At 34.7% G+C, this 72,089-nt stretch overlaps 1 protein-coding gene, 1 long non-coding RNA gene and 2 other non-coding genes across 4 annotated transcripts; 2 read left to right on the forward strand and 2 right to left on the reverse strand.

The window, feature by feature from the left end:
• Positions 1-7,801: 7,801 nt before the first annotated feature.
• LOC120266639 lies at positions 7,802-9,373 on the forward strand. The gene is made up of 2 exons (XR_005538216.1): positions 7,802-7,886; positions 9,027-9,373. It is a non-coding gene; the product is annotated as an uncharacterized LOC120266639 (long non-coding RNA).
• A 1,007-nt stretch (positions 9,374-10,380) lies between these two features.
• LOC120267467 (WD repeat-containing protein 75-like) lies at positions 10,381-21,325 on the forward strand. Its single transcript, XM_039275140.1, is given in 17 exon segments — positions 10,381-10,600; positions 10,743-10,928; positions 12,482-12,658; positions 12,900-13,308; positions 13,605-13,723; positions 13,871-13,921; positions 13,923-13,949; positions 14,073-14,213; positions 14,345-14,389; positions 16,443-16,609; positions 17,253-17,331; positions 17,411-17,496; positions 19,164-19,293; positions 19,400-19,532; positions 20,025-20,170; positions 20,387-20,579; positions 20,730-21,325. Coding segments are annotated over 17 exon segments (2,415 nt in total). The 5' UTR covers positions 10,381-10,480; the 3' UTR covers positions 20,936-21,325.
• Positions 21,326-28,637: 7,312 nt separating this feature from the next.
• Positions 28,638-28,744, reverse strand: LOC120268161. Its single transcript, XR_005538831.1, has one exon. It is a non-coding gene; the product is annotated as a small nucleolar RNA Z103 (small nucleolar RNA).
• Positions 28,745-28,827: 83 nt separating this feature from the next.
• LOC120268160 lies at positions 28,828-28,934 on the reverse strand. Its single transcript, XR_005538830.1, has one exon. It is a non-coding gene; the product is annotated as a small nucleolar RNA Z103 (small nucleolar RNA).
• Between the last annotated feature and the right edge of the window lie 43,155 nt (positions 28,935-72,089).

Below are 72,089 nucleotides of genomic sequence, written 5' to 3' on the forward strand. Positions count from 1 at the left end.
TATCACAACACGAACGCAACAATTATAAAAAAATGCTGCCTATCACAACACATACACAACGTTGCCTATCATAACACATACACAACTGTTATAAGAAAATCATCGTGATATCATAACCCATAAGCGGTGGTTTTTAAAAACCGCTAGCATTATAATCCATATGCGACTGTTATGAATCATCGCTTTTTTTAACATTTGTAGCGGTGTAGAACCCATCGCATCATCTATCCTAATATGCAGCAGTTGTTACAACAGATTGAGCCAAATGTAATACTTACTTAGAAAATTTCTTGTAGCGGTATGAAAGCGCTACAAAACCGCTGTAATAAATAGCCTATTATAGTAGTTTTATAATCGTTGCAAGGTAGCCGCTGCATAAGTGCAGTTATGTAGTAATGTATCCGCATTGCACTAACAATGAAGTAGTGGATGTCTGTAGCTTAGCATGTTCAGCTCATGATTTTTCACAAGTGTCACCTAAGGGCTTCAGCAGAGAAGAGAAAGAGAGATGCTAGAGGAAGATAATAAGGTAAACTACCGATGAAGATGGTGGGAGGAATGTGGAAAGAATGATTAGAGATATGTGTAACCTAACTTCATCTCCATTCTTATATATATATATATATATATATATATATATATATATATATATATATACATATCAATAGTCAAGAATAGACCCGTTGCGTTAAAACCAACGATCAAAAAATTATTCACTAAAAAATAAAAGGAAGAAGGAATAAATAAATAAATAAAATAAAATAATAAAATGAGAGTGGGGAGATCGAAGACCATCACAAGCACGGTGGGAAGGGCAAGTAGTGTGCATGCATGGTTGTTTTAGCATACTAGTGTTTAGATACTAAATCAATGGAGGAAGCACAAGAAATATATATATAAATGCAAGTCACTACAATTCTCTACTCCGACGGAGGACTAAAGTCCCTAAGAAACACACATCTCATGCACACAGAACCCCTCATGTTTGTGTGTTTTACTAGATGTGGGCCTTGGCTCAACCCATATCCAACACTCAATCCCTAATGCCATGCATACTTTTTGGTAAAGTTGACACTAGAAACCATACTTTACATGAAGAAGCCATCTTTTAGTCAAAAATATGTTTGTTTCCACTTTTTCAAATAAACCAAAGAGAAAGCACAAACTAAGGGCACCACAAAACTCCATCCATCAACACTTTTTCCAATTATGACAATTTATGTAGTAAATTCTTCAAGTTTGAAGTGAAGAAAAACAATATCATTTAAGCTTAGAGTTATCCATCATTCCCAAACTTCTAACAAAAACCATCTCTAAACTAGTGGATGTATAGTCAACCCGTCATTAGACATGTAGTGTGGATAAGCTGCATTATTTGTTATGTCATACTTCACATGATTAAGATTTTTGTTCAATTTATTCCAAGATAGTAACCAAATAAAGCAATGTACTCGTTCGGTGCATGGGAATTTTCAAATCCATTTAAAATTGGTGTGACTCAAATCATATTTTTTTTTACTACAAGAATGATATGTAAAATGACTTGAGAATAACCTTGAACCAGTGGCGGAACCAGGACTCGATGGTAGGGAGGTTGAAACTTAAAGGCAAAGGGTAAAAAAAAATCCAACAAAATAATTATCTTCAATAAAAAAATAATGCGATTATCTAACAAAAAATTGAATACAAATATTGAAAAAATGAAGTATAGTTTAACTTATTGTTATTACTAATAGCAAACATATAAGATTTTCAACAATTCAACTAATAAATATATATCTCATAAGTTTGTATATTTTTTTTTAAATATAGTAAAATCGATCCCTTTCACTATAGACAACAAAACTATTGTTTATAAAAACCTTTGTTCCTTTACTTTAACATATATGATACATTGTAACATACATATATATGTTATAATATATTTGTTGGGCCTCATGATCAATTTAATTTTTTTTTAAATTACTAAAATTTTGTATATAAGGTTTTAAATTTTTTTTTTTATAAATTTTTATTAAAATTTTAAAATCCAGTAATTTTTTAAAATAAAAAAAATGAAATGCGAAAGCAACACATTTAACATGCAAGAAAAATCAAAGTTTATAATTAGACCCACTTACCACTCAAACACAACTATATCGCATTTTACATTCATGTATCGAAAATTTTACATTAATTTAAGTATAAAAAATCACAACCATTAAATCTTATATTTCCTGAAAGGTAGTCTCGCCGACATTGAAGGGGGGCTTTAGCCCTGCTAGCCCTCTCTCTCTCTCTCTCTCTCTCTCTTAGTTTCACCCCGCCTTTGAACTCTCTCCCACCCAAAGCTCGCCCACCTATCTTGAGCATAGTTAAAAAGGAATATAAATTCCTAAACCCAAAAATATAAATTAATAATTTATCAATTACATGGAAAAAATACTATATGAAATTCATAATATTTAAGGCTTTGTTTGGACTACTTCTATTTTTAAATTTAACAATTTTGTCACGCTGTGAACCTAGCCGAGCACATTGCAATCGTAGTTACTAAAGTATGAGACAATATCAACAATAAAGTTATAATAGGGTTCCCCTTACGATGAGGGACCCTAAATACAGGAAAAACATCAACAACAAGAGTACAAGCATGGGTTTCAAATACAACTAGAAAGTATAAATACAAGAACAATACATAAAAAAGGGCAAGTCTAGTGGATCTATAGAGTTTACATACACTCGCAAACTAACCTGACAAGAAGAATAGATATGTCACTCTATCGCTCGCCCAAAGACAACGAAATCCAACATCGCACTCGAGAGAAGAAGAAAGGAGAGTTGTGAGTAAGAGATATTACCCAAAGTGAGTGGTGACAACATAGATATAATATAGTAATAAAAGCATTTCAAATTGTAATTACCATAATATATAATAATAACATATGAAAGTAGTTCAGTATTCAACAGATTAACAGATAACACAATGATTTATCAATAGTACAAGCAAGTAACATTTTCCAATACATTGAACACAGCTTAAAATACAGGCTGGTCTCAAATAATTCCCAAGCTAATCGTGGGTCATGACTACCTACAAGACTACCAAGGTGTTTCAAAACCTTTTAAAATTTAAACTATAAAATGTTGCCTTCCTTGGTGTTGGTCATCGAGATCCCGCTGTAGTGACCCGATTTCTACATAAAAGAACCCTTGCCAATGGCTCACACGCACCTCTCGACTAGGATAAACTCGTGGGTTAACCACGCTTATCTCCCATCAGCCCGGACCTTGGGACCCCCACTGCTGTGTTAAACTAAAGTCCGTAGTTACCATCAAAATCAAATGCAACAATAAAATTATTTCCAATTTCCAACTCAAGGAATCCATCATACAATATTTAAATACGGAAATGTACATCAAAACCATATTCCATTTTGCATATAAATACATACACATGTAAACATGTTCCTTTCAAAAATAAATACATATAAGTATTCTAGGTTTAACCATTCCAAAAATCATCCCTCATATATATATATATATATATATCAAATGAAATTTGATTTATTATCAAATTTATATTATAAAACACATAAAGAAATACTGTAATACTCTTATTAAATCTATGCAATTACGAATTCAATCACTCACCGAACTAGTCGTCTCGCCTCGAGGAGCACTCCATCGTCAATGATTTTTTCCCTTGGAGGATACTTTCGCCACCTAGATACAAACTAGGGGAATCCAAGAACCAATGAACACAAGAATGAAAAACTAAAAATGCATGCAAATGCAAATGTTCATGTCGAACATGTAACTCTAGGCTTTTAGGGCAAAGCCACATCATTTTGAACCCAAATGATCTTAAACTGGAGTAAAACTAGTTCCAATGAATTCCAAGTAAGAAGGGCTTCGATTTGGACCAAAGAAACACACAAAAAGGTCAAAAATTTTCGATACTACGAGAATCTCATGATTGCTACATAGAAATCGCCCTTGCACAAAAGATTTTCTCCCAATTTACATCATCTAATCAAGAAATCACATGCATTCACACAAATGAATAACAATGATATTGGCTTCGATTTGAGCCTACAAACAACTCAATCATGATGTATTTCTAAGTTTTCAAAGATTTTCAAAAACAAGAAAAATATGAGAGAAATACGGAAGAGAAAACCTCGATCGAAGCTCTGATCTGTATTCACAAGTAAAAGAGGAAAAAGAATGGATGCTTGGTTCACGGAAAAGTCGACGAAAAAATTCTCTATGGTTTTAGGGTGCTCGGCGAAGCGAAGGAAGAGAGAGAAGAGAGAAGGAAAAAGCCATGTTTGCTTTAACTTTATCCTTTTTCTTTTTTTTTTTAATATACAGGAGAAAATGGCCAATTTGCTCTCCTATTGAGATAATAAAATGAAAATGGTCAAAAGATGAATTGCCCTTGGTTTTTGGCTAATTCTCACACATAGCTACATGCGATCATGCGAGGATGCCATTTGTCACGCCCGAGCCCTAGTACGGGGGCACGTGGCAATCACCACGACAACAAGGAGTGGGACCCTACAACGAGCCCACCTCCTGGTCGCGTGAAGGCTTAAAGCAAACATGCTAATACAACTTACCCAAAGAAGAAACCAATAACAACGAACGAGAACTATCGGGGTTCCAACTACGATCGAGAAAGTACAAATACAAAATCGTGAGCAAAAGAGTTTGAAAGCGGATGGATCTATAAGTTTACATGCATCTTGCCAACTAATTTAGACAAAGAGAAAGGTAGGTCAGTTTCTCACACTGCAGAGCATAATCGAGTCCAACGTCAGCGATCGAGAAAGAAAAGAGTGGTGAGTATGGGATGTTACCCAGGTGAGTAGTGATAAGCATATATATAACAGTAGTAATAAGGGATTTCAAATAGTAATTATCACAATAATAATAACATATAAAAGAAGTTTCCAAAGTATTCAACAGATAACGAGAGATCAAAACGATTTATAACATAGTACGGGTAAGTCACATTTTTCCAACATATTGAACAGCTCAAAATACAAGCCGGGCCTCGACATTTCCCAAAGCAAATCGTGGTGGCGACTAGCTTACCGGACCACCCAGGTAAGTTTTAAGACTTTTCTGAATTCAAAATCGTCGATTCCTTGGTGTCGGCCACTAAGATCCCCGTGTGATGACCGAGGGTTTCTCACATAAAAGATCCATCGATGGCTCGCCTGCACCTCTTGACCAGAGTAAACTCGGGGTTAACCACGCCCGCCTCCCATTAGGTCGGGACGGTGGAACCACACTACCATTGATGCCAGAACTAAAGTCCTGATCATCATCAAAAATCCAAATGCAACAAATGCAATTCTTTCCAATTCCAACTCGAGGAATCCACCACACAATAGTTAAATATGATGTACATTAAAACCATATTCCGTTTGCATGTAATACATATACATGTAAAACATGTTTCTTTTCAGATAACATAAGATACGTATATCTTTGGAATCATTTTGGCGAATAACTCCATGCTCAAAAATCTATATATATATATATATATCAAATTTTATGTATGAAACACATAAATAAATACTATAATACTTTATTAAATATACGCATTACTAATTAAACCACTCACTAAAACTATACGCCTCGGCTGAGATCGCTCCACGGATCGACGATTTACTTTCCCTGGGAGGATCCTTCGCCACCTATAATCAAGTAGGGAATCCCATAACCAATGAACACAAAGAATGAAAACAAAAGATGCATTGAATGCGTTGTTACATGTCGAACATGTAACTTTGGCGTTTTAAAGGAAAAAGCGACATTATTTTGAACCAAAAGCGATCCTCAAATCGAAAAGTAAAACTAGTTCCAATGGATTCCAAGTAAGAAAATGCTCGATTTGGACCAAAGAAATACAAGAAAAGGCCAAAGTTTTTGGTGCTCACAGTAGACTGGGGATTGCTTGAATCTGCTATCTGATAAACCCGACTCTTAAACAATGGTTTCTTGTCGATTTACAACATTAAATCATGAAATTTCTTTACAAACATACACACAAATGAACCATCCCACACGCTTCTTCGATTTGAGCCTGAAAATCAACTCAAACCAAGGTTTATTTCAGGATTTCAAAGATTTTTCAGCGATTAAATGCGAAGAAAATACAAAGAAAAAACCTTGGATCGAAGCCTTACCAAGAGAATGAGAGGAAGAGAGTAGAAGTGTTGATTTATCGAAAAGCTCGCCGAAGGAAGTATTTTTCAAAGAAGGGTGATCGGCTGAATGAAGAAGAAATGAAAACAAAGAAGAAAGAAAGAGATGAGAGAAAAGATAAGGTGCACTCTTATCCTCTCATTTTCATTTTTTCTTAAGATAAAAGGGAAATGACCAAAATGCCCTTAATAATAGAAAGTAGAAGAAAAATGGTCCAAATGATTATTTTGCCCCTGGTTTTCACAAAACCTACTGTGCAATCATGCAAGGATGCCACTAGTGCGAAATGACCATTTTACCCCTAATGCATTCAAAAGAATCTAAAAAAAGGCCCAAGGTCGAAAATCAGGACAGGATACCATACCATTAGTGATAAATGACTATTTTACCCCTTAATGCATTCACAAGAATCTAAAGAGGCCTGAGGTCTAAACCAAGACAAAGTACAATAATTTTCTAAAATGTGCATTTAAAGTCATTTATTTCTTCTTTGTTTATTAGCTAAATTTAATCTTATCAACATATTTTTTTTTTTGTGAAGGACATACTATATTTAGTATCAATTTCTTATATTGCCCAAAGTTTTTGTTTAAGATTTTTGTTGTTAGAAAAATCTCTTTGAAAGAAATAATTGGTAAAACACAACTATTATTGAATCTTGATCATTATCAACTTGCGTATTCATTATCTCTGGAATAATCTCTTCATTTGTAAGTTATTCCTTTTGGTCTCTGTGTTTTCATTTGTCTTATTTTTGTATAAAATATAAAATTTTTATCTAAATTAATAAATATTCTTTTTATGAAAAGTAATAAATTATTTATTTACCAATAAATAAATAATACTCTATAAAATAATTATTCCTAAGAGCATTATAGCTCTTTTTAGTATATATATATATATATATGTGTGTGTGCTCTGTGAGTCTGTATCATCCATGAGAGGTACTCGATTTAAAAATCTGGGCAAGTTAAGTTCTTAGTTGTTGGATCGTCAACCAACGATCTGAATTACTATGTATTACTGTGCTTATAAATAATAGCACAGTGAAATATAAGATGCATAATATTTTAATTTGAACTGTCTAATTAATTTTCAAAGACGCGATCTTTAAACAAATCATATCAATCCAAAATGTATAATCTATTATCATCTACAACTAAACTAAAAAAAACTAAAAACACCCCAAATCAATCCTTTCTGCTCTTTTTTCTCTCTCCATAGCTTCATCGTACTCAATCGCAGGTTAATAGTTGATCTTTTCTCTCTATATATATTTTTAATAAACCTAAAGGTCTAAAACGGGGTTTTATTATGCTCTAAAAATTTCAAATTAGATTTTTTTTTTCTAGATAAAGAAAATTAGTTTTTTTTTTAAAGTGGTTTGGATGTTAAAAACGTTTTTAAACTACAGCAGCAACAACCAATCACATCATTTAAAAGGGGTAGAAATGAAAATGGCAACTTTCTCAAGGGTTTTTTAGTGAATATGACCACAGTGGATCAAGATCAATGAATCAGACGGTCAGGATCTAAAAAATCTCAATCAAATCTCAACCGTCCATCTGAAGCTCATCATCAATATATATAAGCCCTAGTTCTTCGCCGTGCTTCTAAACCCTAGTTTATCTTTTCTCCGAGGGAGGCTGCTGATCGAGAGCGAGGGCTAGAGGATGAGGGCGAAGGTGAGATTCATTGTGTTTTCTCGTTGAAAGTGATGATTTTGGATCAGATATGAGCCTTTTTTTTTGGAGCTTTTTCTTTGTTTAATCTCGTTGTTGTTTGTGATTTATGACTCGAAGAACATAATATGCCATGAATTGATGCTGTATTGCTCCTTGTTTTGCTTATGTTTTTGAATTTGTTCTCGTTGTTTGCATAATCTTTCGGTCTGATTGTTGGTTGAAATAATAGGGATTTTCCATAGTTGTAAATCTTGAGGTTTTTTATTTTATCTTAAAAGTGACATCTTGGGAATCTATTGTTATGCTGTGCATTCTCATTAAAGTTTATTTCCTTGATTTTTTTTTGTGAGATTTAGTCTCTTGGCCTGTTTTCAGATTGATTTGTTTTCTTTTTCTCTCTCCATATTTGGTGGTTTATTTGTAAAAGATTTGTATTTTTTAAAATTTTTATGAATAACTTCAATGCATGGAAATTGTAGTGTTAAAACTTTAATTTCTCCAAATGGACCTCTAAAGCAATCTTGTTTATGCTAATTTTAAAGCCATGACATCCACTTGTGTTAGTTGTTGTGAATGTAGCTTGGAAATGCTGTCCAAGAGAATCAAAGAGGGTTTATCTTCTTGCAACTTGTGTCAGAATTATAAGTTCTCAGTATAAGCATAAGTTTGTAGGGGATTGTATTTTGGTCATTTGTTTGGAAAGGTTATACATATATATTTTAAGGAAAGGATGAATGAGTCTGATGAAAAATTTATCAGAGCGCAGGAAAGCTTGAAATTGGTAGGAGGTGTGACTTAAAACTATTTAATGAAAGTTTTTTTGTTGTCTTGTGTTTTTATTGTTTGTCTCATATAATTTTTCTTATTGCAATCAAGCATAGGGTGTATAGACTGGTTCATTTGGTCTTGTTTGTCTTTTGCCAATTGAAACATTGATCTAATTACATGTTGAAATAGAATATAACATTTATCGTATGCGATAGCCTATCCTCAAGCAAGTGATACAATTTCATTAGAAAATGGTGGTTTGATAATTAGAACAGAGTACTGTGGCCTTAACTAATGACTTAATGACTCTTAAGATTGAGTTTCACAATTTTATGTTTAGCATTGTTCAAAATTTATTTTGTCTTGGTTCAGTGGAAGAAGAAGCGTATGAGGAGGCTCAAGAGGAAGCGCCGAAAGATGAGGCAGAGATCCAAGTAACCAGTTGAAGGCGAGGTTGGACTTCACTTTGTCATATCGGTCATTCGTTTGCTTAAGACTATTGAGCAAGCCTTGGCAGTGTATGCTTGGAGTAGTGCATTCTCCCACACTGGATTGATTAGTTCTTTGTCTTTTTAAGTTAGAGAACTCATTGTTGGTTAAGTTTTTTGTTCTGCTCAACTTCTTCCCTAATTCTGTTCGACTGCGTTATGTTCAGACCTATTTTTTGTGCTACACTTATGAACATTAACTTTGCAATGATCCTGGTTTTTAAGCTGCTAGATCTCTTTCTGATTTACTGTTATTTTTGTTTATCAATGATCTTGGCATTCTTCAGCAATGTGCCAATGTGCTTCTTGATGATGGGAGCATGGGAGCATTACTATGGTTTGTTATTTAAGCAGGTAGTGATAATTACTTAATTATTACTATGGTTGGACGTGTGTCCAAACTTATCAATTACTTGGAAAAATAATTTATAAATTATTAAAAATTGGTGATGTAGATGTTTGTTTGTTTTGTTGTTTCTTCTTCTTATTATACTATGAGTTTAGAATTAAAATTAAGAATTGACATGGTTTATTACTATTCATTTGTTTTTCAAAATTAAAAATTTATTTTGAAAGGTTTTACTCTTTCCCTTTTAAAGTTATTCTTTACACAAATGATCTTTTAGACAGGTAAATTTGTTTTTAAATAATTTGTTTTTAAAATTAACGATATATTTTAATAAAAAGATTTTATAATTATAGTTATTTGGATAAAAAAGACCCCTCGGAAGTAAAAAAATATTTATTCTAAAAAGAGATACCCAAAGAATTAAAAATGCTAATTTAATAAATGTGCAGTGTGGTTTAGGAAAATATGAACTTGCGGCCAGTGGAACGAACATCCCTCCCTGATCTTTTAAAAAAAAAATAATTATATGATGTTGTTATTGTTATTTTTTATTTTTTATTTTTTATGATAAATGATATGATGCAATGGCAGCAATGCTTGATGGTGATAAAATGAGATTTTAATATTAAATATTAATTATTTAATATTGATATTTATTTATTTTTTTATGATAAAATGATGTGCTGCAATAATAACAGAAAAAAAAAATACTAAACAAGAAATTAAAAGAAATAGAACAATAAAAAAGGGATCAAAGGGTAATTAAATTCAATACAGGGATTAATTACTATGTTAAAAAATCACAGGGATTAGTAAATAATTTGCAGTACATCCTTCCGATATACTCCTCATTGGGATCATCTTAAGCTATCCTAGTCCAAAATCCAAACGGCCCAAAACCCTAATTGCCTGCTCTTCCGAAATTTCTCTTAAACCCTAGAACTCAATCGCTGCTATTCCTCTCTCTACCCTGGTGATTTCACGAAGCCATGATCACCGGCGGCCAGAGCTTCGTATCCTCGCCGCCGGCCTTCTCAAACGATGGCAAAAAGCTCCTCGTTTGCACTCGCGCCACCGTCTCCGTGTTTAGTACCTCCACAGGCCTCCAGGTTTAACATGCCAATTTTTTGGATGTTCTTTTGCTTTATGGATTTATTTTAATGAAAATTAATGTGCAAAAGTGAAGTTTTCAGCTGCCAAAATCTCATCTTGGTTGTGTTTTCGCTTGAAATCTTTGTCGTGGTGCAATAGGTTACGGAATTGGAGGGTCATACGGACCGGGTGACTTCTGTTGTCGTTGTTCCTGTTACCGGGCCTGCGAGTAAGTTCATGTCTTTCTGCTGGACTTCGTCGCTGGATGGAAATGTTTGTTATTGGGATTTTGCTGCTTCGGAATTAGTGAAGAAGGTCAATGTTCAGCTTCCCATCTGGTCCATGGTATGTCTTTGTGCACTCTCATTCTCTTTCTGATAATGTTGCTGCCTTAAAAATCAATTTTCTTGTATATATATATATATATATATATATATATGGATTTCATGCTTAAGATTGTTTATAAGTTGGTTTCTGTGAAATTGTTGCCAACTTTGTAGATTATCTGTGATTTGGAGATGTTTGAATTATACCTCTTACCTGTGCTCTCTGTTTTGCTCTTCTTACTATTGAATTTGTTTCATTTTCTGCTTGTTTGTAAACAATGCAAAGTAAAACTGAAAATATGTTAGTCCATAGAACATTGGTTCTAGTTTTTGGATCAAATATTTTGGTTGTATTTCTTGTTTGTCAAATCCGATTGATTTTCACTTAACAGGCATGCTACTTGATATGAAGCCCTTGATCCATTTTCTACCAATCGAATTAAATTGGAAATTAGGCTAAATGGTATTCAAGTTTTTAATTTTACTTAAATTTTATCATTACAGCCGTATATCTTTATTTTTAGTTCATTTAGTGCCTCCTTTATTTTTGTAAGTTTAGTAAACTTTTTTATGTGTTAAGCAAATGTTGGTAAATCATGATTATATGAATTATGAATTCAACCAGAGCATTATTTATAGTGATTGTAAGTAGAAGAAAGATCTAATATAGTTGTTTAGTGTGGCTTAATTAAATTAAGCCTTCTTTTATTTAGTATGGGCCTATTGCTTTTTTTTAGAGAATGCAGAATTTGTAAATTCTATTTGTGGAATAAAAAGAAGTAAATGACGGATGAGCATGTTTTGTTAAATGTGATATCTTCCAAATACCATGAAACAGCGAAAGAATTAAGTTCAAAGAAAGGATATTAATCAAGTGAGTTGTGGAATTTTAGTGATCACAAGTCTATGCATCCACTTGAGATGTATATCTTTTGTATCCTAGAACAATTTCAACCAATACTACTCAGTTCTGACCTTATTTGGTTAAATCTGTGGAATCGTCTGATCAAGTGTAAAAATATTCACCTATAAGTCAACTCTGATGCTACTTGATCAAATCATTTAGGCCACTAACCACTACAGAGAAAGTCTGTTTAGTATGGTAGCCTAGTAACATCTTATTCCTCGAGTTATGATCCTAGAGAAAGCTGTTTACATTTTGAAAGTCAATTCAAATATTGGTTTTTGAAATATTGACTTTTAAACTCTACTTTGTTCACATCCTGATATCACATTTGAAGAAAAGTAAATTCACCAACAATACCTTTTGGTGCTTCCTTTTTTTTTTTAATCAATTTGTATTAATCAATCAAATGAATTATTGTTTTTTCCTTTGTTGAGTACAAGTTTGGGTTGCAATTTATCTCATATAGTTCTCATAAGCAACCATCTAATACCCAATAACCCTTCTCACTTCTGGTGGGTTGAACCTTCACTGCTTAATGATCACAAAACTTGAATACCATGCTGATGTCTTCCAAAGCAACTGATTACATAGTTGGAAGTTTCTTCTTGCTTTATGGTTCTTTCCTGCTGTTTGACTTTCCATTTCTACACATCATATTGTTGCAGGTGATTCCAAATATGCCAAATGCCATAGTTCAGAGCAATGAGAAATCCTCCAGCCTTTATGCATTCCTTTCAGTTGAGGATACTAGTAAATCAGCTGACCAGCAAAAAGCATTGGTGGGGCAGATTCAAATTTTCAACTTACGCAATGCACGCCGTGTAGGAGGATTGCTTGCTGAGGTGTGATTAAATGACTGCTAAATAATTTTTCAACATTTAATTTCTGACCATAATTATCCCGTAAACCATTAGTGTATTATTAGTGAGGATATTTACTATTAATATTAGTAATAACATTGGTGGTTGTATGGCAATTGTACATGGCAACATTTAACCATGAAATCTGCTAGTCTGATTGCCCATATAGTATAAATGGAAGCTCTTTTATGTTGGTCTCCTGATCATTTCTTTTTATGTGTAGACTCGAAAACCTGAGTGCATCACTATGAGTAACTCTGGGGAATTTTTAGGTATTCGGAATAAGCGTAAACTTCATATATGGCGGGTACCTTTAAAAGATTATAAGTATGACGAGATTAGAAAAATTAAATTGCATCACACGAAGAACTTGAGTGCGCTTGCATTTCATCCTACTGAAAGAATTGTAGCTGGGGGTGATGTTACGGGAAGAATATTAATTTGGAGAGGCTTTGGAAGGAAGATGTTCTCAGAAAGCCTGCTTCCCCACGGTAGAGAAAAGATCAGGAATGATGAAGAAAGGCCTGGTGTGAGAGGCAATGATGATTCAGACTCTTGTTCGACATGGCATTGGCACCCAAGTGAAGTAAAATTTCTTTTCTTCTCCTCTGACGGAGCATATTTGTATTCAGGTATCCAACTGTTATAATACTAATAATTTTTGTTTTAGATTAAAGTTGCTATAGTTTGTTTTTAGTTTTTTATCCTGCCAATGTCATAAATCTCCGTTAATTGATCAAAATCTTAAGTTCTACTGATTCTTTAAAGGACATCACTTCTTGATTAAACTTTAAGGGGCTTAAATGAATTGTGTTTGACACCTCTTTTCAATACTAATTCACCTGGTTGTTTTATTGTTTCTCTCGTATGAATAAGATCTTTTGTAATTGTTGTCAATACATTGCCTTCATTTTTTTTTTCTTATCAGGTGGAAGAGAAGGTGTGCTTGTGGTGTGGCAGCTTGACACTGGAAAGAAAAAGTTCAAGCCACGACTAGGATCCCCGTTACTATATTTTTCTGCTTCTTCTGATCCATCTCTTTCTTGTGTAAGACAATTTCTTTCTCTGTTTATTTTAGTATTACCTCTCATATCTTTTCATGCTCTTGTGTTTCCTGGATTGCACAACAAGTTTAGCCCCTCAATTTTTAATAAAAGTTTGCATTTTTTAGACAACTGATAGTCCTATGTTCAGATATCTTGTGCAGATAATCAAATTCATCTGGTAAAAATGCCTTCAGTGGATACTAGTAAAGTCTATTTCTGGAATTAAGGTATGCCGTTTTTATGCCCTGCTATTTTTCTTTTAATATTTTATATGATCAGGGTTTGCTGTGGCATGGGCTATGCCTTCTTCTGACCGAATTGCTTGCTGATATCATTCATGGTGTTTTCAGCCCCCTTTTTCAGTTCCAGATGTTTGTGAAGGTGTAAATGGTGGGGTTGTGTTTGATCACTCTTCTGGGTCAGTTGGTCTCAGGACTGAAAACTATTGCATTCAGTTCTTTAGCTTGCTTGACAACCTAGAGGCTTCACAGGTCTGTTATCCAGGCTGCATCCTTAGCATTGTCTCCTCCAAAATCTTGCTAAGATATTGATGTCTAATATGATTTTTTGACTTCCTAAAACTTATGGATTTGAAAAGAGTAATCAATTCTTTTTGATGCAGGTTCAAGTGTGTGAAAGAAATCATCAACCTGTTGATGATGTCACGGTAAGCACACAAACTCTGTAATTTGACACTTGGATAGTATCTCCACGATGAAGAGGTTAATAATGTATTCAGATAAAATAAATTCTTCTAGTTTCAAGAATAAAATATATCAGTTCTGGCTGATTGTGGAAATCACAAATGTTATTCATGTGGGTTGATTATTCATCTCTGCAGTTTTTATGCTCTTTATGATGGATTTTGCCCAAGAAAATCTGAGAAGTGTGACTAGGAGTTAGCTAAGTTGTGTACAAAAGAGAATTAGAAAGCCAGATTAGGTGGTTTATGAATGAGCATAATTCCAATGGAATGTGAAGGATTAGGGATGAGGGATTATAGTCAACAGATTTTGAATGAGGAGCCACTAGTGCATTAAGGACAGAGATGTTATTGTTAGTCAACTTAGTTTAGTGCATGCATACTATCACATCATATCAAGGAAAAGGAACTTTTGCTTGTTGTTGTCTAATGGTCTTCTAATTGACATTCATACTCGTGGTGGATATTGCTTATTGCAAACCAAACATATTATTTGGGTTTGATTCAACCCAAAGTTTAAGCTGAAAGGATGAAAGACTTAGGTTTAAATTTATTTTCCAAATTAACTGACGTGGGACAATTAGTTACTCTAACACATCCCCTTGATATGTGTTAGTTTATTTTAAGTAGTCACTTTGCAAACAAACTAAATGAACCACGCTCTGATACCATGTTATTATGCAAATTGAACATATTATTGGCTAATTCAACCCAAAAGCCTAAGTTGATAGGATAAGAGACTTTGGCTTATATATCAAAATCCATATTTTTCAAATTAATCAGTGTGGACTATTAGTTACTCTAATAAATATTATTAATTCATATAGTTATTTCATTAATATTATTTATGAGTTGGAGGGGTTCTGGCCAGTAATAAATAGAAGAATAGAAGTATTCTTTTAGTTGTCTTGTAGAAGAAGGATATGCAATTTTTACCCTTGTGTGTGTATGTGTGTGTGTGTATGGGCACATTTTCTATGCGAAAAATTTTGTCAAACATCTGTCATTGGTGTTGCCTCAATTTTATTTTTAAGAATTACTTTGAAAATTTAATTTGAATTGCAAGATGCTAAGTAATCAGAAAAAAAAAGAAATTATTTGATTGACATTCAAATCAGATGGGGAAGGAACAAAGAATTTGATGATTGTTGGATTAGTTTATTTAACGTTTGCATAAATGATTTTATTTTAAAATGATCTTGATGCAAATTGTGTTAAGTAGACGAAACTATAATATAACCTGATTTTTCATTTCCTTGGATTTTACACATAAGCCAGTACTGCACAAATATATTTTATCAGCGTGGGTGTCGATCAATTACTTGTTTGACTTATTACCATAAAAATGAAATAAAATGTGAAATAGATCATGGACCAAACTATATGTTTTAAATTAGTAATCTTCAATTAGTACGAATACACTTAATTCTATTTTAGAGAAAGAGTTATCAAGTGTTCATAGGTATTAAAGAGAATAGTTACAAAATAAAAATAGGCCGTTCGATTGGTCAAGCGACTCTATGCTATGGTAAACTACATAATGTGGCTGATGAATATGTGGTCCTGGAACCAAGGGCTCAATTTGTGAGTTAAATTACAGTGGCATAGTATATGCTGATCTGGTATTATTAAGAAGGCGATGAATAAACAATGCTTGGTAATAAACTCTATTCCTTGCCATTGATCATAGAAATATTTCTGAGAAGTTCCTAACTGTCTAGGTTTTCCAAATGATAGCTGCCAAATTTTATTAAACATTGTTTCCAGTGGCCTGGCTTCCCTAGTTAAAAGAGAATGTAGCATTAGGCTCTGTTTCATTTAGTCCATTACTTGATGGGAAGGAAACAGGGGCTTGTGTATAATGTCCAGGAGCTCAGTGAAATAATTTGAACTAAGTGTGTAAACATTGCTCTCTCTTAAGCGTACTCTTAATTCTCCTCATTTAGCACTTATTTTCTTTTGAACTTTTTCTTTCCTGAAAGTTTTGTTAGCATTTCCTCACATTTAATTATTACAGGTGGTTGTTCAATTGATAGCTCTTTCCAGAGATGGTTCTATCATGGCTACTGTTGAAGTAAAACTTCCTGAAGAGGGAATTGGCGGACTTGTAAATCTAAAATTTTGGACACAGGGATCCAAGACTGGTGAATACAGTCTATCCACAGTTATTTATGAGCCTCACAGGTAGGCAAATATGGAGAAATTCTTTTATCAATATAAAAATCTTGCTTGTCATACCTTTTTGCAATTGCAATATTAGGTATTCATGCTGATTGATCATGCCAATTGTCAAGTGTTCTTATTAATATGATTTCAGCAATAACCATAGAGATGTTTGTGATGAATTCTTTTATAACTGTGATGAGCAGGTTATTTTATTGGTATTTATCGATTCTTTTTGCCAATGTCTTTATATCCTGTTCTTTGACAAAGTAATGGCATGGTTTTATTGGATGTGTTGGTTTGATATTGGTGAATAAGGATGGATTGTGAAATACATATCACATATGAGCATAAGGGCACTTCTTTAGTTGGTTTTGTATTAGCATGGTTTAGGTCTCTGGTTTATATATTCTTGCATCATTTATCCATTTTTTGTGAAATTGATAAAATTTTAGTTATGAGGTTACCTTCTTTTGCACCGATAAGTTCATGCTTGCTAATGTGTTTTTCTGTTCATTTTCCTTTGTTGTCTTTATTAAGAGTCTTAATTTCATTAGCCAAAATGTGCATGTATGTTGCTACTATTGTAACTCAATGGTAGTAAACTATGTTCAATAACATTTGCATAAAATTTATATATTATCTTTTTCCTTTCACATTTCAGCGAAGCTGGAATTTCTGCTCTTGCATTCCGTCCTGACAATTGTATGGCTGTCACCTCTTCTTTTGGTGGTGATTTTAAGGTAGGCTTCATGTGAAGGTCCTAGTACCACTTGCCTTTACCCGTATGTGCAGTTTTGCTTTACTTTTTATATGTTACAGATCTGGGTTAATAGTTCTGGTGTTCAACGTAAAGATCAAATTCTTCAGAAATCAGGCTGGCGCTGTAGATCTGTTGGTGCATACAAGTATGTGTTTGTTTCAAATTTGCGAGAATGAATTAGATTCAAAATTGCATTAATTTGTTTTTCTTTTATTAGTTGGCATTGCTAATCCTGTTTTGAGAAGCAAGATTGTAAGCAGTACTTTAGAACTTCAATGTTGCATAGCTTTTGTTTGTGTTTTTGTTGGTTTTTGTTCTTTTGTTTTTTCATTGATTGACGCAACTTAGCAATTAAGTGATGATTTTTTTTTTCTCAAAATTGTTTTGGAGGGAAATTGCTAACCATTTGCATAGAAATTTGGGGAAAATTACGCCTCAATTCTGGGATACAACCTTCTCTTCGAATATGTGGTGATACATGGGGGACATGTTTGGATCTCCTGCCCTATCTGTGATCATATATTTGCTTTTAACACATCTTAGTTTTTCTTTCAATCATTGATCTCACTCTTTTATTTTATGAATCTGCTTTATCCTCTCTCATGCTTATAAACTTCATAAATCTTTTTAACCCTTATTTAATTTTGTGACTTTTCATATTCTAGGCATTTTGTTTTTAATATAAATTTTAATATGATTTAAATCCCTTGTCTACACCTCTATTTCCCTAGAAAGCTGTTATACTATAATGTTCATACTTCCTGTTCTTCTGAAAACAATATGATTCAAGTGATCATGTATAGATATATTTACATGTATACATGTATATACATACGGGCATGCACGAAGAGGTTCTTTGAGATCTACAAGGGTGAAATGATTGTAGACTAATTTTCAACAAGGTTAATGAGAATGACTTTTTTTTGTGGAAAATTTTGATTATGCTTGTAACTTGTAAGTGTGAAGAAGGCGAGTTGGAGTGGACCTACTTCCAGTCATTAGCTACTGTTTGAAGATAAAATGTTTTGGAAGTTGTTAATCAACTGAATGAAGTTTTGCACAAAATATGCAAGATTTTGGAGTTTATGTGTGATGCTTTTCTTGGAAGCTGCAACAAGGCACATTGGCATAATGGCAGCCCATGTATGTCCTGAAGCATTTAGCTATGGTGAAGCAGTCTGCCAATGTTTTTGAACCTGCAATGGGTTCTACATTGATTGGACATATATATTATTTCATGATTTCTATAATAAATCAATCATTCAAGCATTAAGTTGGATTTATTGAAGAAGAGTAATCTGTTCTGATGTTTGTTACTTTGTGTCAGAGGCAATATTGTTGTGACAGATCATATGCATTATTTTGCATGACCAAAGTCTTCCCCCCTGCTAGCATTGGGATACCGATGTATAGCTTGCTTATAGTTTTTACAAAATTCTTTTACTGACAACCCATCGTTCATTAAAACCTGGAACATAGTCACTTATGTTTTATATCCGGATTGAAGTTTATCTTGTTTCCTCCCTTAATTTGTTATGGTCAACATACACAATTCATTTTGTTTGTGTCTACCTGCGTTTGATTTGTTAAAATTTGAATCATCAGTGGATGATATTGTTTGTTTTCAGAAGCTAGCCTCAGGGCAATATATTACTTGCATTGGTTTTTGAAGTTAACTTCAACTTATTAATCTCCTGCTTTGGCAAGAAATGGTTCTCATTTCGAGAAGGTTATTTTGTTTATGTTTCTTATCCTCAGTGTTGCATATGTTAGTCTGTATGTGGTGTATTAAATGGAAACTGGTTTGTCCAGGAAAAGGCCAATGACTGCTGCCGCATTTTCTTCTGATGGATCTGTCTTAGCTGTTGCAGCAGAAACTGTTGTTACTTTGTGGGACCCTGATACAAATGCTCTTGTTGCTGTAATAGGAGATTCGTTTACTGTGAGTTTTGCAATTGTAATCTTTAGTTGAGAATTTTCATTTTTAAAAAGCCATCAATTTTCTTATAGGTTATGAATAAATTGATACCATTTGTTTCATTTTGCAGCCAATTGTAGCGCTTTCTTTTGTTGGGGACTTGGAATATTTGATTTCAGTTTCCCGGGGCTCAAGGCCACAGTTAGCTGTATGGAATTTACCTAAGCTATCAATGCATTGGTCTTACATGCTTTCTGTAGAAGGTATCCTTATTCTTCTCCCTGAATTAACTTGTGATATTTAATCTTGCAACCTTTTTGTAGATTTTTCCTTAGCTTTAGGAATCATCTCTTTTGAATATCAACTTATTATATTAAGCATGTGCCTTTCCTCAAATTCTACTCTGATAAATTCGATGTATCTCCTTTAGTACGGAATAATTTATTCACCGGTTCCTTAGATTGACATTTGTTTTATGCCAATGAAGTAAAATATTGTTACCATAGACTTCTGACCTTGAACACTTAGGGTGAATATCTTCTCTAACAAGTATTACTCCGTATTATTGCGGCAATTTCCCATGACTTCAACACAGTGATTTCCACCTGATAAAGCCGAACCTTGGATTATCCTTATGATTTATCTTGCCATTAAAAAATTTCCTTGTCTTTTATTTTCGCCCTACATATATGATATCCAGATAAATAGCTCTTACTATATTTGAAGTGATACTCAAGACACTGTAACTCATGCAGCTGTAGCAGCCTCTGGTGGAGATGGATCTAAATTTGCTGTCCTAGCATGTCCGACACGGGAGGCCAATGCAAGAGAACAAGATGGAATAATCTTATTATTTGAAGTTGATGATCTAGTTCCGATGTCCACTTGGTCGGTCAAGAAGGTATATTTCTTCACATTTTGAGTTCACTGTCTCTGAGTACCACATGACTGAAAATTTATTTTAATGCTTTGCTTATAGTTCCAATTTCTCTATTATTTATGTTATATTTGTCGATTATTTAAATAGTAATTTAGAATACAAAAGATAATAGTAAAGCATAAAGCATTTGCAATCTTGTTTATAAATTGTGCTTATATTTCACTTCCATCGATTTAGGCAAGGGGAGGCAATCTTACTTTTCTATCGTCCAATCTGTTTCCTCAAGACCCAAATGTTACAGAGCGAAGAAATTCTCCATTGCTCGTCTATGTAAATGGTGATCATGAATTTGAAGTATTTGATCCTCATGGTAATCAAAGTCAGATAGGAAGACTGCATCGGAAAAACCCCACTGCCGCAGAAGAACCAAGTAAGGGTATATACAAGTATATATATATATATATATATATTCTTGTTAAGTATATTACTCGGTAAATCCTACCTTTTAGTTAGACCATGGATGAAGTTGTTTGATATACATATAAGTTTATCTCATATATTACTTTCGTGTTCTGTGCAGTGAGGTTTGGATATGAATCGATTTACGGTGAATTACCCGAATTTGATCTGAAGAAAGATCAGATACCGGAAATTCCTTTTGCTCCATCTGATAGACCATGGGAAACAATATTCAGTGGACCATCACATGTTCTTCCACCCCTCACCAAACTTTGTTCGACTTTTCTGGAATCCATACTCGAAAGAAACACAACACTAAAAGAGTGATATTGTTCCAAGGAACCGGTAACATGGCTCATCCAATTGTACTTCACCATTAGAAAGGAATCACAGAATGCTGTTGTGATGCCGATGAGATGAAATTAAAAGCCGAGCAAATGAAAGGTTATTTATCTTGTCGTTGTATTCTGAATATAATTCTCAAAATCTGAGGCTCCTTTGTGCTCGGAAATTTTTGTCTTTGCCCAATTAGGTTAAGGTTGGGATTTTGTGTTCTAGTATTTTTCTTGTTTTTTTTTAGTTAACATTTACAAGTGTGCTTACTCCCACATTAGTACTGTATTTTTGTGTTGAGGTATGCTTTTTGTTTTAGTGTGTCCAGCGCTGTATCAGTTTGGATGTCTTTATTTTTTTCATACATATCATATGTATCATCAATATTATCTGTTTTTTTAAAGGTTTTTATTCACAAGTTCATGATTTAACTTTTCTTTATCAGAGAAACTGAGGTGTCTAAATTTTTATTTTTTTATATAAATTGTCTATTTAAATTCCGTTGTAATTATCTTGTGGCAGAGGATTATTTTCATTTACGGGAACAGGAAATTGCAAGATAGATAAATAAATAAATAGGATTTTATGTATATGTTTGTGAAAATTCTTTAAAATACCAATATAATATGCCGTTTATATAGATTAGAAATCTATAAATGTCTATTAGATGAACAATAGTTACTACAGTAACATATACAATATTATTATTTAGAACAATATAATAAAGAGTAATATTATTTATCAATGTTGATCGTTGGATCGTAATCCAACGGCTAATAATTAGACATCTATAAATATTATGGTATCTATAGACGTCTATAGACGTCCATAGAGGATGTAAATTCATATATATATATATATTATATAATAAAGTAAATTTGTGCAGATATATGTATAGTTTTAGGATTTAAAAAAAAACAATAAAAAAATGCAGTAACCAAAAAGAAGTGACAAAAGAATTAGATCAAAATCTCAAATACATATGATCGCGATATCCATCATGAAAATAAAAAAGAATTTTCACTTGGCAGGGAAGAAAAGAAAGATTTATTCATAATTTCATGACAGAAGTAAAGACAGTTGAATTTACAGTTCATGCAAGAAAAACAAATTATGATCATTTTTCTCTTTTGATGTTTTTTCTTAGACTATTACAATACATGGATTCCCCAATGTTTATTACAACATGAATAAGTTATATGAACACCAACCAAAGAGAGAGATCTATTTGGCAATTAGACGTTCTGCTTCACTGTCTAAATTAGAGAATGCGGTCAATTTCCTTTGCCTGAAATTAATGAAGGAAACTCCGACAAATGCAATTGTAGCCACAAAGAAAAATATGGCAAAAGATATGAATTGTGCAAATATCGACAGTCCTGATACTTCCTGCAGAACAAAATGACACAAGTTGCAACAAAATGAATTAAGTATTATGATCCAAAGAAAAATCATAAACATGACAAACACCTATTAACAATTCAAGATCAATTAAGATGATACTTAATGTGAAAAAAATTGAAGTTTCATTTTGTTGAGATATACTCACAACAGCTGCCTGAAGTAATGTTTCAATAAGAAGTCCGGCAAAATTGTTAACGGAGAACAAGAGAATGAATTGCCCGTTTGACAACAGTCGGCCACATTGCACACTCAGAAGGCAAGAGAGAGTCTGGTAAATCCCGGAGATGAGCACATATAAAAAGTAGTCTGTCCAAATATTAGGAATGATTCCCATGCATGTGCATATTAATCCCATCACTGTTGATCCAATCACATATATGGACAAGCCAGATTTACTGGCAAAGTCTTCAATATAAATGGCGCAATAAGCTCCGAGACTCCCAGCCGCCTGAGATATGGCCAGAATTTGTCCGTTGTATTTTGACTTTGGGTCGACGGCATCGAAGAGATTTGTCCCATAATTTTGTACTAATGACATGCCAGCAAATGCAATTGCCCACCTGCATACTCAGAAGTGAAGCAAGAAACATAACAGTATTTAAATGAAGTAATGACACTTGGATTCCGGACTGGATTGTTTATGTGAGAATTAGACCCTAGATCTGATATGAAACAAGAAAATAGGTCACAGAATGCAAGTCTATTTTTCAGAATCTGAATCGACGAAATGAACTAAAACACAGCTGTAACTGTTCCACATTTAATTTCAATCAGAAAATACACCAAGCATTCATTAGAACTTCTCTTAAAAGGATACTGTCATGGAAAGCATAAAAAAAGGTACTAACCAAAGAGAAAGAATCCTTAAATTCTGGTCGCCCCACGTTTGCTTCAAGATAAGAATCCATCCCTGCTATAATTCAGAGACCGTTCAACATGTGTAAAAGTCAATATAAGAATAATAATTAAAAATAAGGTCTGCAGAGCTTCTTTGTAATTGCCAACAAACTACATGTCATATAGATGCTCGGATGGTAAAATCTCATAAAATATCAAATCACTGAGTCTATCATTAGCCAGTGCGTTTTAATAATGTATGAAGTTATTCATACTAAGTTTGCTACTAAGTTTTCATTATTTTAGAATTTTCAGCAATCATGGGTTTTGTTTGGAAAACACTCATTTTTAGAAAAATCAATCTTCTCTTACTAAATGCAACTGAAAAAAAAAATTTATAGAACATAAAAGACATGAAACGAAAACCAAAGAAAAAGTGTTTGCTAATACAGATTTTGAAGTGTATATTTTCTGGATCTAATGTGTTGTATGCACAGTTTAGTTCAACTGCTAACCCATTAGTTGATCTAATCTATAGCTTATTTACAATATAACTTTGGATGTCCTATCACTAGAAGAGATTCTCAAATTAATTGATCATATTATGAGTAGTCAACCTAACTGGCTGAAGGGCCAATACGTTGATCAGCCTTTGGTGAAGTTAAAATAGACTCATTAGAATGGGGTGCCACCCATTAATTACTCTAATTGACACTAATAAAGGCACAATCAAACTTAATTGGATTAATTTCGTACTTAATTAGTTTCCTTCAACTTATTGATTAGCTACTAAATTCCATAAATTTTAAGTGTTACAGAAATGTTAATATTCATATGATTCAATGTAATACGATATCAAAATTCATTGTAATGACCTCTGTCCAAAATATAACATACGCTAATTGGGCAAATCTCATGACTTAAATACTAACAGTATGTCTACTTTGGCTTTATTAGCTTGAACCCTAAAGCCACCAAAAGTAGGGTCCATTATTCATGTTTTGTTGAGTGGAGAGAGAATATATGGAAACTTTTTCTATTATTAATTATTCAAAATAATTCTTATATTTTACATATCACTCTCACACTCTCACATTTTCTCTCACTATGCACTACTTCTCTCTCTAGATGGTTGCACACTCTCTTAACTAGCTCACACTCAAATTGCTTAGTGGTTAACTTGGCTTAGCAACTATCTAAGCTTGCTTGCTTAGCATCCTGGCTTCAACTCTTCACATATTTATAGGAGCTAATGTCGGTTGGAGGAAACTTCAAGTATGGCGGTGCTGATTTTTCCAGAAGCTAAGTTGATGATGATCATTCAAGCTTTTTCTAGAAGCTTCAAATGGTGATATACTTTATCACTCCCCCTCAGCACCGACTTTCCCTGAATTGATGCTTTGCTGAGAATTCCTAGATGTGCACGTAAATCTTCAAACTTCTTTGTGCTGAGACCTTTAGTGAAGATATCAGCAACTTGCTCTTCTGTGGGTGTTAGTTTCATGTGGATCTCACCTTGCAGCACTTTTTCTTTTAGAAAGTGGTAGTGCACCTCAATATGCTTTGTCCTTGCATGAAATATTGGATTTTCTGCTAGACATACTGCTGACCTGTTATCACAATGAAGTATTACCTGTTCATTCGGTTGATGAAGATCTCTCAGTAATTGCATCAACCACGTGCTTTCTTGTGCTGCCACAGCTGCTGCTCTAGACTCAGCTTCAGTGGTGGAGAGAGATACGGTAGGCTGCCTCTTACTGCACCATGACACTGCTCCTGATCCCAAACTGAAGATGTAACCTGTAGTCGATCGCCTTGTTTCACAATCTCCGGCGTAATCAGCGTCGCAGTATCCAGTTACTTGGCATCCTTCACCTTTACGGTATAAAATACAGTAATCTGTAGTTCCTTTCAAGTATCGCAGTATCCGCCGAACTGCTTCCAAATTCTTTGGATTTTGCATGTAACGGCTTGCTACTCCAACTGCATATGCTAAGTCAGGACGAGTAAGAGTTAAATAAATAAGACTACCTACCAGTTGTCGATACATCCTTGGATCTTCCAAATCTTTTCCCTCTCCTGCATGAAGCTTAATGTTTGGCTCCATTGGTGTAGATAGTGGCTTGCACTCCAACATCCTGTATGTTTCTAGAAGATCCTTTGCATACTTTTGTTGACATAGGAATATACTTTCCTTTGTCTTCTCAACTTCGAGCCCCAGGAAATGCTTCAATTCTCCAAGCTCCTTCATCTGGAACCAGATTGAAAGATTTTCTTTTGTGCACTGGATTTCTTCAGTGAGATCTCCGGTTAAGATGAGGTCGTCAACGTACACCAGTACTATAGCCATCTTGCCTCCATTGTGCTTGACGAATAGGCTCGAGTCTGCTATCTCTTCCTCCATTGCTTTCTTCCATTTATCACTTTTAACTGCCTCTTGATAGGATGTTGGTTATTCAACTTCCATGATTAGTGTAGCATTTGCATACTTAGGATTGGGATGTCTTACCCTGGATGATCTTCTTAAGGGTGGAGGCATTTCTTCTGGCAAATATGCAGGGTCTTCTTCAGCTTCTCCATGAACTCCTGTCATCCATGGGCTCTTAGTCTTTGATGATCTTGGACTTATGTCTTCTTCAGTTGTTGTTGGTACCTCTTGAGTCTGGTCTTGTAACTGTTCTTCTACTATTGGCTCAGTCTCCTTCATATTTGGTTGAACTGAGTCTGTTGAAGGCCACCAAGCTGAAGCTTCATCAAAGACCACATTTCTGGATGTGTGGATGCGTCCAGACGTTGGGTCACAGCATCTCCATCCTTTTCTCTCATTATCATAGCCGACAAAGATGCATCGTACAGCCTTCTTGTCGAACTTGGTACGAAGATAGTCTGGTACAAAAACATAACACACATCCAAAGACTTTGAAGTGACTTACTGTGGGTTTGATCTTCCATAATCTTTGGAATGGAGAGAGAAAGCCCATCTTCTCCTGCGGAAGCCGGTTGATGATGTAAGCTGTCGTTCTCATGCATTCAGCCCAAAATATCCCTGGCACATTCTTGGCATGTAGCATGCTTTTGCATATCTCTGCTATATGCCGGTTCTTCCTTTCAGCAACACCATTTTGCTGTGGAGTGTTGGGGCAAGTCAGTTGTCTTCGAATCCTATGCTCCTTCAGATATGCATTAAACTCTTGAGAGAGATATTCTCTTCCGTTGTCAGTACGAAGACACCGTACCTTCTTGTTGAGCTCACTCTCTATGTTCTCCTTGAACTCTTTAAACTTAGAGAATGCTTTAGATTTTTCTTTCATGAAAAATACCCATACGTACCTTGAGAAGTCGTCAATAAAGATCACCATGTATTTGGCACCACTTACAGATGATTGTTTAACTGGGCCAAATACGTCAGAGTGCACCAACTCCAAAGGCTCCTTAGCTCTTAATTTAGATTGCTGAAAAGGAAGTTGATGAGCCTTACCGAATTGACACCCAGCGCATATTGTGCCAGTTCGTAGTTCTATGTCGGACAGGCCTTTGACCATTGACTTCTCCACCATTAACTTTAGCTTGTGGTAGCTCACATGCCCCAGTCTTGCGTGCCAGAGATCAGACGTCTCGTTCTTCCGGGTCTTGTCCACATAGGCTGATTCCGCAGACATCACATAGATAGAGTCCAGTTTGCGACCTTCCATTACTGGAGTGCCAAATGCTTGTAAATTGCGGTATACCTTGACTTCTTGTGGTCCGAATACCACATAGTTTCCTTGTGCTGTCAGTTGTGAGATTGACAACATGTTTTTCATCCCGGGAACATGATAGACGTCCTGCAGCTTAATTTGATTTGAATTGAAGCGTGGAGAGATGAGTGTCTTACTGATGTGGGTGATGGGCAGCTTGGAGTTATTAGCTGTCACAATCACATGCTTCCCCTTGTACCTCTCCAGTCCCTCTAATTTCTTGATGTCACCTGTCATGTGGTTGGAGCAGCCAGAGTCGATGATCCAATCACTTTCATAATTGATCTTCTTCTGCTTTGTTATTGCTATTAGAGCTAACTCTTCTTTCTCCTTTGATTTAGAATCACCAGCAACATCTGCCACTTCTTCAAAAGTGACATCTGGTGGAGTCGTTTCCGACCCACCTACGACCTCCCATAGGTCCTGTCCTTGTAGATAGGACTCTATGCAAGCCTTCCAATTTATGTAATTATTATTGTTTAATTTCTTTAAACCACCAGTCGTATCTGCAAACTCCATAGTTGTGTCTGAGTCACCTGACATCCAGCAAGCCTCCTTGGCAGAATACCGGTACTCCACTTACTCCGACTGGCGGACTTCTTGCAACACTGGTGAATTTCTTATGCTTAGGCACTAGTCGGCGATCTGACAGAATCGTCTTGGCAGCCTGACTATGATACCAGAAATGTTGAGTGGAGAGAGAATATATGGAACTTTTTCTATTATTAATTATTCAAAATAATTCTCATATTTTACCTCACACTCTCACATTTTCTCTCACTATGCACTACTTCTCTCTCTAGATGGCTACACACTCTCTTAACTAGCTCACACTCAATCAAATTGCTTAGTGGTTAACTTGGATTAGCAACTATCTAAGCTTGCTTGCTTAGCATCCTGACTTCAACTCTTCACATATTTATAGGAGCTAATGTCGGTTGGAGGAAACTTCAAGTATGGCGGTGCTGATTTTTCCAGAAGCTAAGTTGATGATGATCATTCAAGCTTTTTCTAGAAGCTTCAAATGGTGACATACTTTATCATGTTTGGTCCCTAAAGTGTAAAAATATTTGTTTTTGACTCATGAAATAGCAATTTTTATTTGTTTTGGCCCTTTTCGCCACCGATTCTTAAGCTCCCAAGAATGTGTGATGTGTATCTAATACTGCCAGACATGAGGCACACTAGAAGTTCCACATGGCAATTAAAACATTTTATAAAATATATTTTAATGGGTTGAATATCTTAGATATTTATTGATTCTCTCTAGGTGGTGATCGCTGCGGTCATGATGGAAAGTGGATGGGGCCTCAGACATCCACGGGTTTAACATCAGAGGCTCAGGCTCTCGAGCCTGGCGAGGTGAAAGCAGTCAGGTGACCGATAAATGTTTGGATAAAAAAGACCACTTTTATCATCACAGGCCCCGCGTCAATCTAAGCACACCATAAATCAAAATTCAAAAAAACAGTAAACTCTAAAAGAACTTCAAAGTTCAAGGAACCATTGATGAGTTAAATATCAGATATCCAAGGAAGAATTGAGCATTAATGGCTCTCAAGCTTGGCAAGGCGGTGTGCTCAGGTGGCAATTGCTATTTGTTCCTCAGGAATAACCTTAGATTTTCTGGGATAAAATCAAAGAAATTAACAACAAAACAAACCCAATTTGCATGAAAATATCAACAAACATAACAGATAACACATTACGAACACTGGAAGGATCAGAACTTCTGGTTTGATTTCTCTTCTGAAGAGGAGAAACATATATCTACAGGACATTATAATCACACTTCATCATTTAGGGAAAGGGTCATCCAATTCCTAGCAAAACTTACAATACCATCGAACAAAAATATCCCAAAAATTCTCTAATTCACATGTTAAAGGTAATCCAAGAATAAAAGAATGAGATCAGAACTTCTGGCTTGATTTCTCCTATAAAGAGGAGAAAACTAAATGTACCACAAATTATAATCCTAATTGATCATGTGGGAAAACGCTCATCAGATCCCATAATGTGAGTATTCACGTCAACACTCGTTTGAAAAGTTATTTTAATGTTTTCTAAACACCATGTAATATCTGATGTGGCCAAGTATGCCACATGTCTGACCACATCAGATGCTACATTGAACATTTCTGCCAGCTTAGCAGTCCACAGCAGGGGCCCATGTGGTTCACATGGTTGGTGGATAGAGGGGCCAAAATGAGTACAAATGGTTACTTCAGGGACCAAAATAAACATTTTTCACTTTAGGTACTGAAAAGAATAATGGCACCACTTTAAGAGCCATTTGTGACCTTAAACCTTAAAAAAGAAAACTTTAATCTATCATATGAACTTAAGTTGCAACTATTAAAAGTTATATCAAGTTGCTAGTTCAGCTTTCCGTATCCACTTCAATCTGGGTTATGCCAGTATAAATTAACAAGCTTAAAATTAAGCTGACAATATAATTTCAGACAGATAACATAAAATAAAATAGGGTACCAAAGGAACATTGCTTAGATATGTATGCAGCGCTCATTAAAGAGTGATTTGTTTGTTTAGCAAATAATTTCAGCCAAAAAGAAAGCAAAGTTCAGTTAACTGCTCACCTCATTCTCACCCAAAGATGTTAGAGAAGATAATGAATCAAGAGAAGGGCCCTTTGGCAGAAAAAATGTCATTGCACAACATACTCCCAGCTGGTATTGAACAAATTTAACAGGAATAAGAATAAAAATATGCAAAGGGAAAAGGGAAAACATTTGGGTTAGCATATACTTTTAGAACTAGGTAAGGCAGTTTATACATACAGCAGTAAGAGAGATGGCAAAAAACATGTCATATGAAACTCCCGCAAGTGCTAGAAACTGGCCTGTCGGAATCAAAATAGACAACTTAGAAGAAAAGAATATTAATCTGATCTTGAAATGGTCAACTTCATCTTGTTCTACAAAACATGGAAGTTTTCTTTAGATTTCAAATAGAAAAGATAAACCAGTACTTATGATGGTGATTAAACAACCCTGTAATTAACAAAAGTGATACACAAAATATTTAACTTTCATACTACAATTCCTAACCTCTCATGAATATTCAAAGCGTATTGACAACTGATGATGGAGCCCCTTCAGCATGCCTTTGGCCATTCTAAACTCTCATACTCCAATTTCTAATACTCTTATGTCTATTCCAAAGCATTCATAAAATGGATCTTGCATGAAATTCTGACTTGTAATTTCAGTTTTTACGGAAAACAGTTTTCATGAAGTTGCCAACTAGCAGGCTAGTCATATCCTGACAAAGATGGGATGACATATTTTCATAAATTGTTTGATATTGACCAATAATTGCATTTGAAGATCCACATAATTGTAGAAGAAAATCTAACTCACTACTTGCCAAATCACATTTTCCTTCTTGCATAAACAAAAAGGTCCAATCAAGATTTAAAAAAATTAATAAAATTTTGACAATCACTAATATTTGCAGATCCAACAGTTAGACATCTAAATGAAGTTGGAACCAATGCTCAGCTATATCTTTACTGGATAACATCATGAAAAGGAAGGATACCATGTACATGCAATCATAGCTAATCAATTAAAAAAATTAACCTCAAATTGATGTCTTGAAAACATACTTAATTCAGATGCCAACATAAATGATAACAGTGAAGTAGTTGTAGTCAAACTGGTCTGCATAAGAAGAACAGGTAGAGTTAATCAAACAAGTTTCAAGTTTCAACAGATTATATACATCCAAGGCATAAAAATTTGCAATTTACATAAAACAATAGGTACTTGCTTGTGGAGCAAACAGTTTGCAGTAAACATGCAAAAGCTAAAGGCTCATAAATACGAGCTAGACTGATCCAAATTAGTGAGCATACTCTGTCAACAATCTCACTCCAAGGTGTGCTTTCTCTCCTCCTTTGATCTTGTGTGGCTTTAAGCCCTGTTCTGTGATATGTTTGTAATTTTTAGGGGTTTGGTGTTATACTTGGTGTTTGATGATTTGATCTTTCATCACTAGTTTTAATCCTTTTTAAGACAAATTCTCTTTGCGGTGGTCAAATTCGATGTATCATTTTGCTTTGCCAAGAATAATTCAGACCAAGTGGGGCCATGTACCCATCTGAAAAATCAGGTTACTGGTTAGCCGGTTACTAGGTAGATTCTGGTCAGGTTTTGCAAAACCCAATAGGATTGGGTTGGGTAGGAATATTCATGTTCTGATCATGTACCCGACCCATGCTCACCTTTAAAGGTGACATAAAAAATAAATGTCTAGATCTCAGAGCCAGCTAGACTCAATCTTTATCTCACATCTGTGCAGGTGGGCTAATATGGTTTCCTGGCTCAAGCTTTCAGGTGGCTGTTTACCTTCCCCATCTCTCTTCCTCTTCTTCTTATCTCCTCCTAAATATTCCTTCTTCTAGAACTCCTAAGTTGCCCTTTCTAGAACTTTTGTTTTTTAAAAGAAAACTCTAAGTCTATTCAGTGTTCAAATTTTCTCATGACCACCTCACTCTCATTTTAATATTATCTTCTCCGCTCCACTTAACTTTCTTCTAACTCTCTTATTCCTTCTTCTAAAACTAATGAGCTTTTTTTCTTTAAAGGGGGGAAAAACATAAAGTCCATTGAGTAGTTATACTTCCTCATGGTCACCTCACCATCAATTTAACCTTATCTCTTCCTCTCTTTCTCTAACTCTCTTCTAGTTCTCTTATTCCTTCTTCTAGAACTCTACAGGAGAAAGTAAAGTTCAGTCCACAATTGTTACAATTCTTGCAACTTAATCCTTAAAATTTCCATAAGATCCTTGATACCTTACTTTTAATCTCTCAAAATCATTGAAAGTTCCTCTTAAGTCCTCAACTAATAAAGTTTCTAACAAAAAAAATTCTAATGTTTAACTTGACCACTTTTAAAGTCTTTATAAATCATAAAATAGTATCAACAATAATAACACCAAGTTTAAATAATTTCGAGATGTTACAGTAATAACTGTAAATATTTGCGTGTATATATGATATAATTGCTAGGCGGCTAGGCCAATATTGTTATTAGCAGTAGTTTATTTTTAGGGATGTAAATTAACATGATTTCTATAAAGAATCATTTGAGGGATTATTCAGCAAAATTGAATTGACAGTAAACATGTCTCTAGGGGGGAGAGAGAACCATAATTTGATATTCTTCTTCCAGTACAAGATGAAAAATATATGAAGAGAAGACCAAGCGTGCTGACATTCCGAATCCATATGTGAGCTGAAAATGTGACAACAACATGAGATGATCAAAATATTGTAAACATGTTCTTATGATGATCACCCAGCCCATATTATCATATAATGTCTACATCATGAAATTCAGATTTACTAACTGAATAATGAAATCATTGAGAATGTTTGATTTACCTGCATAATTTGCATTGATAGAAGAGATTGCCCAACCCATATTATTACATAAGTAGCAAGAAGTCCAAAAGCCCCTAAAACATAAGAACATTGTCAGCAACATAATCAGAGAATTCAGTGAAAAAGAGTTACTCAAATTGGTAGCTGAGAGAAAAGTATGGCACGAAATAAATGGGAAAGTTGAATGCTTGATTGAAAAAAAGGTCAGCCAAAAGAATGACTATTGCACCCTGAAGATTCTGAATTATTATCCCAGTCACACAACCCTCTTAGGCTATTTAGAAAGAAAGTAATGGTAGCTTGCAAGTCCTTTGAAGAATACCTCAACTTCTATGTGCCAGTTTATTTACTGACATCCATGCCAAGCGCCAAATTATTTACCTGAAGCATAGGGATCCCTCAAATATTGCAATGTCACCACATGAACATAAAATACAAAATAAACATTGAAACATATCTATATTCAAAAAAGAGAAATCTGGCAGTTATATTTGTTTATGAAGTCCTTAGCTGCAAGAGAAGCAGTTTTCTTATGCATGTCAGAACTCAGAAGTACAATTACATGCCAGAAGAGAAACATAATGGCACTTCATCCAAATTATGTCCACAGAGATAAAATCAATAAATGACAATGCATACAGACCACATAATGCAATCTGTTCAACTTTATATTGTTTTATATAGCGCCATCAACTCTACACGTAACTGCAAACCGAACACCAATTCTTGAAACATACACTAGCTTGTGCAGGTATACACACTCAAATATGCATGAACCATATGTATACATATCAATGTGTAATGTCCATATGAGGTGTGCAATCATATGCTATGCACATGCATTTATAAACATATCTGAAATTATATATATGTGTGTCTGCGTGAAAAACACATACGTATACAAAGACTCATGCATATACATTGCATGTGCATTAAGTGCCAGTCAGTAGATATTGTAATATCAGCAAAAACATCAGATGATCCAAGAACCGCTAGAACCTCAAAATAGGGTAAAACAGATTGCAGGAAAGATATAACTAAAGCAAAAAATAAAGTCAATTCTTACCAAGGATTATGACAGCCTTGTGAGAAAGATAAAAACATGCAGGTGCCAAGAGTAATGTGAAAACAAGCTGAGCATACACACTTATCGGATATATATCCACTGTAATCTGCAAAACAAGGATACACCCCCTTGAAGAATCATCACCAACAATCAAGAGAATGCATCAGGTGCATAAAAATAAAGAACTCAAGATTTTTTATTAAATAACTCAGTCATCAGAGTGCAAGAAATTAATAAAATTCAATGGAACCATACAATTCCTCTGCACATTTTGTTGACAAAACCAAGTAAAGAGAAAACAAATTTAAGTAAGAAACATCAGCAAAGCTTAGCAGAACATATAACATGCAATGAATAAAAATCAAGAAATCAAGGTGCTCAGTAGATTCTTCACTCACAAGGAAACAGAAGACCTGTTTCTTTGTGAAATCAAAAGAGGAGACAACAAAACTCAAAGGATGACACTGCGTGAATACAAATAAAAAAAGCAACATGCTTTATAGAATTCCTCATTCACCAAACATCAAAACCCTGATCTTTCCCCATCCAATAACAATACAACAACATCCAGCAATAAATCTGAAAATACAACAAATAATAAAGCACAAGTGCCTGATAAATCTCCTCACAACATCAAAAAAACCCTGAAAAATCTACCAATTTCTTTGTGCAATCAATCAAGGATATAAATAGAATTCCTCAAACCAAACATCAAAGACCTGATTTTTCCCACTTTCTTCATGAAAATCCATCAAAAAGACAATGAAATTCAATCAAATAAGAAGAAACCGGACCTGAAAATTGGAGAAGCCCTTGACGGAGGTGAGATAGGGAACGAGATAAGGCTCAACGGGGATGAACTGGGAGGAGAACGAGTAGCCAAGAAGCACGGCGAGCAAGGAGCCCGGGACCGATACGATGCCCCGCGGGATCACCGCCGACGTTATCCTGCTCCACCAGCTCTCCATCAGAACAAATAGAGAAACAGGGAAAGTGCATCAATCAAGACTCGCAGGTATTTATTAGCTTGTGGAATTTTGCAGCGAGATCCAATCTCTTTTTGTTAAATTTTTAAAAGCTCCTGCTTGTTGATGAATTATGAAGAAACTCCTCAGTTTTTTTAATATATAATTTAGTCCCTGAAATTTTTTTTATGATAATAAATGAAGCACAAATATATACATATACATATATATATATATGTATAAATGAAAATAGTTACAAAATATCAAATTTAACCAGCCGATTATAAAAGCAATAAAATAAAACAAAACACAGAATATCACCGATAAAAATGACAAAAAAACTTAATCAATTTGGTCTGTAAGTGTGTTTGTGGTCAAGCTTGAATTAAAGGAAAAAAAAATGAGGAAGTTATAAACTTGATGGTGGATATAAAAGCGTACAATTTTTTTTTATTTCAAATAGAATATAAGTCACCAGAATATATATATATATATATATAAATGATTGGTTATGATAAGAACCAAAAAGGCTGTTTAAGACAATTATTAAATATAAGTTTACTAGCTTAGTTTATTTCAAGATCGAGGGTTTGAATAAAATAATAACTAGAAACTTAAATAACTAACCACCAACTTAAAATAATAAGCAAAAATCTTAAATAATAAACATAAATTATAAAAACTTATAAAAAATGTAAAAATTATAATTGTGTATGGAAATACGTAAAAATTATAAAAAATTATTATTAATAAGGTTAAGTTTTTTAGTGTTATGCATAATATGTAATATTTCCCCATGTATTTATAGTTGTTTTGATTTTGTTAATTACATTATTGTTTTTGTGCTATAGACTTTTAATTGTTAATGTAAAAATATAAAAAATATATAAAAAAATTAGGATGGTTAACTTCTTTTATTTGGAAGTTTTTTTTATTTGTAATTAACACCATTAATTAATAGCTAATTAAAAATTTTAATTCTTAAATTAAAAAATTAGTTTAAACATATATCATTAAAGTTAAATGTTTATTTATGTTAATTAATTAGTTACAGTTCTTGAATGTTTTAAAAAATATATTATTAAAAATAACCTATTATTATACATATAATAATATTTATTGACATAAGGGGTACAAGAGTCATTTTATCATTTTTTTTCTACTTTTCTCATTCCCAATGAATTACTCTCTTTATATTTTATCAACCAAACACATTCTTCATTATTACTCTTACTCTACTACCACTCTAAGTTATTGGAAAATTTTGAAGGATGGAGTGCATTTTTCATTTTTGTCCCTAGCAAGTAACCTATTTTGAATAGGGGAACAACATTACATATATAACATATTAAATTATTTATATTATTGATGCGGAATATTCAAAGGACTGAAAAAAAAATTGGCGGGTTTGAATATTATACTTACAACATGAATTTTAAAACCTCATTATTATAAACATAATAATTATTTTTACAATAATTAAAATGTTAAATTTTTTAATATAATATTTAATCAATTTTATATAATCTCAACTGATTCTTTTAAATTAATAAAATTAAATTAAATTACGTCTATCAATGAAATAAATTAAAAAAATATTAGAAAAAATTGAGAAAATATATTAAAATGAATTCCAATAAAGGTGAAATTATCATTTTTTTTTTCTCAAGTGTGACTGTGTTAGGGAGAGAAATAATATAAGAGGTTGCTTTTAATCCCATTGGAAAGTAGGGAAAAAAGATTTAATGATGATTTATTTTTATTAATTTTATTGAAAGTAATGAGACCCTCCTCGTGCAACCTTATTGGTCGTATTCCGAGTTAAGAAATAAATAAATTGATACAGCCTGAAAATTCAAGACAAACTGTGTTTATGTTTTTTTTAAGTGAAAATTGCCAAAAAAAACCCTTTAAGTTTGTAAAATTGCCAAAAACACCCCGTTAGTTTTGCAATCCCCAAAATCCCCCTCCTTTTAAACTCTATGTTTTTCAAACCCCCAAACCCTGTAACGGATGTGAACGGAGTGAGTTTCAAATTTTTTGGACGAAAATGCCCTCTGCATGGGAGTCGTGGGCTGCAGCCATCTCGGCGATTTGAGATGAAGTGGGCGGTTTTCCGTAGGGTAATCCCGAGAGACGAATTTATTGGAGCCTTTTACTTGCTTTTTCTCAACTCACGTCTTCAGCTTTTCCATTTCAGTCGTCTCCGAGTTGTCTCTACGGCGAAGCCTCTGTAATTGAGCATTTCATCAACTTTTTCCCTTTCCACGGTATCTCGAAGGAGAAGTCCCCCGCATGACTAGTTGGCATTTCATCGATTTTGAAATCTAAGGTATTGAGTATGATTTTTATGTTAATTGTTACATTACAAAGATTTTTTTCGGTTTTGTTTTGTGCTCCTGCTTTTTGTTGGAAGATATTGAAGTCTGCAGGGGATTTCTACTCGGGGTTTTTGTTAGTCTGCAGGAGATTTCTACTGGGGTTTTTGTTTTTGTTTTTGCATTTTTCGTATGTATACACTATCGAAATAGTTTTTTTCGATTGTTATGATTTGTGTAATATTTATAATGTACATTTTCCCCTTTTCGTTTGATATGGTTGCGCTTTTACAAAGGAGGTTAACGTTTAAGAAATAAGATGTTACGAGTTTAAAAATTTGTTGTCTCTGTTTAAGTATTCTCGTCTCGTTTAAAAAAATGGGCCTCTGTTTAACATTTTTATATCATCGTTTAATAACCGAGAGTTTACCGCTTAAAAACCTTATATTTCCGCTTAAACTTTTGTCAATCTCGCATGTTGAATGTGTTGTTATTGTCGCGAGCTTGTGATTATGGCGGTCAACCTAGTTAATGGGCGATGCTATTTGACACCGGTTGTGGAGACCTTAGCCGAATTGAAAGATAACATGACCCCTCGACACTGGGAGATTATTCGAAGGACACCGTTTGTGGCGTTCATCGTCTTTGGAAGCTATATACCAAGAGAGGCCCTTCTTGATTCTCTTTTGCAAAGGTACGATGGTCGCATCAATAAATTCGGGATCGGAGAAAAGCTCGCTGAGTTTCGAGACCTCAAGATGTGGCCCTCGTTCTTGGCTGCGTTGCGATGGCGACACGGTGGTCTTTCGGAAGAAGAAAACCCGGTCGGCGTTCGAAGGGCGGTATCTATCAAAGACCCTACGAGACAGCGGAGACTCCATCAAGAGCACTCAGGTGCAACTTGTTCGACGGAGGGAAGAAGAAGATAATTTTTGTCAAACTCCGATGGTGTACCTCGTGGGGACGATCCCTCTTCCCAAATACATCATGCTCGGTTCCGAATCGGATCGTTGATTACGTCGATGATCTACCGACCCATGGGGCGATCACGCGTAGGCGCGAGCGACGCACAAGTGGCTTATGGAGGATATTCCATGAGCGTAGCCCGAGTCGCAAGATAGATGCTGCCGGGAAGAAGACCAACACAGGGTACATTAAGGGTTGCTCGGTCGCGCTTAACGTCTGGTTTTACGTGCTGACCGGAACGGGGAAGAAAGTCCGTTTCGGCAAGATCCCAAGGATGCTGTGCTACGGTGAAAGTACTTACCGGAAGCAAGCGACGGTAGAAACGAGCTTGTCATCGCTCGATGGAAAAGAGGTAATAAATCATGGACAATGTTTAACATAAGTCTTTAATGTTTAAACATTTTATTTAGCGTTTAACTTTAGTATTTACCGTTTAAAACTTATTCATACTGGTTTAAATATTTTGTTCTCCGTTTAATTATATTCTATAACGTTTAAATATATAAACACTCTGTTTAAATATAGTTTTTATAGTTTAAAATGAATGATTTCGCTGAAATTGTTTGGTTTACATATGTTAGTTTCCTGAGCTGGTTCCGGCGAATGCTGAAGAAGAAATATTTGTTGGGGCCAACCGACGGATGGATGCCATTGTTTGGTTAAATTCCATTCAGTTTCATTTCATTGTTTAATTTACGTTCTAATTGTGTACATTTCACTTTCATTGTTTAAATATACTATATATCGTTTAAACATCAGTTGAAATATTTCAAATTACAGTGTATCCGTTTAAAATAACAATGTCTCTGTTTAAATATGGAAAGTTGCCCATCAATACACAATGTTTCCCTGTCATCGTCGCCTTATTTACAATGCCTAGTCGGCGACAGTTTTATTGCAAGATCGTCGATTGTGATCGGATCCATGGCAGCGGCTGCAATGTAACTCGCGGACATCAAACGCTTGCGACTCGATCCTCTTTCGTCTAGGCCGCCCAGTCGCCTTCTCGTCCCAGCGGTGATCGCAAACGAAGCTCACGATATCCGCTCGAAGGCCTCGTCATCGTCGGGTATGGGGAATATAGCTTCCTTTGTACGCCCGGTTTGTAATTGTCGACGGTGAAGTACCCGCTAATAAATCGATGTACGTTGGTGTCATGTCGCATTATTGTCGCATAGCGTGTTTGCAAGGGATACCATAAACTTGCCACCTTCGACATGAACAAGTTCGATGGCGAGATCTACGGAGTTGCTTTCGCGACTCGGTCGATCACTCGTAACGATCATCGACACAACGACCAACACGAAGATTTCGGTACGTCCCTCAACAATGATCTCTACCTTCGAATGTATGTCCGGGCATAAGTAGGTCTCCCTATTTGTTCAGCTTGCTCACGCCTGGGTTACATAACATGCGCATCAACTTGAACCCCGGCAAATAAGGTTAAACAAAGACGAGTGATGGTTAAATAATTCAGTAAACATGTTTGAACATTATTGTAAATATTTAAAGCGTAAGGATTAATATTTAAAAGTCGAGATAAGTGTAATTAAACAAAGATTGAGAATGTTTAAAGGGTGACACTAAATGTTAAGTGAAAACCAACATTCGCAGACCTTATGGAGTCGACCATTTTTGTCACCGGTAAATGACGTGCTTCCTTGATCCAAGCATTGAACGACTCCGCGACGTTTGAATACATCTCACCCCAACGATCACCTTCGAACAGATAATTCGACCAATGTGCCATATCCGATTTATTAATCAACCAGTGATGAGCTTCGGGTGATGTGGCCTGCAGTTCATTCACGGTATCATCGAAATCTTTAGCCGTGGATACCCATGCAATGTGGAAGCATATATACCAGCACTCCTCCCTCAATGACTTCCCAAGTCTGACATTGGCTTTCATAAAATTGGCCTCCAAATGTCGAAGACAGTATGCATGTGGCGACGAAGGGAAGACTCTCGCAATTGCGCTCACAAGGCCCTTGGACCTGTCCGACACGAAGGTAATTATCTCATGATAATCTCCATCCTCGTATAAGGCATCGCCTAACTTAGATATGAACCAAGTCCAATTGGCATCGGTCTCGTTGTCGACTATACCGAAGGTGACGTGGAAAAAACCATTGTTTCCATCTTTCCCTGTGGCACCCAGTAGTGTACCCAATATTTTCCCAGGAGGTGTATACCATCGAGAAACAGCAGCGGCCTGCAAGCCCTCTTGAATCCCACAATATACGCGCTGAACGAAAAGAATGCACGTTTAAAACGATCACCGTCTCTTTCCACGATCGCAACGCTGCCGGGATTTGTCTCAGCCACCTTATCCACATACCAAAGCAAACAATCGTAGCTGTAGATGTCACTGCCGTCGAGGACCACCCGGGCATGCTCTTTTCCCAACCAAGCCTGCTTGTATGGTATGTGGACACCATGTTCCCGCAACATGTCCTTCTGAATGTCGATGGCCTTGTCTAAGGGACGGTCCTTGAGCTTCGAATCACTCGTGCGCTAACCCATTTTTGGACACTTTTCGGATGCGACGTCGAACCTATGCCACCACCGCAAGTATGTGACGGGTTGATTGTCTTGATTCGAAAGTTTTTTTGTTATACTCTTTTTGATGCATGAAGGCGCCTAATGACAAACCATCGGCAGCGCATTCCACGATCACTCGATGTTTTTTTCGTTCTTTATGAATTTGAAGTCAAAAATTCCTTTTGATTGCATGATTTGAAGTACATCCCTCGAAATGTTCGACACCGTCAAAAACGTTGTCCAATATCCAACGACGACTTTCGGAATGATCGGACGAGGAAGGAAGACATCCCACGCCGTCGGGGTCACCATGGGGATGAATCGAGCACTCGCAGAATCGAATTCCCTGCCAACACTTCAGTCAAATGAAAAGATCAATATGTTAAGTGGAGAATATAATGTTTAAGTGATAATGAAAATATTTAAAAGTTAAATTAAATACTTAAGCAGTTAACTAATAACGTAAACGACTAGTACAATATGTTAACCAGTGACGGACATATTTAAACACTAATGGCACCAGACAACTGGAACAATTAAAAGAGAAGGAACTTACTACGAGTAAAACTCGCTTTTCATTAGGATTCGACAATGGCACATTTTTCCGTCTCGACGACAAGATCAACTACGAGACATTTGAAGATGGAGTGCACGTGACACATCCGCTGGAAGTCAACATCATTTTCTATTGGGCAAACCGTTTTATATTCATCTGGTGTGATGAACTTAACCCTCGACAAGAGAAACTTGAGACCCCATCGCTCACATATCTCGACTAACACCAACTCCCAAGAAGTCCGAGCAGTGAACATTAGCACTCTTCCCTCCCCGTTGAATCTAGCAATACCACAAAAACTCTCCATAATATATCGGCCGAAAACCAAATCATACAATTCAAATGAAATGAAGAACAAAAATAAGCCGAAGAAGAAGAAGAAGAAGAAGAAGAAGAAGAAGAAGAAGAAGATGTAAAACAACAAAACAACGATCGGATAGGCAAACAAGAAAAAGTGCATATATATATATCATCGTCACGATGAAGACCAAAAAGTGCATAGAGGTTAGACTAGGCGTGATGTGATTGGGCGTATTTTTTTCCCTCCATCGGAAGGGCAAAAAAAGGAAAAAAATATATGCCACTGTCGCGATGAAGATGTATTGTCATCGCTCGACATGAGTATCTGTTTAACCGTCAAGTTTTTTATGTTTAAACAGATACATATAGTGTTTAACATAACGATTACCGATTTAAATAAAGTCTATATCATGTAAATAATACGTAAAACGTTTAAATATAGTGACTTCATCTGTTTAAAAATATATGTTATTATTTAAATTGAATGCTTTCATCGACATCGCGTTGAAGATGGGTACCTCCCTGAGTTCTTGATTAAACATATTTACGTATTTTTCTTAAACACCGTTGTCGTTGTTTAAAGAGTAACGATCGTATTGTTTAACTTTTTTCTATTGTTTACAATGACGTTCTTTTGTTTCCCACATTATTTTTTTACTAAGTCTCGTTTAAATTTCGGAAGTTCACATTCAAATAAAACATTCGTTTACAGACATTTACAAAAACATTTACAAAACATTTACAACATTTACAACATTTACAACATTTGAGGACTTTGGACACTCACGACTCGACCCTCGTATAATGAAACAAGTGTCATACGACATTCGAATGCTCACAGATGTTGCATAACATGCGCATCAACTTGAACACCCGCACAACATACAACATTAAAAAAAGGTTAAACAAATACATTCATGAAAAGCGACTATTAATCAATGTGTCATGGTCGGGACTTAAGCGAAAGATCTCGGTAATTAAACACGAGCGACATAGTTGTACACTGACGTAATGTTCTTAAACGGTAACAAAAAGTCTCAAGTGATAAATATCAACCCCGTCTTAAAGGATGTTTTCCGACCTCCCTCCTCTAGAGAATCCTCGCAATCACGCAATACGTGAAAAACTTTCTTTTCTTACCCAAGTCGAAAAAGCTCGCATAATTGTTTCCGTCGTCCATCACTTTGGAGAATCCTGCGATTCGTGAAATTATGCGAGCATTTTCGGCTGGGCAAGAAAAAGATAATTTAACTTGTTGCGTGATTACGATCGATCGATTCTCAAGATAAGGAAGGAGGTTCACGAAACATCCTTTCGAGATAAGTGGTTGTCCATGGGAAAGGAGGGAGGAAGAGAGGAGGAGGAGGATGATGAGGACGGGGACGGCGAGTGGTTGTCCATGGGAAGGGTTCTTCACGGTTATTTATGGTGTGAAGTCCATGAGCGGTGACTCTTCATATCCGAGAAAAAAATCAAAGCGCACGGTGGACCGACATTGGCTCGATTACAACGAGCGGGTGTTCGGATATTTATGTTACGTGCATAAGAATTAATGCCGTCATTAATTCTTATGCCCTGGATACCATAACCCTTGCCACTGCCACGTGCCACCCTGCCAACAATTCGAGATCAAAGCGAAAAAGATCACCGTTTCTGCAGAGACTTTGAGAATTTAAAGCGTTAATATGAAAAAAATTATACATGTAAAGATAATGTTAAAGCGGAGATGACAAGTATTAAAGCGGATATGACAATTATTAAATATATTAGTAATATATTTAAAGCGGATAATAACAAATAGTTAAACATTATTTAAAAATATACAAACAGATAACAATAAAGCGAGAAGTACTTTTACAACGAAATGAAACTCGTTTTTCAAGCGGAGACTGACAATGGCACATGCTCGCCTCGACAATAAAATCGAATACGACTCATTTGAAGATGAAGTGCACTTGACCAATCCGATGGAAATCAACTTCATTTTACATTGGAGAAACCGATTTATATATTTCCGGTATGATAAACTTCACCCAGACTACCACAAATGAGTTGCCATAATAAACTCCTGCTGAATGGTCAAACTGATAGCAACGAAGAGATTCTCACCGTATTACGCAACCGGCAGAACTGAAGTCGAACAATTCAAATGAGGAGAAATGAGGAGAACAACAAGATGTAATGCAACTCCTATGCATTGTCTATCAGAAACCAAGCAGAAAGCCCTTGAAAAGGTTGAACATGATGATTTGGCGCTTTCCTTTCCCACCATTTTCAAGGCCAAAAATGGGATTTCACAACATGGACCCATTTGAAGTGAACGGTAGGGGGTAATAGGGAAGTTAAACACTAACGGAAGGGTTGTCCGGGGTGTGTAAAAGTAGGAGGGGGTTTTTGGGAAGTTTTGAAAATTACGAGGGGTGAACAGTAATTTTCTCTTTTTTTAATTATATAAGAAAAAAGAAAATCTATTTATAATTTGAATTTTTTTTATTTATATCTGAACTAATATTTATATGTTTCTTAAAGAATATTTGTTTGGAAAATTTGCTGCCAAAAGAATATTTATATTTTTTAAAATAAAATTTATTTGTTAATTTATTAAAAATTTATTAATAACCTGTGTCTTGAAAATTTTCATCCTATCAGGGACGGAACCAAGGGGGGCTAGTGGGGGCTTTAGCTCCCCCCCCTCTGCTCCGGCGATCTCTTTATCCGGCCGGCGGAACCAGCGGCCCCTTCATTCCTTCCAGCCCCTCCACCCCCTCCACTTCTAGGCTCCACTTCTATCAGTTTAATCACGGAGACCATTCGATCAGCTCACATGGCGGTGATGAAGGCAGCCAGGGATGCCAAAGCTTTCTCTCTTATGATCCAAATGTTAGGCTTCTTTTGTGGCCTTCTGAACAGGCTGCTCGTGAAAAGCATCATGAGTATTTGGAAACATGCTGATTTCATTAAAGTAAGTATATATATATATATATATATATTTTGAAGCCAAAAAACCTGATGAAGAAGAAGAATATCAGATCTATAACAAGAAAAAAAATACCCAGTAATAAGATATGCAGAGATTCAAGGACAATCACTCCACTCCAAAACCATCCCTAATCCATTACTTCTTAAAACTCACCACATATATCTATTACAAAAGAACTGACAGCCACATTACACCTTTGACCCATTACAACCAAACTGACCCAGCCAAACCAGTTTAATACAAACCTTTCAAAATGCCTCGCACTTACACACAGGATTTGATGATTCAATCTCATCCCTTCAATTCAATTCTACAGTTTCCTCCAGAGAGCAACTGTAACAACTAACTGCATCACTCCTTAAGCTTCATCAATTCATCCCGAATTTCTGCAGCTGAGTAGTCTTCAGTCACTCCAACAATTTTGTATCATGATCAACGTTTATAGATAGATATAATTTGTTTGATATATTTATATTAATGATGTTGTTTTGAATTTGATCAGGTGAGTGATGATGAGGTTGCTTTCTTAACACAAGGAGATCCTTACAATGAGGATGTGGTTCTTTCACTCTGGTATGAAGGTCTTAAGCTGCTTCTTGTTACTGATGGAGAGAAGGGTTGCAGATACTTCACTAAGGTTCATCAATTAATTAATCTACTTAATTAATTATCATTTGGATATCTCATATATATTAATATATTTATAACATAGAAGGTAATTATTCAAATAAATTGATTTGTTTTTTATTATTTCTGAATTTCAAAGGCAAGGTTGGAGGGTATTCAGCGAAGACAGTGGATACCACTGGAGCTAGTGATGCTTTTGTTGGAGCTTTCTTGTTCATTGTTGCTTCTGTTGTTGAGAGATCTCTCTTTGAGGTATTAATTTTTAGTACAATTTTCACATCATAATTTTTATTTTTTTTAAAAAAGAAACAAAACAAAACATAAATAATAAGCTATAATGGAAAAAAACATATCAATTTACAATAATTATTTATTATAATATTCATTCAAATGTTGTATTAATTAATTATTTATTCAGGGAGTAGATCTGGGGCCATGCAATCTTGTATTTCTATATATTATTAAATAAGCTATAATGGAAAACACATATCAGTTTACAATAATCTCTCTGTGTATATATTTATATCGTCAAACAAATTTCCTGACTAACTTGATATAATCAATTGATTAAACTTTACCTATTCAATTATTACGATAAATGAATCTTTTTCTACATTTTGCCTTCAGCCCCCTATCAATAAGTTCTGGTTCCGTCCCTGCATCCAATGTAACATGCCAAAATGACTTACGTTAATGTATTGTTCGTATTCATATTGCCCATCAGCAATTAATTAAATAATAATAATTACATAACTTTCTCTTTTTCATTTTTAAGCTTTCAAAGTTCTCAAATTATATTAAATATTATATAAATAAGATTGGCAGGATAATAGCCCTTGGGTATATAACCCTATGGGCATTCGAGAAAGCCAAAAACACTATTTATCAAACATATATTTATATTTTAACAATATTTATTTATATAATTAACAAACTTATATACCCCATAAAACTACATAGAGAACAAAATTTCATACAAATTTTTTAATAAAAATAATTTAGTTATTCATTTGTATTAATCCACAACTAATTTAGTTATCATTCCCCTCTAGTTCACATGAGATGAGCATTACTATAACTCATGCACTTGTTAAGACAGTAAAAATATATAATCAATCATGATGAAAATAAAAAAGACTTGTTAAAGATAATCATTAAAGATGCGTTTACTAAAGCTTAATTTATTCAAGTATCAAGAGCTCAAGCAAGAATTGGTTTAGTTCAAATTTCAAAACTAAAATCAAACTTAAGTTTATTAAAAAAAGCTTATTTATAACTAGAATTTTTAATTAAAAAATATACGTTATTGGAACAATTTGAAGGATATGGTGCATTTTTTTTCATTTTGCCCGTGTAACATTACACATATATGATATCCTAAATTATTTTTATTATTATTTCTGTCAAATATTCAAGAAAAGGTTTTATACCTACTGATATACAAAGAGGGGGTTTCCATAGTAATACCATAAAGTAAAGGTTTTATACCTACTGATATACATATATCTCATCATTATATAAGGTGAAATTATAGTAAGTTTTTTTTCTCAAGTGTTATATTATTTTTACAAAATAACATAACAAGTATTTTTTATGTATAATTTTTTACAAATAAGTTTATTTCACATCACAAAAAAGTTGCTTTCAATTCATGAGCTCAACATGAAACAACTTAAAATGAATGAGTCAAAGCTTTTATATATGAACGAGTGAAAGCTTTTATATAATAATATTTTGTTATGAAGTTTTTTTTTAAGTGATTCCTTTATTGGTCTACAATTTACTAAATAAAATTAAGATATTGGAGAAAATTGAAAAAAAATATTAAAATGATATACAAATAGCAAGAGAGAGCAAGATTCTCATCTCATTCTGTATCTTTTTTCACAAGGTCAGCATTGGTTTTATTTTGCCCAAGTAAAGGCGCATAGGTTTTATTTTGCCCAAGTAAAGGCCAGGAAGCACAATGAAAAGGCAGAGAACGCTGGGAGAAGATTGAGAGAAAAATCAATGGTGAAATTATTGTTATTATTATCATGTGAATTTTATTGAGATCGATCAATGTTAGTTTTTTTTCCTTATATTTGAAGTTATATTTGTATGTTGTTTAGAAAATAAGTGTTTCGAAATTTTGGTATACATATTTGTTCCTTTTGTTTTGGGTTTGTTTGTGTTTTTTTTTTCAATAAATTTATAATTTATCCACTTTATTTTCAATAAAAAAAATTTATTCAGGTGCCTTAATTAATGAATTAAGTGTTTTTGATTTAAATTAAATTTAAATAAAATTAAGAAGCATAATTATCTTATCATTTAAATATATTTGATCTGATTTAATATTATCTTTATATAAATCCATGACAGCTTCAAGCTGAAGAAGAAGAATTATAAAGCATCCACTGTAATTTTGCATGTAGAGCCGGTGGAACAACCTTCAGCTTTGTTAATTTTTTTTTTTAAGAAATCCTAGGAATTAATAAATAAAATGGAACACCGGGATATAGTTTTATTGATTTTATTAATTATTTTTATAAAAAATTGTTAATTAATAAAGAAGAATAGATCCGTAGCTAGAGTTCTGTTAAAATGTAATTTAGATCATGAAATCTGAATACATATATACTATGCACTTTAATTTATGTTTGGCTAAAAAGCTATATTTATTCTAATATCCAGAGCCCGAGTTTATTATTAAAAAAAAAGAATATTTATAACTGAGATTTTTAATTAAACAATGCACAATTATTGGAAAATTTTAGAGGATAAAGTACACTTTTCATTTTGGTCCCTGCCAAGTGACCTATTTTGATCTCTTATGATCAGGAGAACAATAGCTTTTGCATTGCACATATGCCATCTTAAATTATTTTTAATATTGATTTCTAATGTTCAAGGACTTGAAAAAACAACACATAGATAGGTAGTGTTATTAATATTAGGGCTACACCACAATAACAAATACAATGAAGAACATGTTATTTCTTTCATGGTGAAAAAAACCACTAAAAATAATTGCTTTATGTCTCTCAATTTTTAAGCTTCATCATGAATTTAAAGCTTAATTTTTCTTTTTAAATCTCATCATTATAATTATGACATTTAAGATATTAAAAATATTAAATTTATAATTTAAAACTTAATTATTATTATTATTATTTTGACAAATGGGACAAGCACGGTTAGGGATATGCACATGGCACAAGGATTAAAGATCTAATCCATGAATTTTTATATTGCAATATGGGGTGTGAGTCGAAAGCTCACACTCATAACTGGGGTTTCATATAAATTATACGTCCAGCATAACCTTAACTCGGGACTTTTTGAATGTCCTGCACTAAAATCTTTCGCAGTGAAAACAATACTATTGGGCAAAGAATCCTCTTCAACATTTAATTATTTCTATATAATCTCAACTATTTTTTTAAATTAATAATAATAAATCAAGTTTGTTACTCCCGCTATCTCTGATTGTAAGTTATAGTCCACGTGACTTTGTTCGACTTTTAGCTTCTAATGAAGAAACAATATTAATCCTTTCTTTTGTTCAATGAATACTTGAATAATGATAAATGCTTAACTAAGTGTTTGATGCAACATACTGTTGGTTCGGTGGCCAAACTTCAATCCAGCCTATTTATTATTAGTAATAAAACAGGGGGCAAAATGAAAAAGAAACCCTAAACATAAATATGTGGCTATTGAGAAGGCATCGATAGTGAGAAAAAAGAAAAAAAAAACGTGGTTTTGTTCTCTGTGTCCATTGGAAGGAGGAAGGTGAAGAAAGCATATCTTCTTTTATTGAATCCTACTCAGATCGGCAAGTTTGTTTGGAGCAATCTTAGAGGGTAATTTCTCAAGTTTTCTTCTTCTTGGTGTGATCATTCAAGAAAGGGGGTTTTTCTAGAGTTATTATTTGTATTTCTCCATTATGGATTTGATTCAAAGTTTGGCCCGTGGTTTTTTCCCTCTGAATAGGAGGGTTTTCCAAGTAAATTTTGTGTCTGCTTGATTGAAATCATTTATTGTTCAGTTTAGTACCCGAAATTATTTTATTTACATCAAAAAGCATTTGCTGTGCAAAACTCAACACCTACGTTACTTGCAATGTCGATTAATTAAAATGCTTCATGTTTTCAAAATTAGAGTTCATAGATTGATACAATTCTTGAAGTACATGGAACTATTTTGGAATTACATGAGTCAAGATGAACAGTATAGAAAATTGCTCCAATATCCCTGTAAATTGCTAATAGACCCTCGTGAAAGAATATATATATATATATATATATATATATATATATATATTTATACGAATTACATTTAATTCTAATTAGATTAAATAAATGTATTTCATAATAAGAATATTATTTTGATTTCATGATTTCAATGTGAAACAGCCTAAAATGTATGAGACAGTTTTATTTAAGAATATTATCTTATCAAATTTTTGTAAAAAGTGATTCTATTATTAATTTTGATGAAATAAATGTAAGATATTGGAGAAAATTGAAAAAAATATATATTAAATTTGATTAGTGATTTAGAAAACCTGGGGTAGATGAAAAATATTATTGTAATATAAAAACCTACCATGCCTATGGGTTTATTTTAATATTTTCTTTCTATTCATAAATCATAATAGCCATAATCAATAACAACCCTTAAACTCAAATAATTGGGATTTGTTGTTTGAATCATCTTGCTTTATTATGTTAGATGTATTATTGTATTGTATTTCTATGTATATGTATGTATAGACATATATGTAGACCCAAAGGGTTACTCTTGTAATCTGTTCAACCATATACACTTGTTCCATTCTCTCTCTTTCTTCTTCTAACATGGTATCAGAGCCTAGATCCCTCCGGCCATCATCGTCTGCTGCTGATTTCCTCTCTCTCGATGTGCGTAGCCTCTCCATCGTCGGTCTCCTCCTCAAGCCTAATCCACAAACTGCCATCTTCTTTGGCAATCTCTTCTCCGATCATCTTCATCAGTTTTCTTCCTTTTTCTGGTCATTTTTCTTAGAAAAATTTCTATATCACCTTCTGTCTTCATTTATTCTACTTATTCTCTCTCCAAAATAAAATAAAATAAAATAAAAATAAAAATAAAAAACCTGAATCTCCACAAACCAACCATCATCTCCACCAATCCGGCCATCTCCACAAACCCACAAATCCTTCTCCACAAACCAACCACCATCTCCACAAACCCACAAAACATTCTCTACAAACCAACCACCATCTACACAAACCCGGCCATACCACATAACCAAGCCAGGCCGCCCACGCTACCATCACAGCCCGGCCATCTCATCTCCACCAAACCAAAACCGTGCACTTGCTGCTCGCTATCTATGCCACAGCCGGACAACCACTCTGAAATTCAGCCTTGAGTTTGACAATTTTCAAACAATGTCAACATGAAACTTGAAGCATCTTTGCCAGCCACAAGCTTCCAACCTCAAGAACTTCTCCAATCACAAGTTTCCAACTTCAATACCTTTTCCAGCCACATCCTGCCAACATGATGAACTTTTCCAAATCCAAGAAGACATCAAGGAGACCACTAGGCCCACCATAAATTTTAAAAAAATCCGTCTCAAATCTTTACATAGAGACATGGTGGGACCTATCATATAAATTTCTATATATATATTTTAAAAAAAAGTGTCTGATTATCTCGATTTCTTTTATCTTTATTATTATTACTATTTTCTTTCTTTCTTTGAAAACTGTGCTTCAACCAAAAAATATATATATATATATATATAATGGGTACTTATGAACCTACTTTTGCTCATTCTCAAAGAACCCGCCTCGAGGCTTCCTCCACGAGGGGTCATCTCCAGATTTTCTTTTGTGCTTCTCCATGTCGCTCGTCCTGCAGTTTCTTCGCCGAATCTACCTCTTTCTTTCAACACCTCACTTTACACAGGTTTCTCCTACTCCGTTGTCTCCTGCAAATCAACAGTTTTTAGCTATGTTCAGGTAGTTCCAGCAGTTATATCTGGCAGACTCTACCTCCTCTATTGGACATGTGAGTTAGACTCAGGTTGCTCCATCTGCTTTAGGTAGTTTCTGTCCTCTCTGGCTTCTTGACTCTGGTGCTTCTCTTCACATGACCCCTGATGCCACTCATCTACATCATTCCCTTTCACCATCTCACATCACTCATGTTGCACTGCTGATGGCACACTTCTTCATGTTTCCTCCACTGGTCATTTCTCTTCTAGTGATTTCTCAATTCCTTCAGTCTCTCATGTTCTTCGTTTATCCATGAATCTTATATCTATTAGCCAGCTTACTGATCATGATTGTTAGGTTATCTTTGACCGTACCTCGTGTCGTGTGCAGGATCACAGTGGGACGGTGATTGGACTTGGCCATCGTCAACATGGAGTTTATGCATTGGATTCTCTTCGTCTTCCATCTTCACCTAAACCCGTTCATCACTGTTATACTGCTATTCAGTCTCATCATAAGTGGCATCATCGTCTTGGCCATTTATGTCCATCTCGTTTGTCATCCCTTATTCATCATGGCGTTTTAGGAGCTGTCTCTCCTCCTTCTAATGTCGTCTGTCTTGGCTGTAAACTTGATAAGCAACTCCAACATCCTTATTCTTTGAGTGTGTCTCAGACTACTGCTCCTTTCAAACTTATTCACTCTAATGTTTGGGACCCGCTCCCTTTGTCTCTAAAGGTGGTCATTGCTATTATGTTCTTTTTGTAGATGACTACACTTGATTCACTTGGCTTTATTTTATGCCTCACCGTAGTCAGTTATTATTTATCGCTCTTTTTCTGCTATGATCCACACCCAGTTCTCTGCCTCTATTAAGACCTTTCGGTTTGACTCTGGCGGTGAGTACACCTCTCACACCTTTCGTATCTTTTTGTCTTCTGAAGGCAACTTGCCTCAATTATCTTGTCTTGGGGCTCATCCTCAGTATGGGGTCACTGAACGTAAGCATCGTCACATCTTAGAGACGGCACATGATCTTCTTCTAGGTGCTTTTCTTCCTCCTCATTTTTGGGTTGAAGCTGTCAGTAGTGCTGTTTATCTCATAAACCTACAACCCTCTTCTCACCTTAATAGTTGTAGTCCAGGTGAGCGTCTTCATGGGACAGTTCCCCGCTATGATCATCTTCGCGTTTTTGGTTATCACTACTTTCTTTTGCTCTCACCTCGGGAGAGAACAAAGCTAACAACCCAGTCTGTTTCATGTGTCTTTCTAGAGTATAGTCTTGAGCATAAAGGTTATCGTTATTATGATCCCGTCACTCGTCTTATTCGCATCTCCCGTGATGTCACGTTTGATGAGTCCACACCTTTTTATGCTTCTCCTTCTTCCACTGAGTCCCAATCTTCCTCTGTCCCTCTTTCCTTCCTTTTTTTCCACCCCTTCGGGTGAGCATACTCCTCCTGTGTCTTCCTCTCATCCATCATTCAACCCTCCTGCTGAATTTCTTTCTCACTCCTCTCTTGACCCTTCTCCTCCTTTATCTGTTGAGTCTCCTACAGTGTCTTCCCCTCCTTTATCTGTTGAGTCTCCTATAATGTCTTCTTCTCCTCCCTCGCTTCCTCTTGCTCACCCACCTGTTCATTTCACATACCACCGTCGGGATCCCGCAGAGCCTCCATCTCGGTTGGTCATCTCTAACACTTCTCCTACGATCGATCCAGCTCCTGAGGTACACTCTCACACTTATTCTTTACGTGATCGCTCTACTTTACATCCCCCTGTTCGTTACGCTTCTGCTAGAACCAGTATTTTAGATGTCTTTTAGCTAGGCACCTATAGGGAAGCAGTTCGATTACCTGAGTGGCGGACTGCTATGGTAGAGGAGCTTGATCTATCGTGTGAAGACTCATTCTGATGGGTCTCTTGAGCGCTATAAAGCGCGTTTGGTTGGTCGTGGCTTTCAGCAGGAGTATGGCCTCGACTATGAGGAGGCGTTTGCTCCAGTAGCCAACATGCACACTGTGCGTACTTTGGTTGGTGTTGCGGCTATTCGTGGTTGGGTTCTTCATCAGCTTGATGTGAAGAATGCGTTTCTTCATGGGGACTTGAAGGAGGAGGTTTGCATGACTCCTCCCCCTAGCCTTCGTGTGCCTCAGGGGTCTGTTTGTCATCTTTGCCACGCTCTCTATGGGCTCAAACAGGCTCCACGAGCCTGGTTTGAGCGGTTCAGTATAGTGGTTGAGGCTGCTGGTTTCACTCCAAGCATACATGATCCGACAGTCTTTATTCACTCTTCCTCTCGTGGTCAGACCATTCTTCTTTTATATGTAGATGACATGATCCTTACTGGCGATGATTTTGCTTACATTACCTTTGTGAAGCAGAAGTTATGTGAGACTTTCTTGATGACTGATCTAGGTCCGCTTCGCTACTTCCTTGGTATCGAGATCACTTCTCATCTTGATGATTATTGTCTCTCTCAACAGCGTTATACTCACAACCTACTTGCTCGTTCTGGTTTGACTGATACCCGTACTGCCGCTACACCAATGGAGTTACATTTACAGCTTCGTGCTTCTAATGGGGTTCCCTTATCTGATCCTTCTCGCTATCGACATCTAGTTGGCAGTTTGGTTTACTTGGCCATCACCCGTCTTGACATATCACATGCGGTTCACATTCTCGGTCAGTTCGTTGTGGCACCCACTTCTGTTCATTATGCTCATCTTATTCGGGTACTGCGATATCTTTATGGCACTGTATCTCGTGGTATGTTCTATCCACGCCAGTCTACTCTTCAGCTACAGGCCTATTCCAATGCTACATGGGCTAGTTCTTCTGATGACCGGGTCTCTGTCACTGGTTACTGTATCTTTCTTGGATCTTTTCTTGTTGTTTGGAAGACCAAGAAATAGCCTACCGTTGCCAAGTCTAGTGCTGAGGCTGAGGTTCGTGCGTTGGCTTCTACCGTCTAGGATGTGCTTTCGCTACGTTCGATTCTACAGGACTTTGGTGTACCGATCGCATCTCCCACTCCTATTCACTGTGATAGTACTGGAGACCTTCAGATTGCTGCAGATCCGGTCAAGCATGAGCTGACCAAACACATTGGTATGGATGCACACTTCACACGATGTCATGTACGTGCTCAGACTGTGTCACTTCACTATCTTCCTACAAAGGTCCAGGTGGTTGATTTCTTCACCAAGGCACAGACACGTGATCAACATCTATTGATGTTATTCAAACTCAAGGCACACGATCCGCCTTGAGTTTTGGGGGAGGGGGGGTGTTAGATGTATTATTGTATTGTATCTCTATGTATACATGTATATGTATGTATAGACATATATGTATACTTATCATGCTCTATATGTAGACCCAAAGGGTTACTCTTGTAATCTGTTCAAGCATATGCACTTGTTCCATTCTCTCTCTTTCTTCTTCTAACATATTAAAGCTGAAAGGTGGGATATACTAAATCCAGATATATTATCTCCTACAACTTCTGTTAAGCATTTTTAAGAGCTACTTTTTCCTCTTAAATGATTTTCTACCCTTCATTTTTTTTTATAGGACATCTTTCACTATCTAAGGATATACTCATACCAACCCAATTAACTCTTTCTTAATTTATTAGGAATAAGTAGTGCTGCTCTCCTTTTTGTTATTTCTTGCAAAACTCTTGTAATAGCTATCAATAATTAATTAAAAAATAATTACATAATTTTTGCTTTAAGATTAGCCAGATAACTGACTCTTGGATGTAGGAAATCAAGAAGCCAAAAACACTATTTATAAATATTTATATTTAAAAATATTTATTTATATAAACACTATAATATTTATACATCCAATAAAACAAAATTTTCAAGCAAATTTTTTTATAAAAGTAATTTAGTTATTTTTTCTGGGGTATTTAGAGAGATTCATATTAAATTTCAAATTTTTATATCAATTTGACAACTAAGAAACCCATCAGCATCAACACAACAAAGAGCTACATCAAATAAAAACAACCATCACATCAAGTTATTCATTCTCTTTAATGTTTGGATGGCGAAATGAGGATGTGAATGAGAATGAAAACTTTAGAGAGGGGGATAGGAATGAAAACTTTGGAGAAGGGAATGTGATTGAAAACTTTGTTTGGTTAGAGGGGGAATTTATTGGGATTGAGAAAAGTAATGAAAAGATATGTGATAAGATTACTTTTATGCCCTTTAATTTAGTTATTTATAAATATTTTAAATATCAACCTTAATTTTAATTAGTACAATTAATTAATTATTTTAATTAAGTATATCATTAACAGTAAACATGTTATTTCACTCTAATTATCATGGTTAAACATCTAAATTAATTTATAATAACATTTAATTAATGTAATTATTATAATTTAATATTCCTAATTTGATTTAAAATAAAACTTTATTTAATATATAATTGTTTTTACAATTATTATACTTAAATATTAATATCTTTATTTGTAATACTAATATGTTAATATATATATATATATATGATTATTTGGGGGGTAAAATGGGCATTTCATGCTCCTACCCCATCCAACTCATTTATTCCGCTCTCCATGGGGTTAGCTAACCCTCTATGGGGTAATAAACTAACCCCATGCAGGGTAATGATTGCTCCCACATGCACACCCAAACATGGGTGTGCATTGGGATTAGCAATTACCCTCTATGGGGTAATAAGCAGTGGCGGTGCCAGGACTCGTCAGAGAGTGGGGCAAAAGTTGACGGAAAAAAATTTTCAGCCGCCGAATAAACATTCCGACCGATCAACAAAATATCTGACATACAAACATGAAACATAAATACATAAATAACATATCAAAAGTTAATTGATCCATTCAATAACAAAAAAATCAAATTAATTAAAAAAAACTTCATTATTATAGACAAGTACATGAATAACAACTAATTTTTCCTAACCAATGGAGTACTCCAACTCCGGAGGTGCTCTCTCGGCGTGAATAAGACGGCAAGGTATCTTCTTTGAGTGCCTTCTACTTTCAATGCTTCTGTGTGTTGTATGAGAAAAAGGAACCTTGGAATGTGACCAGCTCTTACTTTAACTTCATTTGGCTAAAGTGGAAATTAGTGTCTTTTCGGGTACACTTGTTTTCTCCAAAAAGAATAGATGGGTTTGCTGTGCATTGTACTAACTGCTCAGTCTTGAAGGCTGAAGTCTAACTTGCCTCTGCTTTGGCACGTGGCATGGATGCCATTGGGGTCTGCGAAGAAGGTATGGGTTTGGTGTGGAGTATTGGGAAAGGACCCTACAGTCTGGCGGTTATCTTTCTTCTTCCTTTTTTAATGAAAGAAAATAATTTCTATAAGTTGGTAGGATGTAGAGTATCCTTGTGACTGCCATGCATATGCTGCTGCTACCACTCGTGACTCTACACAGGTTTTTTTCCTGACGGAGGGTGTGTCGGATGTCCCTCCTTGCCACACCCCGGCACCGCCACTGGTAATAAGCTAACCCCATGGAGAGTAATAATTGCTCCCACATGCACACCCAAACATGGGTGTGCGTTGGGATTAGGGTTTAGGGTTTAGGGATCATCCCTCTCTAGAGGGGGATGATTGCTTCCATCCAAACGGAAGCTTAGAGTTGTGAATTTTTTTTAAATAACAATTACTATAAAAAAAATATGTAGGTAGAAGTGTATCAATTATAGTAGTTTAATAAACTTCCTGGAATGCACCATAGATGATTTGAACAATCTCTACCATGCAATTTTAGAAGGGAGGAATAACACTACCTCTTACAAAGAATTCATCCAACACTAATAAATAGTATCTTAGGCAAATGCAATGTGTAAACAGTACTACTCCAGTCGACCTTCTGGGGTTAAATTTTCAGGAGGTCACCCAACTTTACTTCGTTTTCAATTCGGTCACCCAAGTTCAAAACGCATAAAAACGATCACCCTAACTATGATTTCTTTTTCACGGGTCGATCACCGAGCCAATTCCGACCCTCATAAACCCACGTGGCGGCCGAGCGGCTCCATCGCCAGGGCTATGCCGACTCAAAAATAAACCCTCCACGCCATCATCAAGATCTCGTGTTGATTCCCCTACCCCGCTTCCTAGGGCGATCTCTTAGCGGGTTCTTGGATCCTTCGCCTCAACCTCGATAGCCTATTATCTTCCTCTTCTCCATGGCCTCGTTTCTCCTGTTTTCGCATTTTTCAATACAATTCCGAGGAAGTTTCTTGATAAAAAAAAATCTCATTTTTGTGAATAATTCATGAAAAATATTGCATCTTTTAGATTAAAAATCAAGTCTTTGTGGTGTTTTTGGAGCAATGGAGGCGGAGGAGATAGAGAGGCGCTTGTCGAGAAGCCATGCCTATTCTAGAGATCTCTTCAGCCGGTATAGGAGGCGGTGTGTGCCTCGAAGAGCCGCCGGAGATGACTCGAGGAGAGTTTGAGATTGCGCTCAGCCTTGGGCTTTTTTCTCTGTGGGTGTCTTGGCGTTAAGGTGAAGAAGGAGAAGCTTATTCGTTCGTCGTTTGTGGCGATAGTGTTGATGTATCAGATGGAGCAGGAGTTCATGGTGATGCGGCCGATCGAGAGGGCTTGCTCATGCCGATGGAGGCGCAAGAGGAGCAGAGGAAGAAGAAGAAGATGTAGAGCCTGAAGAGGTTGGAAGCGAAGAGGAAGAGGTTGGAGAGGAGGAGCTCGAGATCGGTGGCAGTGGCCAAGAGGCTCCTTTCCGGTAAAGGGTTGGATGGAGGGATAATGAATGGCGTCGTGCCGGTGAGACTCTTCAGACCGATCTCGCTTATAACCCTGTCTTCGCAAGACATCGTTGCCTCGTTTCTTCTGAATTAAGGAAGAAGATGAAGAAATAAGCTTGATGATGACGTGGAGGGTTTGAAGCTGATATGTGCATAGCCCCTGCCGACACATCGGGATTTTTGAGGCAAAGATAGCTCCCCGCCGATGAGCCGCTCCTACCGCCACATAGGGTTTATGAGGGTTTGGAATTGGTCGAGTGACCCGACTGCTGAAAAGAAATCATAGTTGGGTGATCATTTTTATGCGTTTTGAACTTGGGTGACCGAATTGAAAACGAAGTAAAGTTGAGTGACCTCCTGAAAATTTAACCCCGACCTTCTGTCTTACCCATGCATTGATTTATAACAACCACTGTGGTCAAGGGTGGAGCTACATGCATTTTTGAGGGGTCAATTGACCCTAAAATTTTAAAAATATCAACAACAATTTTAGTATGTATATTTTTTTTTTTGAAAAATTATTAAATTGACCCCATTAAATTAGGAAAATGGAGATTAAATATATAATATTTAAATTTTTTTTATGAGAAGTATATAGTTCATTTTATAAATGTTAAAAGTTTTGAAGGACCTATATTCTTAGTTTGCCCATTTTTTTGGTCTTTTCTTAATTGTTTTTTTATATTTTTTTAAAAAACCTAAAACTAAGACTATGTTTTTGCTTCATCACTTTCGGAATTTTATTGCTTTTTTTTTTCTGCCTAACTAGACAAATAGGATCATCATGGCACCTCACACTCTTTTATTTAAAAATTAAAAGCCTAAAAAAAGTACATTTTTTCATCTTATTTTTTGAGTTACATAAAAAAAATCAATTAACAATAAAATTAATTTTAAACATTAGTTGTTTAAGGTAATTTTTTTAAATATAAATTCTTTATATAATTTTTTTTTTGTGTTGGTGGATTTCAATTGATTTTTTTATATTGTTTTAACTATAACTGCTATGTATATATTATATATGCATATATGATTTCTTTTATATTATAGATGATATTATTATATTTGTACATTGACCCTATTTTATAAATTTTCTAGCTCAGCCACTGACATAGGTAATAAATGGTGGTTGTGAATACTTTTTAGCCATCACTAAGGAGTAATGACTCCAAAACTAACAAGAGAAAATGCATTATCAAATAGCAACCATTGAGCTAACAAATGGTTGTTCTGAATACTTTTGAGCCATCACAAGTGACTCCAAAACTAACAAGAGAAAGTACATTGTCAAATTACACTGAACAGTCATTTTTATCATACAAGAGAATATTAAATCACCTAAAACTCTCATCTTAATCACATAATTGATGAAACATTAAACCACAACTAAAAAGATCAAGGTCTAGAAAAATTAAAAGACACTAGCTTTTATTAATTAAAGACCGGTTCATTGCATCGACAGAGTTTTGCAGAGAGATCCGATCTATTTTATTAATTAAAATTAATGTATATAATATAAAGTTAATATTTTTAGAAAAAAATCTTTGTGAAATTTTATTGCTTGGCTCTTTAAAATTTTACAAATTAATATACACAATCTAAAAATATTATAGTTTTAGACAAATGTATTTTTAAAATTTTATTATTTAACCTTTTAGAATTTAATAAATTGGTTATATAATAGTTTTTTTTTTGTAAAATTTATTGTTCGACAACTTTATTTTCTAATAGTATATATAAGCTATTTAAAAAAAAGTATAGTTTTAAGAAAATATTTATAAAAATCTAATATTTGCCTCATTCATTTTTACTTGTCCTCAACAAAAAATTTTATCTCCCTTAAAAAAATTTCTGGCTCCGCCCCTGAAAGCATCCCTTCATATATATTTTTTAAATATATAATTTAGTCTCTGAATTTTTTAAACAAAATATATAAATCACAAATATATTAAAAAAAATTGCAAATATATTAAATTTAACCGTCACATTAAGAGAATGATTATAAAAGCAGATATTTGTCTAATGAAAGTTTTTTTTTTAAAAAAAAATAAAAAATAAAAACAACAAAGTGTTCAATCATCCTAGTCTTTTGAGTGTGTTTACAATAAAAGACAACAATGCACCAACGCCTTTACTAAAGCTCAATTTATTCCGGTATCAAGAGCTGGAATAGGGATTGGTTGAGTTCACAATTAAATTAGGCTAAGTTTAAACAATAAATCTTATTTATAACTGAAATTTTTTAATTAAACAATGCACGTTATTGCAAAAATTTGAAGGATGGAGTGCATTTTCATTTTGGTCCCTTGTAAATAACCTATTTTGATTCCTGAATTAGAGGAACAGTATATATATAGCCTTTGCCAAACATTCTTAGTTATTTTAATTATTAATGTGGAATATTCAAGGAGTGAAAAAAAACAGAAAGAAAGAAGAAGATGGGTCAAAGCACTATAAAACAATGGTTTTATGCCTCCTAGTTTTTTAGGTCACATCATGAACATTTAAAGCTTTAAATTGGGTTGAAATTTCATCATTATAATTATGACAATTAATTTTTTAATTCAATACTTAATCAATTCTATATAATCTCAATTAATTTTTTAACTTTAATAATAATAGATTAAGTTACGTAATTATCCATCTATGAAATAAATATAATAAAGAAAATTAAGAAAATATATTGAATATAATAAGTTTTGTCTTTTATATAATTCTTAAAAAAACATATGTATTTCACTTCACAACAAAATTGCTCTCAATACACAAGTTAAATATGAAACAACTAAAAATGAATGAGCTAGCCAAAGCTTTGTATAACAATATATATTTTTTAGAAAAGATATTTTATAACAATATTATGTGATCAAGTTTTATTTTTAATTGAAAGTGATTCTGATAAAATAAATTTAAAATATTGGTGAAAATTGAGAAAATATATCAAAATGAGATGTAAACAGCTTGAGAAGGCCAAAGGCTATTATAATTCTTTATATTCGGTAGTGGTCTCGGTGCTGGTTTTATTCCAGCCAAGTAAAGGAAAGAGAAAGAAATATTAGTGGTGAAATAATAATAATAATAATAATGATGATGATGATGGTGGTGATGATGGACAAGAGAAAAAGTAGTTTAATTCATTAAGTAAAGAACACAAATGACGTTACTTAACCCTAGCAATTATGGTTGGTATTAATACAAGTGGGGATAAGGTTATAAATTACTTTCAGCTGAGGTGTTAAGTGGATAGGAGAATTTATATTGGATGTCGTCATCAGTTGGAGTTGGTTACACTAAATGTTGGAGGGTATTATTGGAATCTGCTTGTATTGTTGTGGTTGCATGTCCAAACAGGAAAGAGAGTGTTCAAGATCATCTTAGCTGGCATCTAGATGGCATCCTAGTCAGCAGAAACATATAAAGACAGGTTGCTTGTGTTGGGGAGCCCAGGGTCTCAAACACAGTGTATTATTCCTGCAAGTCAATACTATTCACCACTCAAGGATCAGCGACAACCAAATCACCACAATTTCATTTAAAAACCAATGTACATTTTCAGGATGAAAAATAATTGTGGGAAAACTCTTCACTATAAAGAGAAAAAACCACAAGAATCTAGAATATTCAAGTGGTATGATAAATAGCTATAGTGTTCTTCTTCTCCTTTAAGCTACAAACAAGCTTAATCTAGCAAATTGAAGCATACAATCAACAACTTGCTTTCCTTGAGCAATGAAGAACACACAACAAGGAAAAAAAAACCAACTTGCCCTAGCCAACTTCCCACCTTCTTGGAAGCCCTATGATGCCGCATGACTTTTCCCGAAACTTGAGGGTTTCTTGCGATCTTCTACAATAACATGCTACAGTATTCTCATGCGAATGCTCTTGGGAAATCTCATACGACCATGATGCGGGCCGTATGCCGCCACCCACATGACTTTTCCAGAAACTTTGGTCTCTCACAGCAACTACAGTACTATTGATACAGTGACTTTGCTACACTATCCACTGCTTCAGTAGCCTCTTCGTTCAGCTGCTTTAGGGAAACCTTATGCAGGCTGTATGCGGCCCATATGCCCTTGGCATGACTGCTACAGTAATTCCTGCACAAACTCATTTTTGAGTTATACACATGTTCTAAAGCTTCAAATAAGGGCGGGACATCTTACAATCTTCCCCTCCAGCCCTAGTATGAGGGAGATACTGTCCACAACCTGCTCACAAGTCATTCATTTTGGTTGGGGAATGCATCTCGGCCAAGCTTTTGCACAATTGTAACTTCTCTTTACAAGTTACCTTTGTCAATAATAGGGACGTAAGTGTACGTGCCGATCGCGTAATAAAGTGTGCGTAAAACAGAGTGTCGATCCACAAGGAAAAAAGTGAATACTAATAATAATCCTAATTTCGAAAAAATAACCTAAGTGATGAAGTAGTGTGTGTGAATAAAAGAAAGCAAAAACAAGAAATGTGAAAATAAAACCGGAGACAAATCAAGGGAAGAGACATTGTTCGGGCATAGTATCCGTTTAGGATTATGAAGTATAAAAATAAAGGTTGTCTAGGTATGCAATCCTATTTGAACTGAGAGGTTTCCAAAATTATACTAAACACCGATTCCTCAGGCGAAGAGTAACTGAATAAGTGCAGAGCTGATACATACATTCACACAATTACATTAACACTCTATGAAACCTTATGACAATCTCTTACGTAATAATCTTCCTATAAAAGAGAGATTATCCATAATCTGAATACAGAGCAGAAATGCGATTTTCTCCTAAAATTCACTCCACATGATTGCAAAAAGTACGGAGATTGCCATTAACTCACTCTGGAGAATTGAGGGAGACAGTCTCCAAAGTACCCTATACTCAGCACATCTATGTTAGGTGGGTATTTCACCGTGTCACGTAGCACATCAAACATGATAGTTAGGGCTTTCGCCTCGTTAGCAACCAAGCATTCAAATACGCAATTAGATTCTAATAGATATGATTGTAATTAAGAAAATAATTTAAGCATCAAAGATCCAACAATCAATATCAAAGAAATAAACTCTAAAGTTCAACTATGCCCAAACACCATGAAAATTAGTTCTCCATCATTGGAGAACAACAATACAATCCAAAGGAATTAAAATACATAAAGAGAATAACAAAACTCCCTTAAAGCTCGCAATCTCCTTGGATGGAGTTCTTCGAAGATTCCCCAAAATCACCGCCAAGATCTCTCCATGAACGGCTCCCTTGAAACTTTGAACCTTCTCCTAATCTCTTGCTCTTGTTTTCTTCCTTCTTCAGCAGGATATGGAATGAAAACCCCCAAAATCACCGCCCAAAGGGCGGCCAAAGAATAGAGAAGAAGCCCCCAAAAGCTCTAATTTCTGGCTTTTATAACTTAGGAGTTAGGGGGTTTTATGGCCGCTACAAAAACTCTTACGGCCATAACAGTTATCCTTAAGATTCTCGGGTTGTGGCTTACAGCCATAACCAGCCCGTAACAGTGCCTATAAATAGTAATTTGCTACGATAATCATAACAGTGTGCTACTACAGCACCCACTTATGGCCCAGGGCTTACGGCCATAACCTTGCCAATAAGGTTCTCAGGTTGGAGCTTACAACCGTAACAATGCATGTAAATAGTGATTTACTACAGTACATAAACATTTCACTGCTACAGTAACACACCGTAATAGCACTCGTAAACTCGCCCGTAAGTTACTCAAAAAGCTCTATTCTTCTTCCAAAATTAGCTCAAATCGCCTTAAACTTATTCGTCTTACTTAATATGTCCTCATTTTAGCCTAAATACAAAACATAAGTGAATTAAGCACCAATTCAATCATATATTTAACAATTACATGCCGAATGAGTGTACAAATTGATATAAAATATATGCATGTTGTACACTCATTAGTGTTCACATCTGTGTGAAATGTGGATCTTCTTTAATTGTAATTGTTGATCCTGAATTGCCATCCGCAACCAATGGTATTGGATATCAATATGCTTTGTTCGTGCATGGTACATAGTGTTCTTGCTTAATTCAAGAGCATTTTGACTATCACAAAACACCACATACTCTTCTTGCTTCACTCCAAATTCAATAAGTAAACCTTTCACCCATAGCATCTCCTTGCTAGCTTCAGTACTGCAATATACTTTGCCTCTATAGTCGACAAGACTACACACTTCCGCAATTTAGACTGCCATGAAATAGATTACATGCAAAAGTAAACACATATGCTAATGTAGACTTCCTATCATCAAGATCACCTGCCATGTCTGCATTTGTAAACCATTCATGAACTAGCTTTGAAGACCCAAAGCACAAACTCATATATGTGGTGCCCCTCAGATATCTGAAAATCCACTTCACCTTATTACAATGCTTCTTTCCTGGATCAGAAAGAAATCTGCTCACAACACCAATAACGTGAGCAATATCAGGTCATGTACAAACCATGAGATACATCAATGAACCAACTACAGAGGAGTAAAGAACAGCTGAAACTCCTTCCTTTTCTTGTTTATTCTTTGGATAAATCTTCCTTAGCTTGAAATGATTTGCAAGTGCATGCTAACCGACTTAGCATTCTGTATGTTGAATCTTTTCAAAATTCTTTCAACATACTTCTTCTGTGACAACCACAACTTCCAGCCTTCCTATCTCTTACAATGCTCATCCCCAAGATTTGTCTTGTTGGACCTAAGTCTTTCACATCAAAAGACTTAGATAAATCACCCTTCAACTTGCAAATCATCTCAACATCTCTTCCAACTATCAACATATCATCAACCTACAACAAGAGAATAATGAAATCATCTCCAAATGTTTTGAAATGGACACATGGATCTCCATCTGTTCTCCTAAAAGAATGACTCTCCATGAAAGAGTCAAATTTCTTATACCACTACCTTGGAGCTTGCATCAAGCAATACAATCTCTTTTTTCAATTTGCAGACCATGTCCTCCTTCCCCATGACCTAAAAACCCTCAAACTGGGTCATGTAAATCTCTTCTTGCAAATCTCCATGCAAGAATGCTGTCTTTACATCAAGTTGTTCTATCTCAAGGTTCAAACTTGCTACTAGTCCAAGTACCACCCGTATAGAGCTCAACTTTACTACTGGAGAGAAAACTTCATCAAACTCAATGCCCTTTCTCTGAGCAAACCCTTTCAATACCAAGTTTCGGGCTTTATACTTGACTAGCTTGTCACCATCTTTCTTCAATTTAAAGACCCACTTATTATTAAGTGGTCTTATACCTTCTGGAAGCTCAACCAAATCATAGGTGCCATTCTTCTGCAAGGAATTCATCTCCTCTTGCATAGCTTCGAACTAACACTCCCTATCTGAAAAGGATTGTACTCTTCATAGTTTTCTGGCTCGCTCTCTTCAGCATGAAATAAATATTCAGAACTAGGATACCTCGTGGATGGTACTCTCTCCCTAGTAGATCTCCGACTTGGGGCTCTGTAGTCTTAAGTAATGGAGACAACTCCCCCTGCTCAACACCCACTGCATCTGGTTGTGCAATATCATCATCACCATCAAACTGATCAATAACTATAGTTGCCTTATTTGTACCATATTCTGTCTCCTCTTCACCTCCATCACCTGTGGCACTTCTTAATGGAATAATTGTTGATGTAGAGTATTTATCATCAACAATAGCACGAGCAGGATTCTCTGTCTTCTCACAATTTGCTATTGTTTCCTGCTTATGAAACACATCCCTGCTTCTAACAAGCCTTTTCTTTTCTAAATCCCTCAACCTGTAGCCAAACTCCTCAACGCCATAGCCCATGAAAACACATGGAGTAGCTTTGCTATCTAGATTTGATCTCTGCTCCTTAGGTACATGCATGAAGACATTGCACTCAAAGACCTTCAAATGTGAGTAACAAGAGTCTTTACCTGACCACACCTTCTTTGGTAGATCAAAACCCAATGTAAATGATGGAAACCTATTTAACACATAACAGGCAACCCTGACTACTTCACAATAAAATGCCTTAGGCAACTTTGCCTTTATCAACATACATCTTACTCTCTCAACAAGGGTGCAATTCATCAATCAGTATCTAGTGTTAATCTTGCTAGAAATTCATCAATTTTTGCTAAACCATTAAAGAATATTGTTGGTATTAAATCAAATCTACCTAAGTTGACCAGGTTGGAATTTTCTAAGTTTAATGGTGAGGCATTGCATGAATGCCTATTTAAATATGATCAGTATTATGAGTTTGATGAACCTCCAGATGAATCTAAAGTGAAGATTGCTTCCTTACATTTGGAGGGTAGAGCCTTGCAATGGCATAAAAACTTTATGAGAAGTAGATTGAGGAGAGATACACAGGGTTGGGCTAAATATGTTATAGTTTTAAACATTTAAATGAAAATGCATTGTCATAAAATGGAAATGCATACAAACCACATACACATAATGCAATTGTTCAACTTTATATTGTTTCATATAGTGCCATCAACTCTACAAGTAACTGCAAACCGAACACCAATTCTTGAAACATACACTAGCTTGTGGAGGTATCCGCACACAAATATGCACGAACCATATGCATACATATCCATGTGTCATGTGCAAATGAGGTGTACAATCATATGCTATGCACATGCATATACAAACATATCTGAAATTATATATATGTGTGTTAGTGTGAAGTACACATACACATACAAAGATTCATGCATATACATTGCATGTGTATCAAGTGCCAGCAGTAGATATTATAAGTTATACAAAAACAGCTAGAACCTCAAAAAAAGGGGAAAACAGATTGCAGGAGAGATATAACTAAAGCGAAAAAATAAATTTAATTCTTACCAAGAATTACAACACCTTTGTGAGAAAGGTAAAAACATGCAGGTGCCAAGATTAATGTGAAAACAAGTTGAGTGTAGACACTTATCGGATATACATCCACTGTGATCTGCAAAACAAGTATACACGCCCTTGAAGAAACATCACCAACAATCAAGAGAATGCATGGGGTCACATAAAAATAAACAACTCAAGATTTTTTATAAAGTAACTCAATCTCCAGAGTGCAAGAAATTAATAAAATTCAATGGAACCATACAATTCCTTTGCACATTTTCTTGACAAAACCAAGTAAAGAGAAAACAAATTTAAGTAAGAAACATCAGCAAAGCTTAGCAGGACGTATAACATGAAATGAATAAAAATCAAGAAATCAAGGTGCTCAGTAGATTCTTCACTCACAAAGCATCAAAAAACCTGTTTCTTTGTGAAATTCAAAGAGGAGACAACAAAACTAAAAGGATGACATTGCGTGTATACAAATAAAAAAAAAGCAATATGCTTTATAGAATTCCTCATTCACCAAACATCAAAAACCTGATTTTCCCCATCCAATGACTATACAACAACATTAAGCAATAAATCTGAAAACACAACAAATAATAAAGCACAAGTGCCTGATAAATCTCTCCACAAGATCAAAAACCCTGAAAAATCTACCAATTTCTTTGTGCAATCAATCAATCAATCAAGGAGATAGCAAAAAAGCATAGCATGCATAAAAAATAAATAAAGCGAGGCGCTCAATAGAATTCCTCAAACTAAACATGAAAGAGCTGATTTTTTCCCACTTTCTTCATGAAAATCAATAAAAAAGGCAACGAAATTCAATCAAACAAGAAGAACCTGAAAATTGGAGAAGGCCTTGACAGAGGTGAGATAGGGAACGAGATAAGGCCCAATGGGGATGAACTGGGAGGAGAACGAGTAGCCAAGAAGAACGACGAGCAAGGAGTCTGTAGGAATGGAGGTGGGGCGGGGCGGGGCGGGGAATGGGATCCCCGTCACCATCCCCGCTCTCCACGGGGCGGGGATTCCCCAGTTAAAATTTCCCGCGAGGGAAAAATCCTCCCCCGCTCACTCCCCCGCGGGGATCCCCGCCCCACGGGGAATCCCCGTCCCGCCCAAAACATTAATATAAAATTTTTCTATAAATAACTATAATATTTCTAATGCATTTATGTTACACATGCTAAAAGATGCTATATACAATTGAAAATAAAAAATATAATGTATGATAAAATAAAATAAAAATTCCCAACCAAAGTTTTTTTTTTACAACATACGTACATCATATATAAAATAAAAATTCACACAAAATATTTCTCCTAACAAGTCATAATTTAATGTTTGATGAAACAACAACATTAAGGTACAAATAACATAAAGTTTAAAACTAAATTAAAAAATATTTAATGATGGATTATTATACATGAGATTTGGCATCAAATGGTTGGTTGGTCGTTTGGTGTTTTTGTAGTGAAAAAAATTTTTATAGTGAACAAAAATTTTTTTGCTATAATCACATTTCGTGCAAAAAGTAAAAATTACAATATTTGTTATATTTTTATGAAAAACCGACACTCGAAAATATATATAAAGTTAATTTAACAGTTTGATATGAACACACATTTTTCTATAAAATTATCTTAATTCTCACATCCGTAATTTCATCATGTGAGATAGTTTTCGGGAGAATATAACTTTAGAATCCAATGATTAATAAAAATTGAAGATCTAATAATATGTCAGTACTCTCTTATATGTAGCAACACATGGATATTTGAATAAAAAAATCTAGACAATTACCTAATTATGCAATTCATTTAAATTAAATAAATAATTAGTTTTTATGAATATTAGAAATTTGAAAATTAGAAGATTGAATTTTAATTTTGTAGATATATTATATAATAATTTTATTAAAATAATTTAAGATTTTATTAAATAAATATGTTTTAATGAAATATATAAATTTAAATAGTTTATAAGTTGTATGAAATAATTGTGAGTTCCATAATAATAACTAAAAATATTAACAAATAAATATTTATTGATTATATATATATATATAATATTATGTTAATGTTGAAATAATCTTTAATAAATATATTAAAAATATATAATATATTTTTTTAGGGAATCCCCGCGGGAATTCCCCACGGGGTTCCCCGCACGGGGTTCCCTGCTCCCCGCACCGCGGGGGGATGTTTCGGGGAATCCCCGCCCCGTCGGGGCGGGGCCCCTCGGGGAACGGGGATTCCCCGCCCCACTCCCATTCTTAGGAGTCTGGGACCGATACAATGCCCCGCGGGATTACCGCTGACGTTATCCTGCTCCAGCAGCTCTCCATAGAACAAACAGAGAAATGGGAGAAGGCATCATCAAGACTCCCATGTATTTATTAGCTCTCTAGGGTTGTAGAATTTTTGCAGAGAGATCCGATGTTTTTTTTTATTAATTCCAAAGTCTTTGTTTGTTGATGAATTATGAAGCAACTCCATTTTTTTAATATATAATTTAGTCCCTGAATTTTTTTTAATAATTATAAACAAAGCACAAATATATTAAAAAACTGAAATAGCTACAAAATATCAAATTTGACCAACTGACTAAATAGCTTATAGCCTAGCGGAACTTGACCTTATTGCAGAAAACGAGAGTGGGATATTCAAAAGGTTTCCAAGTTCAAGATTCATTGAAAATAATAATAGTAATGGGTCCTCAGTTGTGGGTTTGGCTAACAGACCAATCCTTCATCCCTAGCTGAGTGTTTGCGGGTTGGACGATTAATTTCTAGTTCATGCGCATGCCCTTGATGTATATAGCTCTTGTCACTTTTATCATAAAAATAAAATTTGACTAGTTGATTACAAAACAGAAAAATTAAATAAAATACAAAATATGGCCAATAAAAATGACAAAAAGCTTAGTCAATTTGATTTGTAGGTGTGTTTGCAGTCAAGCCTAAATTGAAGGAAAAAATTGAGAAAGTTAAAAGGTTCAGTCTAATGCAAGTAACTAACATGTATATATATAGAGTAAGATGGATGTTATTTTTACCGAATAGATTTTCTGAATAGGTCTATTGAATGACGTGATGCAAACTTGTCATCACATCACCATCCACGTTGTTATTATTATTTATATAACTTTCAAATTTAAACCTTTAAAATCCTAAAATTCTTAAAATTTAAAAATATATATATAAACCATATATAAAAACGTGATGCAAACTTGTCATCACATCACCATCCACGTTATTATTATTTATATAACTTTCAAATTTAAACCTTTAAAATCATAAAATTCTTAAAATTTAAATATATATATAAAAACCATATATAAAAACTTAAATCCCAAATACTACAAATATATATCTAAAAATTTAAAAACTTAAACCCTAAATAATAAATTGTAAACCCTAAACCTTAAATCCTATGCCCTAAACCCTAAACAATAAACCATAATCCCACAAATTTTGTAAGGTTTAGGGAGGGAGTTTTTGGTTTATCATTTACGATTAAAGGTTTAAATTTAAGATTTAAATAATAAAAATAAATTAAATATTTTTGGTTATATATTTTTTTTAAATTTTTTAAGAATTTAAGGATTTTTAAAGTTTAAATTTGAAGTTTATATAAAAAACTTGACGTGGATGATGATGCGGATGACAAGTTGGCATCACGTCAATTGGAAAACCTATTGGCAAAATTGATTCGGTAAAAACAACATCGCTCTAATATTATACTTACAACATAATAACAAACATTATCAAGAACATGTTATGCCACTTAACTTTTGACATCTATTTGTAATTTTTTTTTTAAAATCTCATCATAAATTTTAAAGCTTTAAATTATTTAAAACCTCATTATTATAACTATAATAATTATTGATGTAATAATTAAAATGTATATGTATTTCACATCACAAAATAATTGCTTTCAATTCATGAGCTCAATATGAAACAACTCAAAATGAATGAGCCAAAGCCTTATATACAATTATATTATTTTATCTAAGTTATTAGGATATTCTTCCAATATAATCTACAATAATAATATAAGTTTAAGGTATTGGAGAAAATTGAAAAAATATATCAAAATGATATATAAATGGATAGAGAGGAAAACACCCAACTACAGCTTTTACCCCTAGTTACAGCCTAAATGTTAATTCTATTCCGGCCTAATAAAGGCAAATAGTCAAAGTAGAAAGTTCGGTAAATCTATTAGAAGGAAAAGGGAAGGGATTAATGGTGATTTCTTTTTATCAATTTTATTAAAAGTAGGTTTATGAAAGTATACCCTTGAATATTTTTAAAATTACATATTTACCCCGGAATAAAACATAATTGCATATATATCCCTTGAATAATATGCATAATTGCATATACAACCTTGAGGTTAAAATCTTAACTAACAACAAATATGCAAAATGACAGTTATACCCTTCGGTGGAGAGGGAGGAGGCTTGGAGCTGCCGTTGGTGGAGAGGGACTTCGGGATAATGCGATCGTCGGCGGAGAGGAAGGAGATGGTTTAATCCATAATAATGGAGATTTCCAGGATGTGCGGCCGTTGGCGGAGAGAGATTTCCGGGATGCTGCAGTTGTTGGCGGAGAGGGACTTTTGGGATGATGCGGCCGTCGGCGGAGAGGAAGGAGATGGTTTAATCCTTTAGAGCTTGGACAGTGTGGAGGGTGAGTGTGAATTAGGGTTGGATGGGTGAGAGAGAGTGAGGCTATGTAAGGGTATTTTTAATATTTTACATACTTTAACCCATGTTTTAACCATTATTAAGATGATATCGTTAATTTCTGTCCCCAAAACTTAAAGGGTGAGCAAAATAATCCGGATCCGATGATCCTATTCGTTATCCGATTTTTTTACCCTAATTTTTTGGGCATTTGATCCGAAAAAAAAAGGATCGGGTACTCGATCCGAATTTTTTAGATGCAAACCGAGTCAGATCCGGGTCGAGAGAAATTAAAAATCAGGTATCCAAATTCAATCCGGTTTTTAATTTTTATTATATTATATATATATAATAATTTTAAATTTTATATGGTCTAAAAAAGTAAAAATGATAAATAAAAATCCAAATCCCTCGTCTCAACCTTTTAAAAGTTATATATATATATATGTATATATATATATATATATATATATAATAAATTTAAATTTTATAAAGGTTAAAAAAAAAATATAATTCAAATGCCTAATCAAATAACTTAAAGAGTTATATACTCATATAGTTATATATATATATATATATATATATATAAAATTTTATAGTGGTTAAAAGTAAAAAATAAAATATTTCAAATCTTTGCCTCCCATTCACCGATAGCCATTACCCCATGTCTCTTCTTTCTAGCAACTAATGATCATTATAGATGAGACGCTTGATACTTCAGAAGTTATTTGGATTTTTTTTTTTTAATGCCTAATCTATGATAAAACTTTTTATTGTTTTTGTTATGACTTTTATCGTGTGAAGAATAATATAAGAGTTTAATGCTAAGTTGTAAGTTTTTCATATTTGTTTTTTTGTGTAATGTTGTTATATAAAACAAATCTGTAGATAAAACTTACATTCGGATCTGGATATCTGATATCCGATCCGATTTAAACCGAGTACCCGATTTTCGGTACCCGGTTTAAACCGGGTCGAATACGGGTCGAGTTTTTGTCGTTCCGAAAAACCGGATACCCTATCCGGTTTTTAAAATCGGATCGGGTATCCGGTTTTGCTCACCCCTACTAACAGCAGGGGTATATCCGTAATTCATCTTATTTTCCAGTGGTGTACATGTAATTATGATGTTTT

This window comes from Dioscorea cayenensis, chromosome 8 (assembly GCF_009730915.1).
Source record: "Dioscorea cayenensis subsp. rotundata cultivar TDr96_F1 chromosome 8, TDr96_F1_v2_PseudoChromosome.rev07_lg8_w22 25.fasta, whole genome shotgun sequence".
NCBI classification, from domain to species: Eukaryota; Viridiplantae; Streptophyta; class Magnoliopsida; order Dioscoreales; family Dioscoreaceae; genus Dioscorea; species Dioscorea cayenensis.